General features: G+C 40.7%; 1 protein-coding gene across 1 annotated transcript; it reads left to right on the forward strand.

Moving 5' to 3' along the window:
* Nucleotides 1-14,654: 14,654 nt before the first annotated feature.
* LOC148027007 (uncharacterized) lies at nucleotides 14,655-55,179 on the forward strand. Its single transcript, XM_087691552.1, has 7 exons — nucleotides 14,655-15,331; nucleotides 15,433-15,567; nucleotides 15,660-15,725; nucleotides 53,731-53,784; nucleotides 53,888-53,980; nucleotides 54,303-54,390; nucleotides 54,475-55,179. The coding sequence occupies exons 1-7, from the start codon at nucleotides 14,984-14,986 to the stop codon at nucleotides 54,711-54,713; spliced, it is 1,023 nt and encodes a 340-aa protein (XP_087547678.1). The 5' UTR covers nucleotides 14,655-14,983; the 3' UTR covers nucleotides 54,714-55,179.
* The last annotated feature ends 16,910 nt before the right edge of the window (nucleotides 55,180-72,089 follow it).

The raw sequence follows: 72,089 nt of genomic DNA on the forward strand, positions 1-72,089 counted from the left end.
CAGGTTGAGACGCCCTTCGCGGTGAAGCCATTTCGGGGCCTATTTTGGAGGCGGAAGTTTTCTGCACGCACTCAGGAAAACGCCCAGTTTTATGCTGTGCCACCACTGTTCTACAGGTCGGTGAAAAGTTACCACAGAAATTGCATCGTATGCTTGTGTGCAGAGACATTGGGAGTTACAGAATCATCCTTGGCTCCTGTTTATGCAAAATCGTCACTAGGAAGTGACTATGTGGTCAAACACCACTTTCGCCAGTTTTGCAGATTTGCCCTTGTGAGGGTGAAGTTGTGTTTTTTGCAGTGACAGAATTTTTTGCAGTGTTCTGTAATGGCGTTTGATTCTCTTTCACAGATTGTCACTGAAAAGCTTGACAAGAACAACTTCCAAGCATGGAAGTTTAGAATGACGAATTTCCTTATGGGAAAAGGATATTGGGAATTTGTTGCAGGAAATGAAGAAGAACCAGTTCTTCCTGATGTTCCCAATCAACAACAAATGTAGGCATTTAAAGCATGGCATAAGAGAGCCAGGAAAGTTATGTATTGGCTGTCTATCAGCATTTCAGACTCTATGATTGTGCATATTCAGGATGCAAGTACACCAAAGGAGGCATGGGATACTTTGTCAAAAATGTATAGCACAAATACGCAAGCCAGGAAAATGCAGCTCAAGCAAGAGTTGCATAATTTGCAAAGAGAAAATATGAGCGTCAATGACTACCACATGAAGGTGAAGAAGATTGCAGATGCACTTGCTTCCATTGGGTCACTAGTGGAAGATGATGATTTAGTTTCTGTGACCTTGAATGGTCTAGGAAAGGATTACGCACAGTTTCGGACATCCATTTCAGTTCGTGAAAGATTTTCTGATTTTGAGGAGCTGATTGCTCTTCTAATTTTTGAGGAGCAAAGAAATGGTGATGCATCTTCTTCAGGAGGAACTTCAAAAGAAGCTGTCTTCTACTCAAATGCTGGAAAAGGTAGAGGCAGAGGTAGAGGAGGCCGATTTGGAGGCCGTGGTAGAAATCAGAATATGCAGCAAACTCAAGAAAACCAGTCCTATGGAGGAGGACGTGGTAACTCTAGAGGCAGGGGGAGCCAAAGAGGTCGTGGTGGATGGCAAAGAGGCCAAAATGCAAACAGCAATGTTGAATGCTACTACTGTGGTAAAATGGGTCATATGGCTAAAGACTGCTATAAAAAGCAGAATGACATCATGAATGGGAAATTGCAACAAGGGAATTATGCATCTTCTAGTAGACAGGGTGATGACAGAAATGAGCACTTGTTTATGGTGCAGCACATGAACAATTCTGTGACAAGTGCAGAAGAAAGCAATGATGTATGGTATGTTGACTCAGGTGCATCAAACCACATGACAGGTCATGCAGAATGGATTGAGGATACAAGGAAAATGGAAAAACCAGGATTTGTGGAGACTGGTGATGATACTGCACATCCTATTGTGCAGATTGGAAAAATTCATTTGTCTATGCAGGATGGGAAAAAGAAATACCTGTCCGATGTATTTCATGTCCCGAATATCACCAAGAATCTGGTTTCTGTTGGTCAAATGGTTGAGCAGGGCTTGCAGGTCAGATTTAATCCTCATGGATGCTTTGTTGAGGATATGAAAAATAAAGGTCGCTTGATAGCAAAAGGAAAGAAGAAGGGCAGAATGTTTACATTGGATGCAGACATGTCTGAATTGAGTGCAGCAATGTTTGCACATGGGACCGGTGTAGTTGCAGATATTGATATCTGGCATAAACGCATTGGTCATGTTAATGTACAGCGACTTAAATCAATGCAAGCCCAAAATATTGTTGTAGGATTGCCCAAATTCAAGGTTGCAGAAATGCATAAGGTATGTGAAGCCTGTCAGTTTGGAAAACAGGCAAGGAAACCATTTCCTAGACATGTTCAAGAGAGTAAGAAGCCATTGGAATTAATCCACTCTGATGTGTGGACTACTAAAGCTGCATCTCTTGGAGGCTGTCATTATTTTGTCAGTTTTATTGATGACTATAGCAGAAAAGTTTGGGTGTATTTTATGAAAAAGAAAAGTGAAGTTTTTGGGCATTTCAAAACTCTTAAAGCTATGGTTGAAAAAGAAACAGGCCTGCAGATAAAATGCCTAAGGTCAGATGGAGGGGGAGAGTACCTCTCAAATGAGTTTGCAAGGTTCCTGCAGGAGCATGGCATAAAGCAGCAATATTCATGCAGTCATACCCCACAACAAAATGGAATTGCAGAAAGGAAAAACAGGCATATTGGAGAGGTATCTCGTGCCATGCTCAATGAAAAAGACTTGCCAGATTTTTATTGGGCTGAAGCAGTTGCTACAGCAGTCTACATAATGAACAGGACTCCCACTGCAGCAATACATGGAATGACTCCAGAGGAGAGGTATACTGGTAGGAAACCAGATATTTCTCATTTGAAAAATTTTTGTTGCATTGCCTATGTACATGTGCCAGATGAGTTGAGATCCAAGTTGGATCCAAAAGCTGAGAAGTGCATCTTTATTGGTTACTCTCTGCAGCAAAAAGGGTATAGATGCTATAACCCTTCTACTCGTAAGTTTACAGTGAGCAGAGATGTTGTTTTTTATGAGATGAGTAGCTGGTATAAACTAGTAAATGTGATTGATGATGTAGATGCACAAAATGGTAATGCTGCACATAATTCACAACAGCAGTCACAAAATATTAGTGGACCTGGAGCGTCCTCTAGCAGTGGTTCACAGTCTTCACCATGGACAGGCAGATTGAGATCAGGAGAATCTTCTCAAAGCAATGCAAATAGTGGTATGCAGGTATCACGAAAAGGAAAAGAGAAGGTTGATCAGCCCATGTTTGATGTGAATGCAGGTCACTCTTATGTGGATGGTGAATCCAGTGGCTCAGAACAGAGCATTGATGATGAGTTAGGTATTCCTTCTATTGTTACACCTGGAGTAAGGAAGACCAGGGATGTTTTGAGAGCACCTGGGAGTGAACCTATTTTGCGCAGGTCTACGAGAGCTAGGTATCCTGTGGATAGGCTGAAATATGATGGATTTACAGCCATTCACTATGCATATATGGTTAAAGTGATACAGAAACCAGAACCCACTTCTTTTGAGGAAGCCATGGGAAAAGAAAAATGGGAGAAAGCCATGGATGAAGAAATGGACTCCTTGGAAGCAAATGCTATATGGGAATTGGTACATTTGCCTAAAGGTAAAAATGCAATTGGCTGTAAGTGGGTTTATAAGGTGAAGCACAATGCAGATGGTTCTGTGAACAGATACAAGGCAAGATTAGTAGTCAAGGGGTATGCACAAACATATGGCATTGACTATGAAGAAACATTCAGTCCGGTTGCAAGGATGGCAATCGTAAGAGCAATCATTGCTATGGCTGCATCAAAGGGATGGTCTTTACATCAGATGGATGTAAAGAATGCCTTCTTGCATGGTGATTTGCAAGAAGAGGTCTATATGGAGCAGCCACCAGGTTATGTGCATGCTGTTCATCCTGAGTTTGTTTGCAGGTTGAAGAAAGCATTGTATGGCTTGAAGCAAGCACCTAGAGCATGGTCTGACAAGATAGGACAGTATCTTGTCACTATTGGCTTTCAGATTTCCAAGGCAAATTTCTCACTTTATGTGAGAAAAACAGAGAAATGTATTATGCTACTTGTCATTTATGTTGATGATTTGATTATGACAGGTGACAGTGATGAAGATATCCTTCATGTGAAAATGCTATTGAAGCAGAAGTTTGAGATGAAGGATTTGGGAGAGCTGCGTTATTTCTTGGGCATTGAGGTGATTAGATCACCAAGTGGAATACAGCTCTTGCAGAGGCAGTATGGATTGGACATGCTGTCCAAATATGGGATGACAGGCTGTAAGCCTATTTCAGTTCCTTTGGAGCAAAATGTGAAGCTGAGCGCAGATGCAGGTGAGCTTCTGGAAGACCCTACTATGTACACATAGTAGGAAGTTTGATTTATATGACTATTACCAGGCCAGATTTGAGCTATGCTGTTGGATTGGTAAGTTAGTTTATGCAGGCTCCAAGGAAACCGCATTTGGATGCGGCTAGACACATACTCAGGTATGTGAAGTCCACATTGCAGTATGGACTATTTTATGAGACTGGGGTTCAGATACAGTTACATGGATACACTGATGCTGATTGGGCTGGTAGCATTTCTGATGGATGATCTACCAATGGATATGTGTTCTCTTTTGGGAGTGCTGCAGTCACTTGGAGCAGCAAGAAATAGCCTACAGTTGCCTTGTCGAGCACAGAGGCCGAGTACAGGGGTGCAGCAATGGCTGCATGTGAGGTAGCTTGGTTGCATAAGCTACTTTATGATATGCATCAGCCTACAGATGGGCCAGTTGTCATTTATTGTGACAACATGAGTAGTATACACTTAGCAAATAACCCAGTCTATCATGCTAGAACAAAGCACATTGAGGTGCATTATCACTATGTGCGGGAGAGGGTTTTACTAGGTCTTATTGATCTAGTTTATGTCAGCATAGAGGATCAGGTAGCTGACATATTCACGAAGGCATTGGGCGCAGAGAAGTTGCGCAAGTTCAGAGACCTGCTTGGTGTGCAGGAATTGGGATTGAGCTCGAGGGGGAGTGTTGAGATATCGAGCTCCACTCGTGATATGCCAGGGTGACCGTTGTGTCACCGACGTGTCAGTTGCAGATGCGGTTGGTACACCGCCCATGAATAATAGCTACATGACAGCTATCCTTATCTACTCTAGTTCGTGGCTCAGTTAGTATGCCACATTAGTTATTTGAGTTTGGTTTGAAACCCATATATAGGGTTCTTCTATTTCTTTGTATGAGAGTTCTTTTGGCTTACACAACTAAGAAGAGGAAAACTGTTTTCAGCCTCCACCCTTTGTGTATTCCCCCATTGTGCAAGCAAGAAAGCTACAAGTGAGACTCCTTTCTTCTCTCCCACAATCTTGACAATTATATCCCACATGTCTAGCATAGCTGCAAGAAGAAAGGCTAGGGTTCCTTCTTGTGTAGTGCATAGAATAGAGTGATGTGTCTTGCTGTGGTAGCAGAGGCCCATCCCGTATGTATAGAGGAAAATGAGAACATACCTATCACCATTGTCATAACATTCTTCAATCCTCATCTCTCAGTTTTGGTGGAAACAGAAGGTCACAATTATGCTATGCATCCCCTCTATCTCACGCTCTATTGATAAATATAGGAGGGTAGCCTGATTCTTGACACCTATTAACATAGTCCTCACTATCACTTGTGTGTAATTGATGGTACAGTAGTGCATCCTACCCAATGCTAGCATACGATGCAAGAAGGAAGGTCAAGGAATCTTGTAGCATTGTGCATAGAATAAATTGTGCTTTGTGCATTGAGAGGCCCAACTTGTGCATGCAACACTATATTCACATGACCTACCTCTCATTAATTAAAGGAAAAAATATAGGTCACTCACCCCACCCTTTCTCTCACACTTTATTGATGAATACAGAGGTCAGTCCATACTCACATCCCCATCTTGTTAGGATGAAAGCTCACATCACTCTCAATAGTTATCAATGAAGAACATGTCAAGGATATCAAACATCTACTGAAGAAGAGGTATATCCATCGAGATATCCAATGAATTAGAAACTTGGATTGTACGAAGAACTTCAGATAATTGTAGGAGTCATAGGGATAACTATTAGAAGCACATGTGAATAATTAAGAAGTGGTGCCAAAGGGAAATAGGAGCTATCTATTGTGATTGTTAAGATTCCCATGGAGAGAAACATTTCTTTAGGCAATTGCCATTGATTAGGAAGGAATCATTAGAGGCATCGATAGCTTATATTTGCATAGAGCCATTAGGGTTGACTGTAAGTACCTTATAAGGTCACGTCCATCACTGTTGAAACTTTCCAAGAAACTTGCCAAAACATGAATCATATGCCAGGGAAAAGGTTACCTTCTTTGAATTCTTTCTATTTGATGAATCTATCATGGTAAGCTTTGTGTCGCACTTGGGTGGCTTCCATGCACTATAGGGCCATCCATCATATTTCATCCAAGCATTTCAAGTACAGGAGGTAGTGCTCCATAGACTCATCATCTGCTAGGCACTCTGTGATGGCCACTTGTAGTAGAGTGGGAAATTCTACCTCAACAAGAAAAATAACTTCTATACCATAGACCAACTAGAAAGGTGTCTATCATATTGTGGCCTTATGGGAGGTTTTGTACACCCAAAGGGCGTTTGTAAGTCAATCATCCTAGTCACAACAATGTGCATACATTATTCTTGTAAAGATCAAACAGAGGATGTGATTGGTAACTTCAACTTAGCCATTAGCTCTAGGGTAGTAGAGAGTGGACATACGATGGTGGATCTTATAGATCTTTGTTAGCTCTTTTATGATCTTGTCTAGAAAATTAGTAGCTCTGCCACTTATAAGCTCTAGGGGATTGCCAAAGTGAGTGATAATGTTTGCCATCATCTTGCTTGAGAGCTTTGGCTTCACAACACTTTGTCACATAGTCTAGACATACTAGAATGCATTTGTACTACTTTCATTTGGTTGGAGAGTCAATTGGTCCCACAAAGTTGAAGAGAAGATAAGAGAGGAGGAAGAAGAAGAGAAGAGAAGCAAGAGCTTCTCCGAGCTAGTGGTACCTCACTCTCATTCGCATTCTCCCTCTCTCACACACAACAAGATAGACACAAAGAGCAAGAAGAGAACCACAAGTTTGCACACTCCAAGAATGAGCTTATTCATTCACTTTCTAGCTTTTATAGATGAGGTTTTAAGTTTGGGTATCCACTTTGTTGGGTGCTCATCTCTCCTATTTGGGCATCCTTTCTCGGTTTACACATACATATTAGATTATACCAACCATCACAAAAGTGAATGAAAGCAAGTGTCCATGCTCTTGTTGAGCTATAGGCCTTTTTACCGAACAAAAAATATTACAATTTGCATAGTTGGTATGCTCAACTTTCAAAATAATAGTATGATTAATTGTATGACTAAGGACTTTAACTGAAAATTATATGCCTTGTGCCCTTCATTTGATTTGCAATTCTCTTTACTTTTTTTGCCTTTGTGCATCTTTGCCAATTCACTTTGCTCTCTTACTGCAAGAAAAGCAAGAATGTGGAACCCTGGATGGGTTCAAGGTGGTCTCAATGTTAACTAAAAAGTAACCTTGACCAATTAAAAAAACTAGGACCTTGACTCCTTGTCATTTTAGGGGACCGGAGTGAACCTATGCCCTATATGGAGAGGGGTCGACATACTACACTCCCCTTAACTTCTCACTCTCCTTGAACCAAGTGTGACATAGATCGCGCCTTCAGTTTGGGTGATCTAGGTATATGCACCTATTATCTTGCTTCAAAACTTAGATCCTACAAAAGGGCTATGCAATGGAACAAGACTAATATGTCAGGATTTTGGTATAAAGTTTTTGGAAGAGGAGATAATTAGAGACCTTAATGTTGGGGCTAGAAATTTCATTCCATGAATCTTGTTCATTTCCATGACCTTACACTTTCCCTTCTCTACAAAGCAATGATAGTCTCTTGTCAAATTAGTGTTTGGAATGACTACTATTAAGGTTTAGGGAGATAGACCTTAACTTTGGTGGGATTCTATCTTAAAAGCCCAGCCTTCACCCATGGGTAGCTCTATGTGGCATTTTCTTGAGTGAGGTCCTCTTGTATACAAAGAAATCTTGAAAATAATGTAATCAAATCTTATTTCTTGCAAAGTGTGTCCTATTTAGTTGTTCCAAAAATTGTTGCTTCTTTAGCATTCATTTAATCCTTCTTAATTCTTCTTGTTTCCTTTAGTTTTGTAGGGAAATGAAGATCCTAGTGTACAAACTACTACTGTGCATCTCCCACCCATATGAGATTGCACAAGAGATCTTGATCCCTAAAATGTGTAGATCTCTTGCATGTGTGATTGACCACTTCAATAGTCTCCCATTTGTTTGGAGATTTGAAAGCCTTTTTATTGGAATTATTTAAGAGGTGACATGTGCAATGTTACTATGTGGCACCCCCCATATTTTAGCATGCCTCAATGGTGATGTTGGGAGTGCCACAACATGTGTTGCTTGGTTGTGGTGCATCAATTGAATATGGATATCCATCGAAGTATTTTTTTACCTTCACTATAATTAATCTTATTATTTGTTTCTTTGATGTGCCAATAAATATTCTCTAGCTAATTTTGTGTTGTGGAAATGAGAACTCTTGTTGTCATTTGTGGCAACATTTGCAAAAGAGGTATTTAAAAACTAAATGATACTTTGGTAATTTGTTTTATGTTGCCTGCATGTGTGGATAATCTAAATTGATATTTCATTATTGAAAAAATAACAAGAGAAGGTGGTGTGTTATTTGTATATTGTAATAACAAGTTTTCTCTTGTTGCACCTGAATCATGACCTTATGCTAGTTTCTTCTTCGCTCACTAATGTGTTGCTTTCAATCTTTAGTGCACTGGATGCACTCCTCAACACAAGGCATCAACAAGCAAGCCCCCCTAAAAGAAAAACAATCAAATAGCTCCCCACAACAACCGTCTCCTTCCTTAAGGAGATGTCTGCCTTTGTTGATAACACCAGCTTCCCAAGAGACAACTCCTCTCTTACTCTTAGATTGTGCCTATGGCCCTTTCTTTTCAATCTTTTAACAATTCTTGGCAACTCCACTATTGAATATAGTCATAAAACTAATCGGCTATATTGTGCTTCTTATCCTCAATGATGACCTGAAAAGTCATTTAATATTTTATAGATAGAGCTTCACAATATCTTGCACTAAAAGCATGAGCACATTCATTGAGGGGGTGTAGTCCAATTGGTTAAGTTGAATGTGTGGTGAATAGAAGGCTTTGGATTAAACTCCTACATTGCGCACAATCACTTAGTATAGGTGTTTAAAAAAATGTAAAATTGAACTCGGGTCAATGGGTTAATAAATAAGTGACTTACCACCAAGGTAGCCACTTGATTACAAAAAGGGGGGGGGGGGGGGGGATAAATGAAAAAGAGAGGGGAGGTTTGTTGGAAAAGTGGTCACAGACTAGTTATCACTGTAAATCGTTAATATTAATAGCATTGCATGCAAACCACCTTATGATTTAATTTAGATTGAGCTTTCATAAGTACAAGTGCACCAAACACTGAGGAACATAAGAAACAAACTAAAACAAGGAGATTGAAGTAAAGAAAGATTGTATTATTGAATGAGGCTACAATAGTTTGAGTATACAATAGAAAAAGCTTAACAAGGAGGAGAATAGACTGGATTCTTGATGCTTACTAATGGGATTAACACAAGCTCACTCTCACCTCACTTAGATTACTCACATTGTATATTTGCATTTATTGGATACATGAGTTTATATAGGAGTTGGCAATACATTCACGACAGTTTGTTGTAAGACAAACAGGGGCAACCATTATTTCATTGTTTGAGCTTCACTGATGCTCATACACCTATGAATTGATGCTAAGATGTTTGGCAAATGCCTTGAGGTGCTAGTAGTTGGATTTGATCTTGCATTGACTTAGTTTTGGTAGAGATTTCATTGTTGTAATACAATGGACAACAAGCTTTTCTCTAGGAATACTAAATGCCTATTGCTCTTAGATGTCATTTGGGTTCATCCAAATGTATTGATACTTAGCATTGGTCTATGCACTCGAATATGCTCTTAGATGCTCTTGAGCTTTGATTTTGAGTTGGACAACATTCATCTTGACTGTGGTTGCATACCTTGGTTGCTTCAATGGGCTATGCAATTATGTGATTAAAGTACATATTGGGTTTTATGCTTTCGGATATATTCTCTATGGATCTTGGATATACAGATGTCATCACCATGATGGAGCTTTGCTTACTCATTTGGTATTTGTCTATTTCAGTGGGAGCTACTTGGCTTAATGTGTTGAGCCACATTTGGCACTTGGATACACTTTTAAACATTTGCTTTGTGCAGTTGAGCTTGAGCTTATTTATAGTGAGACAATGGGATTCATTGTGATAGGTACATGGTCTCTTGATATGTCTTGGATACAGTTACCCTATTGTGGACTGATTTGATCTCTTGGCTTGGACCTGGTACTTATGTCTATTAGGGTGTTCTCAATGGTACTTATATGCTTTTGGGTCATGTATTGAGCTTTGCTTAGTGGGCTACACATTTGACAAATTCTCTTCATTTACCCTTAAGATCTACACTGTGCATGACATTTATGCCTATTGCCTGGGTGGTTATTGACACATTTCAATTGTGATAGTCTTCAGTGCCGGTTGTCCCAGGCTTCTTCCTTCTTGGTTGCTCACAGTTGGTTGCTGGCATATTGTTGTAGTTTATTACAATAACTTGTCATTTTAGTTTTATACATTCTATTTTAGGGTAGTCACTTGGACTTAATAGTTACTTGCATACAATTTCTAGATAGCTCATTCCTTTGGCAGTATCTCTTATCTCCCGCTTGATTTAACCCCACTTGGATGCATAAGGGATCTTGGCTATCTAGGCCTTTTGCTCATTAGATTACACACAATTGACCTAACTAACCTTCACATGAAAAAGTAGAGGACAACCAATTAGCTTAATATCTTGCATATAAAATGGCTCAAGGACTTTCTGGATACACTCCTAGAGTGGTAGATAAAAAAGCCCCTTAGAGTGATTGCACATGATGTGCATCCCAAGAATATACCATGCCTGTCTCATGTCCTTCATTTCAAAGCTCTTCTTAAGCTAAGTTTTCAAGGCATCTAGCTCATCATAAGCGCTCCAAGCAAAAATAAGCATATCATCCACATAGAGTACCAAAATCATAAGCTACTATCACGAGCCTTCTTCTATATAAACACAAATCCATAGCATTACGACTGTATCTATGTGAATGCATAAAAGCATCAAATGTGTGATACCATTCCCTAGGTGCTTGCTTAAGGCTATAAAGGCTCTTTCTCAACTTGCACACTAGGTTATTTTTACCTTTTTCTTCAAAGCCCTTGGGCCGCTACATATAAATATCATCATGCAAGTCACAATATAGAAAAGTCATCTTTACATCTATCTAATAAGGGTCCAGATCTAGCTAAGCAACCAATGCTAGTACCAAGCGTAGGGTCGTTATTTTGACTATAAGAGAAAATACTTCACCAAAGTCAACACCATGTTCCTGCTTTAAACCCTTAGCTACCAATCTGGACTTATGAGTGAACTTTCCATACTTCATTTGTAACCTAGCAATCAATAGTAATGCAAGGGGACCAGTTAATTAAGTGTATAGCAGTAGTAACTGCCTCAACCCAAAAGTGTTGTGGTAAGTCAGCCTAGCTAAGCATATTGTAGACTCTCTCCTAAGTCATCTGATTCATGGGTTCGGTAAAACCATTCTAGGGAGGGATGTACAGAGTGATCAAATGATGCTTAATACCCCATGCACCGCAACTATTCAAAAACTTTTGAGACGTCCTCGCCCCCATGATTGGACCTTAGGTATTTTAGCATATACATAGGCTTGTTCTCAACAAGAGTAAGCCAACGTTGAAAGGTAAACAAGACATCCAATTTCTACTTAGTAGGGTAAGCCCACATCTTATGTGAGTAATCATTAATGAATGTAAAAAAGTACTTTGCACCATCAAGTGACTGATAATGCATGGGACCACATACATTCGAATAAACAAGAGCAAAAGGCTCACCATGCGCTTCATGCTAGACTTCTTATGCATACTACATATTTGCTTACCATATAAACAATGATCACAAGACTCAAAGCACTTATAGTCTAGGCACGAAAGATAATGCAAATTGGTAAGTATTTTCATTTCTTTCAAAGACATGTGCCCAAGGCGACAATCCCACAGAGATACATGTGGAAGTGCATCCACATGCAAAACATGATCAACTGACCCAGATATAAGCAAATGATAGAGGGTACTAGACTTAACACCACGTGCAATAACAAGATTCCCACGGGTAATCTTCCATAAGAAATCACCAAAAGAGACAACACAACTTACATCATCTAAGGTAGCAACAGAGATAAGGCTCTTTGGAGAGTCGATACATAATGTACATCCTCAAAAGTGAACATGCTACCTAAACCAAACTGTAGTTGGACATCACCAATACCAACTGTCTCCAATGCTCCAAACAAACAGATCTAGTCATACTGCAATAGGAGTGGAACCACTCTCTATGAGGGGTCACATGAACGAAAGTCCTTGAATCTATCAACCAACACTGAGTACATCCTAATAAAGCATATATCAATTGGGAAGCATCCAAATAAGAGATTGCCAATATAAAATTATTAGATATATTAGGATGCACCACATTAACCTTCTCAAACTTGATACTAGACTTACTAGGCACAATATTGCAATTATCATTCTTTTCCTAACTTGCACTTGTCTTCATGCATTTTGTGGCAGTAGGGTAAAATATGGCATGCTTTTCCACAATAATGATAAGTAAGATCGGACTTATGATCATAGGGCTTATTGCAAGACTAACCACATATCTTAGATCGGACTTAGGGTAAAATATGGCATGCTTTTCCACAATAATGATAAGTAAGATCGGACTTATGATCATAGGACTTATTGCGAGACTATCCACATATCTTAGATGATTGAGACCTGTTAAAGTCTCTACCACGGCCATTTTTATCGTGCTAGCCTCTCACAATCAATGCATGTAATATATGGGAAGCATCCACATTCTTTCTATTTACCTCTTCTGTTAAGAGGGCACTCTTAACATCCTACAATTTTAGCCCATCCTTAGCACATAGAGCTATACGAAAAGTGTTCCATGACTCAGGTAGAGTACTGAGTAAAAATAAATGAAGTGAAACTCACTCAAGTGTACATATATAGAAGTCCCGTTCTTCATGCAAAGGTCCATCAACTATTTCAGCTAATATATTTGAGAGGCAGGACTTTGCTTATCATAAAGATTCTTAATTTGTGTCTAGATCTCATATATAGTTTGATTTTTAGTTACAACATTATAGTGAATCTACTTAGAGAGTGATAAAATGATCGTGGACTTGCATAACTCATCCAGTTTATCCCAATCCTCAGTTGCAAGGTTTTTGGATTTGGCACTTCCATTTTGAGTGGTCTAACCTACAATTTCTACACTAAAACCTACTATATCTCAGTTTTCTAATAGCTGTAATTGGTCCCATCCAGTTTCTCAATATTGAAGATAGCACTATCACGAGAACCAGTAGCCATAATGAGACCAAGCAAGTGTACAAAAGGGCAAACTGGGCTACTGTAATATCTTGCAAATTAGCCCTAAAACCACTTTGATGTATACCATGATATCCACTCGTCTTGACATATCATTTGTAGTAGGAGTTGTGGCACGCTATATGGCTACATTTAGCTGATGACATTGGGATGCTGTAAAGGGTATCATGAGGTACTTGAAGGGTATATAAACTATATGCATATGCTATGGTGGTCAGGATATAGGAGTTGTGGGACACACAAACTTTGATTATGTAGGATATGTAGACAGTAGGAAGTCCACCTCTAGCTATGTATTCACCTTTACTGGAGATGCTGTTTCCTGGATGTCCAAGGTGCAGAAATGCACGACCCTCTCTACTATTGAGGCCAAGTATATTGCAGTCACTGAGGCTTACAAGGAAACTCTTTGGTGAGGCCATCTGGTGGTAAACCTTGGTATTATTGATATGGTTTTTACATTGCATTCGGATTCTATGAGTGCTATCCAATTAGCCAAGAATCCAGTCTTCCATGCAAGAACAAAACACATTGAGGTCGTCGAGGGATGTCTTTGACCTTATCGAGATCTTAAATGACCAAAATATTGCAAATGTGCTCAAGAAAAGTCTCTTAGTGGAGTGTTTAACCTTCCTTAGAAAGTTGATGGGTGTTGGATGAGATGATGTCTTTCCTCATCCTATTGTACTTATGTACATCTGTACTTTGTCAAATTTTTCTCATTCTCTCTTCATTAGGAGTGCATTCATCTTTAAATGAGAGGTTATTAGGAGTAAAGGCACATGTGCCTAGCCGCCCATGTATTACTACATTGATAGTATTTGTATACCTGTACACTGTAGGTGAGGGGTGCCCATTTTTATCATTTCATTTTTTAATTCTTTCAATGACATTTGAATAAAAGGAAGGCCGATCACACATTATGACTGTTGGAGTTTGCATATCTTGCGTATTTCTCTCTCTCTTGCTTTTGCTCCTTCCACCATAGCTCTTGCTTTTACTCACGTGCTTCCACTCTGAGCTCACTCCCTTCACCCTTAAGACCTAGTTGCGGAGGACCTAGTATTTCATGGCCTTAAAGGCCTAGACATGGAGGACCTTGTATCTTGTAAAGTGAAAGGATTTAAGCATAATAAATATTTTTTAAAGAATTAAAAGTTTTTTCAGAAATTTGGTAATTCATGAACACGGTAGTGCAAATTGCAATTGCTCCACTCTGTGGAGGACCTTGGAAATTTCCTCGATAATGATCGGATTGCCTCGTTTGGAGAGGTAAATAAAAATTTGATCTTGATTATTATCGTTTAGGGATACTTTTAAGTCGGTAAGATTGTTTTGCAGCTTCGCGTTCAAAACAGAGAGAGCTGCACGAGTCTGCGTTGCAGACCAGCTGTGCAGTTTCTTGTAGAACCCCACGGTCATAAGACAGAGAGCAGTCACATCGGTTAGAGAGAGAGAGAGAGAGAGAGAGTGTGTGTGTGTGTGTGTTTTTGTTTGTTTCTTTGTCTGCAGTTGTTGAAGAAGAAGAAGAAGAAGAAGAAGCAGAAAAGGCCTTTGCACGAGAGAGAGAGAGAGAGAGAGAGAGAGAGAGAGAGAGAGAGAGAGAGTGTGTGTGTGTGTGTGTGTGTGTGTGTGTGTGTGTGTGAGGCGCCACAGCCCGCAGCCATGGGTGAACGAAAAGTCCTGAACAAGTATTATCCTCCGGACTTCGATCCTTCGAAAATCCCCCGCCGCAGGCAGCCGAAGAACCAACAGATGAAAGTGCGCATGATGCTTCCCATGAGCATCCGTTGCAACACCTGTGGCAATTACATCTACAAGGGCACCAAATTCAACTCGCGCAAGGAGGACGTGATAGGAGAAACCTACCTTGGCATCCAGATTTTCCGCTTCTACTTCAAATGCACGAAGTGCTCAGCTGAAATTACATACAAGACGGACCCTCAGAACAGTGATTATGTAGTTGAGGCAGGCGCGACAAGGAATTTTGAACCTTGGCGTTCAACGGATGAGGTCGTTACCCCTTTTGCATCTCAAGCATTGAACCTTGTTGAAGTCTTGGTTTGATTGCACAGTTTTACTCATGTGTTACTGTATCCTGGCTATCTAGACAGGCCATAGATGATGCTAAGCGGAAACGGGATGCTGAAGAGTTGGGGGATGCAATGAAGGCCCTTGAGAATAGGACACTAGACTCCAAAAGGGAGATGGATATACTTGCAGCACTAGACGAAATGCGGTCTATGAGGGTAAGTTTTAATACTTCATCATTGCACAGTCCTCTGAATTTCAGTACTGTTTCAACACATGCCTGATCAGGAAGTTCGTTTTATGTGGCCAGGCAAGGCATGCAGGAGTGGGGACAGAGGCAATGCTTGAGGTTTTACGCCGCACGGCAGAATTAAAGGTTAGTAGTGCATCTCATGAGATATTTGTATTCCACATTTTGCCTTGGTTTAATGCTTTGTATAATGGACAGAAGTCGACAACTCAGGAAATGATGCAAGATCCCAAGCAATATATTACTCAAAGATAGCAGCTAATTTAAACTTGTGATCACCAATTCAAGAACTTCTTGCTGTCTTCAGCACTGAGCAACACAAATTCTCAAATTTCCCCTTGTTTTTGGATGCATGGGGACCCAAATTGAGTCCTCAACTGTTGCATGCAACAAATCATTGCTGTAGATGAACAGATGTCTTCAAACGTGCTGCATTGTTTTACAACAGCAAACCTTCATGCCTGCATCCCAAGATGGCTATGCAAACCTAATTTCTACTGAATTGATGTATACGATCAGCAAATTCACCACTGAATTGCTTCAGACTTATAGTAGAGGCTTCAATTCGCATGGAGAAGAGGGAACTGTAGATGGGAGAGAAATTATCAATCCCAGGCTGGAAATGGGCAACAACAGCAGTTGCCTGCCCCAGAAGAGGTCTAAAATCAGATCGCTTGGTGTTGGAGATGATTTGGTTGCTGTCAAAAGGCCTAGATCAGCTGTTGCCTGCTGCTAGAGGTCCCTTTGGTGCTGCTCAACTGCCTAGACTGGCCCAGAATGGTCTCCCCCAGCCTTGTATGGCATCCTCTCCAGCTGCATGCCAGGTGGCAAACCTGTCCATGCAGAACTCAGCCTCTAGAAATGAATTTCCAGCCAGTTTTAATTGGGAATTGAAAAATACCTAGCCTCGCCCGAAGCATTGCCCAACGTCAACTCTAAATTCCTAAGCCTGTGAACTTGGAAATGTTGAGCTTTTGACAAACCTTAGTTCAAGACCTTAAAGTTTTAGATTCTCTAAAAACCATGACATTGAAAGTCATTCCAAAGGGCACATTACCCAATGATACATGTTCACCACAACTTCTACCAATGTCCCCCACTATCTATGCTAGTGTTTGCTCGTTAGTGTGACTCTTATTTCAACTTATTCTCACACATGTGTAAAAATTACATATTGTAGCGAAGAAAATTTGAGCAAGGAGTAGCGAGTACATAGCAAATACGAGAAGAATGGAAACTTCTTTAATTTCAAACAAATTGATACAAAGATGGCTCTGTTCACTCATGTGCTTCCATTGTGAAGCTTAGATGGTGATTCAGATAGATGATAGGCGAAGAGCTTAAGGCTAGCTGAAACCAGCTTTCCTTTTGTGGAGGGATGGTAATAACTTGATTATGACTTAATTACAACAAGCAATAATTAATGAAATGTTGAAACATGCATTTATGAATCAATCTTGGATATTGGACATCTTGTTGGCTCCAAAATTTGTGCTTCTTTTGTTATTTCTTTATGTTTAATTGCAATTGAATTTGAATACAATGGGATTTCTTCAATCCCCTTTGTAATTGAAAAGCCCCTTGCTATCAATAATGACTAGCAAGTATTCAAATTGATTTTCCCCTTGATTTGCTTTGGCAATCGGCCTTTAGTGACTCCTTGGAAAATAAAATTTGCCCAAAAAGTTGATAAAATTTGCTAAAACAATGGATATGCAAGGGCTCTCTGTGAAGTAGAAGAAGAAGTAAAAGCCCGTGCGGAGGGCAAAGAAAGAACATTTCCTCTCAATCCCCCTCTGCGAGAGAGGGAATCTAAAAACTCATGGATCACGGACTTTGAATCATTTGATGATAAAGGAAGTACTGCTAGCCATGTTGAAGAAAGTATCTGGGGTGCGAAAGATGTCAAAGAACTTCCAGAGATGGCCTCTTGAGCATAGTACGGGGGGGAGTTTCAGAAAAGGGGAAAAAAGGAAACGAGAAAAACTAGAGTTTTGGAGTTTCGGCCAAATTTTGGAAATCGGAAAACGGCGTTTCGGGTTGTACACTAAAAAAAATACAGTATTATGTGGGTATGTAAATATATCAATACCTACAACAACATGTACCCAAATTTCGTATAAAACTTTAAGTCTTTTTGCCATATGATTGAAATCATGATTCATTACACATTTTACGACTCACGACTCATGAGTGAAGATTAAGGAGTCAAGAATGAGGACTCAATGGTTGAAACTTAAGATAGCTTAACATAATTAAGACTCAATTTTGAAAACTTAAGGCAACAAAATGAATTAGAATTTATGACTCATGAATAATCTATGATCTAAAGAGTAGTGAAGACTGACATCAAGAACGATGGAACAAGAATCAAGATGCATAATAAGTGGGATCAAGATACAATGATGCATGTAACTATGTCATGTGAATAATTTCTCATAACTCCAAAGTCTAGTGAAGCTATAAGTATCAATATCAATGAACAATTGGCAGCTCTAGTTTGGACTTTGCACTGTTAAACTGACTCTTGTATGTCACGAGTCATGATTCATGACTCGTCGGACTCTAAGGATGTATGCACCATCTCCGCGTCCGACTCCGAGGACCCTAATCAAGAAGTTGATGAAGCAGCCTTAACCTCATCTCCATACTTTGGCTCTGACTCTGCCTGTGATGCAAGACTACGTGTGGCCCTCACTCTAATCCTCCTTTGTGCACGAGTCTCATGCACCGGTGCTGATAGCTCCCCATAGAGCATGGACTGGATATATCACTCTTGTGGTATCCGCGGAATGTCATACACCTTCTCTATATCAATCTTGCCAACATTTACCTGTAAAGGTGAGCGAGAAAGATATATCATATGAGATGAGATTCAATATGTTCAATGTTCATACACATCACAATTTACAATCCAACTTCCAAGGAAATTAGCAATGTCAAGTGTCAAGGACTCGAGGTTAAAAAGTAAATTATACATAATATTAATCATTACCAATTTACTTGTGAAGGCTCAGGGGACAGAGCGGTCCTCTCAAGAAGTTGGAGATTGCAATGGCAAAACACTAAACGCTCCAGCTGGGCCGTTGTAAGCTTGTTTCTCTTTTTGGTGTGGAAGAGGGTCCATGTGTTCGAGTTTCTCTCAGTAGGCCTTAAACTATCTTGTGAGAGGACCTGAATGGCATTGCATTTCTATTCAAATTTAAGAGATTAAGGTTAAGTAATTGGCAATTGCTAATATGCAAGCCCCAAAATCAACATTTGAGTGGGCAATAGATTATAGAATCTATTACCTAGGTTGCATAATGCATTAGATAATCAAGATTCAAAATATAAAAGTCACTAGTCATGCAAGATATGTGCGACAACATGGATTGGTGTATGGAACTAAACCAATCCCATCGTGTATTTCACATTGCAGCAATCTTATCGACCGCATAGATAAAATAAGCTAAAAACTTAGAAGTTAGAATAATGATGAGTTATCAAGGAATCGTTAATACCAAACAATTACACGTGTAAAAGTTAAACAAAAACTTACTTGTCTTGGGGGCCGGGGCGAAAAGTTGTTGCGAAGCAAGGCCTCGCCAAGTTTATCCATATACTCATATAGAAGCCAAAGTACTCCCCTCCATATCAATGATGCATAATACAATGTAAATAGGAGAGAGACTTTTTATCAATGCCTTTGTCTCAACCCATCAACTGTCATTTAAAATATTGCATCTAAAAGCAAGAGCCTTTGGAGACTCTCTCTCACTCCATGTGAGCCATTCTTGGCATGCAATGGTACGTATCCGTAGCAATCTTTCCAATACAATAAACATATAAGCAAATCTAGTGTTGGAGGGCTTCAATAGTCAAGTGTGCTATTGGCTCGAAACATGCTTGTGACGGATGGCCTCTTCTTCGCAAATCTTACTATGCTTGTTGCCGTCTTGAAAATGTCATTCACCCAAGATATTTGCCCAACATCTTCAATAAGCAAGTCAAGGCAATGGGATGCATATGGAGTCCATACTATGCTAGGAAGCTCCTCCTCAAGCATACGTCCCATAGAATACAATCGCTTCCATTATTGTCACCACCCTTATTACATTTTGGACTGCTACGTCCACGATGACCTGTCGCATGTGCTTCCAAATGAAAGCTCCTATGACGGTAAGACTTAAGGCAGAGGCATCGATGGCCTTAATGAACATGGTGCCTTTACATGAAGATACTAAAACATTGTAGACATTCCTTCGGCGCATATTTGACCATCCATCGCATCATATTGTGCATCCAGATTTCACCTATGTTTCCTTCAAGGGCTCCAATTGAGCCTCCATGTATGCTTTCTCCTTTCGAAGCTCTTGTGTGCGTAATGCATTTGCGGATGGGCCTTTCCACTCACACACCATGCAAGGAGCCCTTTTGCCCACTACCACTAGAAGATGGCAACGGGGTTTTTTTTGCACTTGGACGTGATACGAATATGGATGCACTTCTTTTTGATGGGCTACTGGCACCTCCAATTTGGCTAGTGTCACTAGACCCACTAGCCTCTCTTTGCTCCACTTGTGCTTCATTAGCCCGATGTGGTGTTGGATGAGAGGATTTATCCTCTTCTAGTTTAATATCCATACGCTTTCGGTGCCAAAGATAAAGACTTACTGTTACTTCTGTCGGCACATTTGTGGAAGGCTTGATGTCTTTGTTGGGAATGCATGCGAAGTGGTCTTTCATGCGCGTTATGCTCCTTGATTTCTCCAATCCACAATAGTTGCACCGCCACTTCTTTGATTTGTCGAAGCCCTCATTTCCCTTGATTGGAGGGACATGCCTCCAATATGGGCCCAACGCCATGATATGATGATTAGCCTTTAGGTAATGGATTAAAGAATAAGAAGAAGAAGAAGGAGAATAAAGAAGAAGAGGAGGAGGCGGCGGCGGCGGTGGCGGCGGCAGGAGTTGGAGTGTGCTGCGTGAGTAGGGAAGCCTGGAATGACTCAAATCGCTATTTGGTGCTCTAGATAACCACCATCGAAATGGGCCGCAGGATTGCGAAACGACGATCTTCCGTTTCCCTTTCGGTCCGAAATAGCTAGTCCGTTTCGGAGTTGCCGAAATGGTGTTTCGGGATACTATACTCTTGACCTTGAGTAGTCGAGGGTGGGGTGACTGTTGCTGTCTCTCAGTGAAGCGGATTGTGGAGTGGAAGTAATGGAAGGTATGAAACAATGATTGTCTCATGAAGGAGCAGATTGATGAGCACACAGAATCCAACAATGACCATCTCTCGGCAGAGTGGATTGTAGAACCACGGGTGGTCATGGAGGCAGCCAAACTAAACCCTAGAAGTAGTGGAAAAAACTTTTGTAGCGCATTGCGGTGGTCTCACGGAGATTGAGGTAGTAGGTGATCCTCCTTGGGCTCAAAAGGACTTAGTTCGCATTGGATGTGTCTTATTGCCTTGAGCATAAAAATTTGAAAGCCAATGTTGTCACCAGGTGGTGATACTTTTTGCAGTTGCTTTCCTTATTTAATTATATAATTATTTTCTTTTCTTTAGTTGCTGTTGCTTTTTACCCCCAGAGTTCTCTTGGAATAAGGCAGGATCTTTGTATGGCTAGAAGAGGCAGCCATTGGGACAAATTGGACTAATGGTTTGTTTGAGCCTTAGGACCGGTTTCATATTGAATGGGCGCTGAAGAATAGAATGCCAGTGGTTTGGGACTATGTGCTTAGCCACTGGATATGGTGCATTTGGCCAAGATAGAAGATGTACATGTAAGAATGCTCATGGAATAAAAGTCATCGTATCTGAGCCACATTACACTTTTTGATGTGGTTGCAATGATAAAAGTTGCTCAGAACAACTTGAGGAATGTAGGGGTCACCATTCCTAAAATTTAGGGAGTTACTATTTTTGGACCCCAGAATCTGTTTGCGTCATTATCTTCGTTTTTGCACGAGGATTAATTCTTTGGTTTGTGCCAAGGTCAAATTTCGCACCGATCATGGAGAATTTTAGACCGGAAGGTTTAAACGGGAAAATTGTTACATGTATGCCATGCGGCACAAATTCCCAAAAGAGAGAGAGAGCATTTAAAAAAAAACGTAATAGGCATAAGGGACAGATCTGAGAATGAAGTTTTGAGGAGTTGAGGACAGATTGCTGTAGTTTCATCAGCTATGGAGAGTACTTCTTCGTCTTTGACTCATGTACAGAGGTAGAGCTTGCTCCCTCTGGTCAACTCTCTCTCTATTCTCAGAGGAAATGCTTTGCATGATGGGCTGATTCTATCGAAGGTACAATTCTGTGTTTTCTTTGCACTTTTGTTGAGGCAAGAGCCTCACTGTCCAAGTTTTCAGGAGTGGCTGTAGGCTTCTCCAATGCAGGAACTAAAGGAAGTAATGACCATGCCACACCGGAACAAGGGTTTTCAGCTTGGATTTAGTGTTGTTTGTGGGATTGTTTTAACGCTGGACAGTAAGAACAATGAATTCAGAGATTTGCAGACTGCAATTCTGCACATGAATCATTGAGTTTTAGTCACAAAAAATGCTTTCCTAAAAGGAACGTTGTTTTGAACATGCTGGGTAGTAAGAACAATGAATTCAGAGATCTACGGACTTCAATTCTGTTGAGAAACCCTTCACCCACAGTTTGCGTTTTTTGCGTTTAGGGTTTACAGCCCCAAAAAGGGCGCCATCCTAGACTGAATGTGCCTATTTATAGGCCACTCTCTCATTCATTCACCACGGCTGATTCATTCAGTCCGTCACCTTTTCTCTCCAGCCTCTCCACTACCCTCACACCCCTTTAGGAAGACATTGCGGTTCGTGGTTCATGGCTGTTTTCATAATCTTCCTTGTGCTACGGCACCCTTGTTCCCTTGTATCACATTCACTCCGTGATTCAGAACTTCATCATTCCATTCATTAGAGTTTCTTCTCTCCTCTTCTCTTCTCCATGTTTGCCGAGTTTACTTCATGTTCCTCCCCGCAAATCCTTCTGTCTCGCTGGTACGTCATCTTTTGACATGGTATCAAAGCTGGATCTGCTCACCTAGCAGCGAAGATCCTCCACTCCAGTGAAGGCAAAGACCAGTGGCGGATTTGGCATCCACTTCTCTTCTTCTTCCGCTGCATCAAAATCTCGTTTTTGCAAATTTCAGGTGTTTCAACTTGCTACCCACATCCTGCTCGCAGAGGACATCTCAGCCGAAGCTGTCCATTGCTGTCTCCATCAGTTGGCGCCCGATTTCCAGCCCTCTTGACGCAGTTTGGAGCTGATTCCAGCCATGCGATTGCTGTTCCTGTGCAGACCTACTGCCGTACAGCCTGCCATGTCATCACAGTCTTGTTGCCTACGTTTTTAGTCTTTCTCTCTCCTGCAAGCTGTCTTGCCTACATTTTTAGTCTCACTTGTTGCCTGCGTTTTTAGTCTTTCTCTCACCTGGTGCTTGCGTTTTGTCTTTTTTAGTCTTTCTCTCTCTTGCAAGCTGTCATACCTACGTTTTTAGTCTTTCTACTGCTGGTCACATCCTCCCACTGGTAGCTCACTTCCAGTCCTTCCACTACCCTCCCACCCGTTGAGGCGGACATTGCGGTTCGTGCTTCACACTGCCCTTGCACCCCTTGAGGCGGACATCGCGGTTCGTGGTTTATGGTGGCTGAGCTTTTCTTCTTCAGTAAGGCACACTGGTAATCCATGACTTCTTTATCAATAGATGACTAGTCTACTGGGTGTTCCTATTGCGGCATGAACAGTTATCCCATCGAAGACTACCGACATCGACCTTTGCTCCCTACCCTCCCTAGAGTATATGCGTCTTCCACCAAGCACTCCTTGTGCCACGTCTCCTTTTTGGGCCATAGAGATCGTTCTGCATCGGCTATCAGAGTACTATGCTCAAGGCAATAAGACATCCGATACGCACTAAGTCCTTTTGAGCACATGGAGGATCCATTGGTGCTACGACCTCCTGGAGATCGTCGCAATGCCAGTGGTAGTTTTCTCCCACTTATTTTCAAGTATAGTGGCTTCCACGACCTACGGATTTGCAGTCCGCTCTATCGAGAGACAGTGATTGTTTGATACTGTCTCCTCGTCAGTTTGCTCCTTCGAGAGACAGTGGCTGCTCGACTCCTTCCTCTTCTTCGGCTACCCCGTCTGCTCCACTGAGAGACAGCGACTGTTGCCCACCTCTTGCTCACATTCTGAGCCCCACCCTTCCCCACCCTCGACTACTTAGGTTCGAGAGGCTATCTCTGGGAGCTCTTCGGCACCCCAGATACCTTCTTCGGCATGACCGGCAGCACTTCCTTCGTCATCAGATATTTCGGAGTTCGTGATTCATGAGTTTTTGGATTCCCTATCTACTTCAGAGGGGGATTCAGAGGGGGATGTTATTTCTTTGCCCTCAAAGGGGGCATCTACTTCTTTGACTTTAGCGGGGATCCCTCCACCTCCCACCTCAGAGGGGGAACCTACTCCTTATGAAGTTTTTCACCCATCCTCTACTTTCTTGGGGTGGCTGTCTTCGACCTGTCATATTTTCTACTAATACCCAGGATCTTCAGATACCACCTAGATTGGGACCTCGGAGGTTCAGCCGCGACTTGTTGGTGACGAGACCTTTGTATTCCTTGCAGCATGGATGCAAGGAGCTAGTGGCTTCTCTCCCGAGGTTGAGTTTCGGGTTTTACAGCTCATCCAATCTCTTGACTATCTTCAAAGATCTCCTTTCAGGTGGTATTCTCAAATTATAGGGTGGATCTTCTTCGTTACTTAGTCAGCATGGAGCCACCTCCCAAGATCGAGTACGGGCATATCCTTATGGTTCTCGGCACCACACAAAGTCCGATATTCCTTCTATGCATTGCATGTTTTCATCATCTTTGTACTAGGGCGCTTGGGGGGCGCTTGGGCAAGTGAACATTTTCCCCACGAGGGACACTGTCCAAGTGGCACCTGCTGCATAAGCATTGCATCTCCACCTCACTCTTGTCTTGTTCCCTTTTTTGGGCCTGAGAGGGGGTGTTGAGAAACCCTTCACCCGCAGTTTGCATTTTTTGCGTTTCTGCGTTTTGCGTTTAGGATTTGCAGCCCCAAAAAGGGCGCCATCCTAGACTGACTGTGCTTATTTATAGGTCACTCTCTCATTCATTCACCACGGCTGATTTATTTAGTTCGTCACCTCCTCTCTAGCCTCTCCACTACCCTCACACCCCTTTAGGAGGACATTGCGGTTCGTGGTTCGTGGCTGTCTTCATCATTTTCCTTGTGCTACGACACCCTTGTTCCCTTGTATCACATTCACCCACGATTCAAAACTTCATCATTCCATTCATTAGAGTTTCTTCTCTCTTTTATTCTCTTCTCCATGTTTGCTGAGTTTACTTCGTGTTCCTTCCCGCAAACCCTACTGTCTTGCTAGTACATCAACTTTTGACAAATTCTGCACATGAATCATTGAGTTTTGGTCATAGAAAATGCTTTCCTAAAAGGGATGTTGTTTTGGACATGTTGGGCAGTAAGAACAATGAATTCAGAGATCTGCAGACCGCAATTTTGCACATAAATCATTGAGTTATGTTTACAGAAAATGCTTTCCTAAAAGGGTTGTTGATTTGGTCATGCTGTACTGTTCTTATGTAGCTGGGATTTACTGAGAAAAGATGAAAACCAACGGTTCTCAGGTTATGTATTTTGAAACATTTCATTTTTGTAACTTTCCATCTTTTAATTGATAAAGAAATACTGAGAGGGGCGCCGTTCTTTAGGGCCAATTTGGTGTTGAGCGAGAGAGTGAGGTCTCTGTTTGTGTGTGTGTGAAAAGACTAGGTGTTAATTGAAGAAACTACCGCTTTATGTGAGTCATAGACCGGTTTCAAATGCATAATAAATTGTGGCTGAAAAGGGAGGTGGCACAATGAGTGTCAAGGGGTAGATGCATATGCTTCGGTGGTATAGGAGCAATTGTCAATGTTGGCAAGTATTGGTGGTGTGTTCGGTAATGTTGCAGTAGGAGCTCTCAGTGGTTTGTCCATCTGCGTGTGGAAAAATCATAGCACCGGTGTGTCAACCTGTAAAAGCGAGGGTGGGAGGGAAAAGAAGAGAAGGGTATCTCCCATTGATGTAGTGGAAATAGGGGAAAAATTAGTAGATGATGCCGAACTTGCAACCTATATTTGTCTTATTTAATGTAGAGGATCTTCGCGGCTCTTTGAGCATCTCTAGCTCTGATACCATGCCAAAAAAACAAATATACTCTGATACCATTTTAGAATTAAAGATATGCTGTGATACCATGTCAAAACATGTGACGAATCAATGCGGAGCGGAGGTGTTAGTCCCCTCACGAGCATCAGATAATACTTTGAATCCCCGTTATGTTGATCTTGACTGAGTCCGATCCAAAGTCGGCTCTAATTGGAAAGCATCAAGATAAAGCAACAACGATTGAGGATGGTGTGCCAAGTTATCCTCCTTCATTTGTTTGGCATCCATTGGTGAATAGTTGTAAAACTTCACCAAATATTGATTGGAAACCTTACCCTTGATCTTTCGCTCTTTGTGTGCCAATATGTACTCAGGTACAATATCTCATCTAGCTCCTTAACCTCGGAATGAATTTGAGCAAATATATCCTCTAGCACATCACCACGAAAAGGCCTCAGTAAGCTCACATGAAAGACATTATGTATTCGCCAGTGTGGAGGCAATTTCAGTCTATAACATGTTGGATTTTCATGACTATTAGATGCACTTGCATGACCAGCACTAAATCCTTGCATGACCAGCACTAAATCCTTGTGCTCCAACGGCCCAAGGGGGTGCAAATACATTTCCATATGGCCCACTATGTGCCCCAAGCATCATGCCTATGCTGCCATACATGGGATTGTGCATTCCACTTGACATACTTGGATACATTGGGTGTTGAGAACCATGTAGTGGTTATTGCATACCACAGGGATTCGTACCATACATTCTCATATGTGGTCTTTGACCAACTATTGCATGAAAAAAGGTGCCACCATCCTTGCTGTCCATATTCCCATGGATTGGCACTACCAAGTTGGCAAGGCATTTGCACTTGTTGTCCCACAAGTACTAACTGTTTGTGCTCATAAGCAACTTTGGGCTCTTCCAATGGAGGCTTAGGCATTTCCTATTGTTCTTCTGGTAGTCTTGGCTCTTGAAGCTCTAGAAGGTATCTACTTCTCTTTGTCTTTGTTCTTCTTCTTTGGGGCATTCAAGAATCGAGTAAATTGAGAATCCTTTACCAATTCAACAAAGAGATTTGTTGCTATTTGTTAACCCTCAAATGATGAAAAAGGTGGAGAATCTGAAAAATCTAAAGCAAAAGACAAGGCCAAGGCAAAAGTGAAACGGAATATGAAGGCGCGTCAAGAAAAATATGGAAATACAAGAAGTGCAAAAAAGTCCTAAATCAGGGAGAAAGGCACATGAGAAAAAGCACAAGTCAATACCTTTGTAAAAGAGTGCAACCTGCACCATGATTTATTTTAAGGGCGCCGGGCTCTCACCTGGTCGGCGGGCTCTCATCTGACCCGTGCAAATTGTAATGGTAGATGGGCGGTAGGAAGGAAGCTAGGAAGATAGGAGGACAATGGGAAAAATGGCCTAGGCCACAACCAGAGCCATGTAAAAAAGGGGATAAGGGGATGACTGCCCAAAAGGGATTTAGGGTTTTGTATATAAAGTTGAAAAGTGAATGAGAAGCTCATTCTTGTATGTGGACAAAAGTCGCTCTCATTTTCTTCTTCTTCTTCTTGCTTTCTTGAGCTTGTGTTTGAGAGAGGGAGTGTGAGAGTGAGGGAGTGAGTGTGTGAGAGTGAGGGACCGTGGTGAAGCTCTACTTTTTTTCCTCTCTTCTTCTCTTCTCTTCTCTTCTCTTCTCTTGCTTACGGCAATGGAGCTTGGAGCGTGGAGCTTGAGGATCGAGCTCGCTTGAAGCTTGTACTTGGATCGTGGAGCTACTGGAGTGCTCGGGAGAGGAGGCAACTCGATTGGGGATGGAGATAATCTCATTACACTCGTAGAGATAGCGCGTGGGCTATGTGAGAGGTAGCCATTAGTGCTCGGCTTGAAACGCTTGAAGGAATAAGTGGTTTGCGGGTCTTGGTGAGTTCGTTCCATCATTTTGGTTCTGTTGTCGGGACAAACGGATTTAAGCCTTGAGTGCTTGTGCACTTCGAATCAAGCATAGAAGTAGGGTTTTCCTCGAACTGGTGCTTGAGGTAGATAGGTAGGAAGCGGGGGAGTTTGAAGAGGTATTCGATCTCTTTAGCAAGTAAGTTTTTGGGTTTTTGGATTTGGGAAAGCATGTTAGAGTAGTGTAGGTATTTGTTTTGTGATTTGGATGCATTAGGGTAGGAAAAAACAAAGAAAAAAAAGAAAAAACAGGCATTAGGGTTTTTACTGTCATAATAGGGCAAGAGGTTTTGATTTGTTTGTCGATTTGTATTTTGGAGTTTATTTGCTATTCTGGATATACACAATCCTTTATTAGGGTCTATTATTACATTTTGGAAGTTTGTGCGATCCATGACCAAAATTGTTAGAATCGAGTGATTTTCGTCATCCTTGGAAACTCGTTCGCAGGAATTGGACTCGGACGGTCCGATTCCCAAAATTGGAGGGGCTGATTTTCGGATTTGGATCAACCCATCCTGTCTAATTTTGAAAATCGGACATCCCAGAATCGGACGCACAAAAATTGAACACAAAAATTGGACCATCCAGAATCAGACACTCCAAAATCGGATGTCTGATTTTGATAATTGGACCTTTGAGAATCACACATAAAATTGTCAAAATTGGAGAGGTGAATAGAATACAAATTTGACACATCTAACCCCTGAAACCGACCCAAAGACTTTATAGAGTCTAAAGTACATCATAGATCCATCAGTGGGCTGAAATTTAGAGCAAGTAGATCAAAACTTGGCTATGAACGGTCCTTCAAATTGCGCATGGTGTTTAGCATAACAGCCCTGCGGGCCGGGGAGGTATGCCCCCTTTGGAGCCTTGCAGAGGGGGCTCCCCTACACCTCCCCCAAGTAGGTTGGAGAGAAAATGTGCGTCATGACAAGTCCTCCAAATTAGATCCTAGTGTAGTAATGGCTCTGCACAAGCATAGATTCTCACTTGTAAAATAGTAACCAAAAGCCCATATCCGAACAAAGATAAATAAAGATCCTAAAACCTCAATGGGCCAATCTAGCCAACAAGGGCAACAAGACCACACCGCAAAAACATGTAGGTGTTGCATTTGGACTGCATCTAGTCAAGGCGGAATGTAACAATATCAAGCTACAACTGCGAGGATGACTAGACATGACAGTCTCGATGATATATGCACCTCGAGCGGCACTGCACAGATGACCTAAGATATCAATGGAGAATCCATATTTGGTTGTGTAGTTGGGGACTCAAGGGCATGTATCAGAAGGCTTGAATTTATAAGCCAAGACTCGGAAGATGAAGACATAGTACTGCCTACTTATCTTAGGGTTAAACTCACCGAAAAAAAGAGCATAGTATCGATGCTCTCATTGATGAAGTAGCTGATTTTAATATCTTGACCTATGAAGCATGGATCCTACTAGGTTAATCAGAGCTCACACCAACTAATGCAACTCTTAGTCCTTATGGGGGACAACCACAAGCACTTATCGGGAAGTGTAAAATCCTTGTAACTATTGAAATGGAAAGCTTGCCTATCCTATTCCATGTTTCTCCAAATAGTGCAAATTATGGAAAGGAAACCCTCTTAGGAAGACTCTTTAAAAGTGCGACGAAGTGTTAGGCCAATTATGTTGCACAGAGGATACACTTGATACTACCAAGTGTGAGGATAATCACAACCTTTAGCAAGGATGATCTCATTAAACCTTGAGAGAAAGACAAGGAATGTTTTGACATATCAAACAAGCCTAGTAACAAGAGCAAGGACTTGTTGAAAGAGTTGATACAAGCGCATGTTGAATAGAGAGAACCAGTGAGCGAGGCCATGCTTGAAACAAGGTCAGGAGACAATGCCAAGGACAGGCTTTGGACTTACAAATATCGTAGAAGACCACAAAAGAAGCCCAAGCCTTATAGACGAAGGTATCGGTGGAGAGCCAACACAACGCCGCGATGGATATCCAAAGCATTGCCACGTGCTCAAGGGTATTACGCAGGTAATGGATGGGTGTGGATACCAAAGCCCCTTGCTAAACCATCTCTATTAGTTGAAGGCTAGATCATATCAAAAGCAAAGAAGCGAAGGAGGAAATCTAAACAAAAATCCAAGCCTCGAGTCAACAACATTGGAGTGGCTGAGCCCCTCATGATTGAAATCAAGAAACTAAACGTGACTGCTCGAAAGGTAGATCCTCAACCTGGCGTGTTGAACAAGTAGATATCAGATGTAACCGTCGGGTGTGCACAAAGACTACTAGTGCCCAAGGGGCCTTTGAGTTTCCAAGAGGATGATGAGCACCACAGGCGCAATGTTGCTCATGATAAGGCTGATTACTCAACAAAGCAAATGACAGAATCATCAAACAGCAACGAGCAAATCTTCTAGCGAGTGCCAAGTCCACCTAGGAGTCTTAAATCTCCTACACCCTCTTTCCCTAAACAGACACAGGAAGCACAACAGTAGTCATCAAGTGCAGTTGCTCAATCCCAATCTCTATCTCCATATGAGCTTCCAAATATCCAAGATGCGGGACATGACACCACCCTTAGCTCTCAGCCTAAGTGCAATCCATCATGACTAGCTCAACTGATGCTTGATTTGCACAAGAAAATGCGCAAAGGGCAACAAAAGACATGACCACTTTTGATCTGCTTAAGGACTTGACACCACAGTCTACCAATAGTGGCCAATGCACTGAACTAGCCGCTACTATTTCCAATTAGGAATCACAACAGTCTCAGCCTTTGGCCGTGACGATGCCCCTTGCAGAACATGTCCTTAGTAATTCACATGTGGAAGAGGTGTCACAACCAACACCCTTGACACCTCCAACACTTCCAAAGCACCTAAAGCCTAGGCTTGAGGAGAAATCTCTCGAAGATTTGGCCAAGGAGATGGCACATTTGACCAATGAACTAAAGACGAAGTGCATGATGAAGCTTGATCAAAAGCTGATAGCCATCACACGTGCGTATGTCCATGTGGACATTGAAAGGCCAACACCAGAGCACACAAAGCTCATAGCCGAACCCCTGACTTGGGATGAGCAACAACATGTTTGCTCCCGCTATGTAGCTGTTTCCGAAGAAGTCATAAAGGACATCCCATAGGCCATAGCTAGAGAATTGCACTTGATACCCTCACTCTATATTACTCAATGCAAGGCAAATGAGGAAAATCTTGAAGCAATCAAACGAAAAGGAAAAGGGCAAGGCAACTTTGTGCAGAAATGTACTCCAACCAGAGTTTGGCAGCCTAAATTGGCCACTGACTAATGACGCTTGCTGAGCAAAGGAAAGCCCTTTGGATATCAATACATGATCGGATGTACGTTGCCCCGACCTCATTAAGAGTGTTGGCAATGGTCCATGAGGTTCAGCTTTCTGCCATTGTCCAAAAACATCCCTTGTACGATAAATTGCTTCTAGAAGAAGATCTACACGTGGCTAGTAGGCTAGGAGTAGGGAACATGGTTCTTGATGTTAGCGCATATGTCTTCTGCCTCACTCAAGATCTTGCAATCCTAGATCTCTATGCTTTCTATCAATACAACCCTGACTTCTTCAGTTGGATTCGTCCAAGCTTATATGACATGAATCCTAAAATGTCTCTTAGTTCTATATACTAGTCACCCAAACCTCCTGAGCAAGAAAAAACAGCTCTAAACACAATACCCGCACTGATAAGAAGCGATGGAAGTATGTTCCAATGGGTAAGGATAAGAGCCTAGAGCAAATGCCCCCCGACCTGGAGCAACTGTCAACGCAATCGGATGAGGGGCTAAACGAAAGAGAAGTGGCTAAACAGCTAGACTCTTCACAAAGAGAGGTAGTTATACCCTTTGAACCTAGCGAGGCTGTTCAGTTGGTCACAAATATGTCCCATGAGAACACACTAGAGAAAGAGAATGCTGAGGCCCAACCAAGCACATCAATGGCTGATGTGATTTAGGGACTTGAGTCTTTAAAAGATACACCTCAATTGCCCTACAAAAAGAGGAGAAAACAACGAAAACAACGGCAATTGCAAGTGGCTGTAGACGGCAAGAAGATTGAGGCCAAGAGTACTGAAGAGCTGAGGAAGAAATCATTGAGTCCACCCACAAATGAACCCATTGTCATCCCTTCTAATAGCAGTGAAACCTTAGACACATTTATGTGTTCTGATAAGTCAAAGCAACCATTATCATCAACGGTTGCTTGCAACACTCAATCCACCGACAATAGAACTTACATTGACCAATCAATAGTGGATATAACACTGTCACAACATGTTGACAAAACTATACCAGTCACATCTGAGGAGAACCATGACACAATAGCAGCAAAGTCTCAGGAGAAACATGAAAATCCCGAGAACATAAGCAATCCTAGCATTGACAAATCTTGCTCATCTAGGCTTGAGCCCCTAGCTATGCTAAAGCCTAGGGAAACTCCCAAAACCTTGCATGAGATAGCAACCAAGCAAGCCTTCATAGAACATAGAAGTGTCACAGAGTGCTTGACTGAGTTGGAGGCTAAACTTAAATTATTTACACATGCTCATGTCCTTGTAGACATGGGCACATTCCCCAGCTTATGGAATATTTGCCATATCCGCTATCCTGGGAAGAGCAATAATATCTTAACGAGCACTATGACAAGCTCCTACATGAACACATGCAACTTATCTCTGACGAGGAGGCCAACGAACTACGCTTAACTGTGACATTTAACGAAGCGTTTTGCCAACTAAATCTCTTAGAGATAAGAGTAACTAAAGCGACAATCAGAGGGTCGAAGTCAATTTGAAAAACGTTGTTTTGAAAACTGTGCTACAATGGCCAAACTTGGAGCCCAGATTATGACAGTCTTAGAGGAGCGATTGACCAAATGGCAGTCTCAAAGAGACCCGACCTATGTAACGCCAACTTCCTTTTGAATATTGACTGCCGTTCGAGGTATGGACTTAGCTGGAGCTAGCCAAGAGAACTCTTTGATTGATAAAATTCTCACTTAGGAGAAGCTACATGTTGCCAGTAGACTCAGACAAGGTACCATGCTACTCGATCCCCTCTTGCGCTGTGTGGATCCGTCGTCGATCATGGGGCAAATGATGCCTACCTCGTAAGCTTACTCTCCACCAAATCATTCGCGCCATAGCTGCCTGCAGGAGTTGCATGGAACAAAAAAAATAGTTGGGTCATAACCCTAACTGCAGAGAAGCCATAGCTTTTCACCTTCAAGCTTTTTTAGCTTACCTCATCTTTATTCTCTCTCTCCTACCTAGCTAAGGCCACTCTAATCCATTGACTGTTTGAAGTTCCAAGCAAGATTCATTACTCAATTAAGGAGGGAAGTGTTTCTGGAAGACCTGAAGCACCAACATCAAAACTCAAGCTCCTCTTGTACTTCATATTCTCACTATTTCTTCTCATTGGAGTTATCAGTAGTAAATTTTTACATTCCTTGGAGGTTACTGAAGATTTGGAAGAGTTCAAGGAAATTTAGAAGGCATTTGCAAGCCGGCACTCAAAAAGCATAACCATAAAGATAGTGCTAACAAATACTAAGCATAGTGTGTTTTCACACTATCTTTTTGTGTCCTTTGGCACATTGGGTTTCAACTCTTTTTGCTGGTCAAAAAGTCAAGGATTTGAAGTTGGGTTCCAATGCCAAACATAAAGATTTCTAAGTGGGTGCTTCTCATGAAGAGTAACATGTATCTTATGGCCCATTTACGCTACATAGAAGATGTTACTTTGCCTACAGGAAGACATGGAGCTGCCTATATTCAAATACCATCAATGTATCCATTTGAAGACCTTGAAGACATGAAAGTGTAAAAGTTTACAGTCATTTTCGTTGCCTCAAAGATAATGATACCTTTGCTTGAGGGGGGCATGGACATGAGACTAATGCATATGCAAGAAAAGTCAATGAAGAAGTAGATCAGGAGGACCTAGAAGAAGAGGACCAAAAGACCAAAGAGAAAAAGAATAAGAAGAAGAAGCAGAAAAATCATGAAGACTTTGAAGCGCAAGCAAAGTGAAGAACAAGTACATGATAAAAAAGAGCAAGTTGGACTTTAACGATAAGAAGACCTACAATGAATTGAAGATCTATGTCAAAAGAAATGTTGAAAACTGCAAGGGCTTGACGGTCCTTAAACCCAATTTTTACTAGACTTTTTTAGCCTTGTAATGCTTAGCCCTAATACTTCTGACATAAGCTTGTAAATTCCTCATGTAGCCTTGTACTACAGCCTCTGTATACTTTGTGAGGTCCCCTGTTATAGCCTCGTGATGTCCACCATGTTTGTGGTACCACACTTGGCCTTTTCTACGATAACCTCTGGTGTTTTTGTCATGTTTATGGTGTGCCCACACTTTGCAAGTATTGCTCTCACTAAAGTCTCTACACACTTTGTACTTTTTGGTTGTGATTGAGGAGGGGTGTTGAGATATTTGTAATCACACCTAATGTAGCGTCTTTGTATGAGGCAGTTTAGGCTTAGGATATGCAGGCAGATTGAATCCCATATGCACAGAGAGGGAAAGCTGCTACCCATCCAACAACCATAAAGCATTGTACTTGACTACTACTTTTTATATGGAATGAATACAATGTCCTCTTGCCACTTAAACCAAGCCAAGGCCACTCTAATCTGAAGTTTTCAACAAGTATTCAACCATCAAATCAGCAAGTAGGGGAAGCTATGAAGGGTTTTTGAAGATCATCAAGTCAAACTCAAGCAACAAACATCAAATTTTAAACTAGTATCTTTTGATACTTCATTGCCATTGCTTGTTTCTTTTGACACATACAAAGATCAACTCATTGCGGGTTATTCTCAGTCATTTGAAGCTGATTTCCATCATAGAAATGACCAAAATCAAGTCTTTTATGAAGATGCTTCTCATGAAGAGTAACATTACTCTTGTTGCGCAATTCAATTATTTGGAAGACTTGTTTATTCCGCTTGCAGGGATGGATGGATTTACTTGTTTTGAATAGCAATCGATGAATTTATTTGAAGATTTTGAAGACATTTCTGCTGCCTCAAAGATGATGATACCTTTTCTTGAGGGGGACATGGACATAAAGACTCATACAACTGGTGCAAGCAAAGTCAATGAAGAAGCAGATCAAGAGGACCAAAAGATCAAATAGAAAAAGAATAAGAAGAAGAAGCATAAAAATCATGAAGATCATCAAAGGTAGATTGGAAGGAGATGACACCTTTATGTGCAATACAATATGCTGTTTGAGACAATGCTTTGTACTTTTAGTGAAGTGTCTTGTCTTTGTCGGTCCTATATAAGATTGTGTTTATGAGTCCAAGCTGCCATCTTGGAACCTAGTTCACTTATGTAACAGTTTGTCTCTACTTGTCTATGTCATCATGAGTTGGGTTTTCACGTTCCATTTGCCATAACATCTGCCATGCTCTAGATCCGTGTGTTTTTACAATCAATAGTCTTCTAACTATGTACTATCTACGTATGCATGCATACTCGCATACTATTTGTACCACAATCTATACATAGTTTGGGTCCTCAAGTGCAAGACAATACTCTCAGCTTGCTTAGAGTTCGATTTGTCTTCCAAACTAATGAAACTACGTCTTGTGCACGATAAGAAGACTAGCACTACCCCTAGGGAGAGACCACATATGAGAGGTTTTTAATTGTAGGTATTGAAGACTCCAACAAAAGTGTCGTTAGCTCTTCATTAACACTCAACTCTGAATTCTCATCCTTTATCATCATGCAAGCCCACCAAAGAATCGTCGCACACAGAATCCCTAGAACACCAACACCTTTGACAGCCATAATGCAACTCCCAACAAAGAGCAATCCTATCTCCAACTACAATCACCCTATTACCATAAAATCCTACTAATAAAGTATCCCAACGATGTAACGTGCTTGTCTATCGACTGACCAGGCACGTTTTTAGCGGTCCATTGAGAGACAAATCTAAGCGATGCCGCCCCGCACTCCCATAGAATGTTACAGGGTTTGTTGCCTAGGGTTTCTCGAGTTCGCCTCGCAACTGAGCGTTCGTGGCCGAATCCACTAGGATCGACTTGAAACTTGGGTTCCTAGTGATCGAGGTCTCTTGATAGTATTCTAGTGTCGGGTCTTGGATATCCTACTTTATGCAGAAATACTCAAGCCGCAGTAGGCCCATGCCACACTTGGTTCAAAGAGAATGGGAAATGAGAGGGATGCGCCTCTCAACCTCCCTACTTGTAGGGCATAGTTCCATTCCGGTCCCCTAAAATGACATGAATCGGGTTCTAACTTAACAATTTCTAAGGGTAACCTTCTGAGAAGCCTCTCGATTCTTCGGGACCACCCTATTGTAGGACAGACTCGTCGGGGGTTCCGCCCACCTGCTTCCCTTGATAGCTTTAGTTTTCTAATTAGGTCCTATTACATTTATGTGCGACATTTAGAATCGGCTTCCTTAATTAAGCCTTTTTAGGAAATAGGATTCGTTCGTGTAATTTACAGCACAAACACGAATATAGAGCAAGTAATCCTTTTGACAACAAGTTCCTTAACTTATCTTTAAGTTAATCTTTGTCTCTTGCCCATATAGGAGAAATTATATGTTCCCTTTTGTCCAACAAAAGCTCCCGGTCCAAACATGGTACCATAATTTCCATTCATTATTTAGAATAGAATCTTCCAACGCCACATATATTGGGCTCATGTCAGTCTTCAACTCCGTTCCGGACTAGGCAAGGGGTGTCTAGAGCTCCACTGACCCCAAGCGACCTAGGAGTGAGAGACAACTTCCGTGGTTGGCCTTTTCACCACTCGACCTTCGGCCTGTGAATCGAGCAGTGCCCTTCTCGGGTTGAAACATGGCGTGACCTTGGAGATGATCCATCCGCGCAAAAATATCATCTCATTAATTAATGCAATTAAGAATCAAACACAATAAAGGCAATCAACCCTAATATCATTTTCCAAGAAAACATTCCTTTATTCCCATGGCAACTTGTCATCACAGACCCTTGCCATGAATTTTGCAACAATCACAAGCACTTGTAATAATCATCCAAAGAATAATCCAACAATCAATTGAATGCAAAAGCATTTAGGGCATTGTTTAATTAATTCAACAAAACCAATTGTATTTTTTTTCAACATTGTAAGAATAGTCGCGATAACCTTCCTGTTGCGTACTTGCTCTCCCCCTTGGAATCAAGAGCGGTTCTATGTAAATTTTACTTAATATCCCCTTCTTTCGGCTAAGGCATATGTTAAGGTTTCAAACACTGTACAAGACATAAGTTCTATTGATTACTTATATTGATCGATAACCTAGCCTTCTTTCCAACAAGTACAAAAGCATCAGTCTTTCCTTTGACTAAGGGTTTCCTAATCCCTAGAGCTTTCCACTTACCTTTGAAGCTTGGAATTGTAGTTTGTACCTAGCCCAATCCACAGATTGGGTTGATGAAGATAGTAGTTGCCAGACAGACCCCAAGGCATCTTAGTTTTAGCCCTTATGATTGTTGTTTGTGTTAACTATGCATAACATCAAGATTTCAATCTGCCAAACATGAGCTATTAGTTCATGTTATTGGCAAGAGCTTGGGCAAAGCCTAGAGTTTCTGGGATGAGTTTCCTTTAGGCTAGATCGCTTACCATGCCATCCATCAAGCGTGCACGTTGCAGTAAATACCTTAAAGGCGATGAAAATGGCCCTACTATTGCGAGAACGGGGAGTTGACAATGCTTGAAGCCTTATATGTTGTTTATGAATTTATCCCATAGCATCTAAATGCAATTAACTTCTCTTGAAAGAAGCATTTGGGAAACTCAATCCTTCGAATAGTCGAGATGAATTTTACATTTTTTAACAAACTGTTTCTTATGTGGTAAAGTTTGGAACTAAACGTATCACATGCGGGAAATTAAGCAATCATCTATCAAATTGGGAATACATTACTTATGACTGGTACCGTAGTTGGATTGGCAGTGATGCCCTCACCCGAGGCTTCGTTGCTTGTTGTGGTGTTGCCATTTGTGCGTGATACGTTCTGCTTGGGGGCGATCCTTGGTCTTTCCCTCTTTTAGGCGCGACTCGCACAAGATTTCAGCGGCCACTCACTTGAGAAGAGAGCCAATTGGGGAAAGTTTAGCTTGTGGGATGGAGGACAATTTCGCGAGAGATATAGGGAGTAGATTCGCGGGCAAAGGGGAAGAAAGATGTGTGCGGCCACCCTCTTAGTAGGGAAAGGGGAGAAGATTCTTCAAAAAATCTCTCTTCCTCTCTCTCTCTCTCTCTCTCTTTCTCTCTTTTCTTCTCTCTTTTCACTTCTCTTTCTTCTTTCTCTTCTTCTTCTTCTTCTTCTTCTCCTCTCTCTTTTTACCTCTCTTCTCTCTCTCTCTCTCTCTCTCTCTCTCTCTCTTTCTCACTACCCGTGTAGTAGCAGATTGAGGCCTCTTATGATGGAGGGGGGGTTTATAGGAGAGAGGAGGGTTATTATGGAGGGGGCATGTGAAAGAGGGGGAGTGGTAGTGGTCTTTCCCCACCCACCACTTGTCCTAAGGTATGGCGGATTGGTCAAGAGGGGGGGGGGGGGGGAGGGGAGGTGGTAGGCTCGTGGCCTCCCTCCTCCATCATCGTCATCATCATGTTCTTCCGCCTCGTCATTGTCGACATTCCTCTTCCCCTCGCCTTTCATGTCGTCTCTCTTTTCTCCATGTTTGTCATCGTCATACTGTCTCCCCTCCTGCAGTCATCTTCCACTTCTTCGACTTCATCTTTCACTTTCTTAACTTTCTTCCCCCTACGTCATCTGCCACTTTTTCCTCTTGTCGGCGATGATAGGGGGGGAAGAGAATTTAAAAATAAACTTGATTTACTTTAACTAATTTGGAGGGGGGTTTTTATAGGCTGTGGCGGAACGTTACAAATGAGCTTCATCCACACCACCACCACAACTCCTCCACGGCAAACCATAGCAGTCTCTTTCAACCACGTCTTCGGTGCATGCTAAAGCTTGCTACCCACGATGGAGAGTGCCATGGGACTAGCACTCGTCTAGGAGGGGGATAATGTTAACCCTCAAACGAACAAGGTGGAAAATTCGAAGAATCTAAAGCAGAAGACAAGGCTAAGGCAAAAGTGAAACAAAAGATGAAGGCATGCCAAGAAAAATATGGAAATACAAGAAGTGCAAAAAAGTCCTAAATCAAGGAGAAAGGCGTACAAGGAAAAGCGCAAGTCAATACCTTTGTAAAAGAGTGCAAGGCGCATCGTGATTTATTTTAAGAACGTTGGGCTCTCACCTGTGCAAATTGTAAAGGTAGATGGGTGGTAGGAAGGAAGCTACGAAGATAGGAGGACAATGGGAAAAAGGACGCAGGCCATGTAAAAAAGGGGATAAGGGGATAACTGCCCAAAAGGGATTTAGGGTTCTGTATATAAAGTTGAAAAGTTAATGAGAAGCTCATTCTTGTGTGTGGCCAAAAGTGGCTCTCCTCTTCTTTTTCTTCTTCTTGTTCTTGCTTTCTTGAGCTTGTGTTTGAGTGAGGGAGTGTGAGATTGAGGGAGTGAGTGTGTGAGGATGAGGGACCGTGGTGGAGAAGCTCTACTTCTTCTCCTCTCTTCTTCTCTTCTCTTCTTTTCTCTTGCTCAGAGCAATGGAGCTTGGAGCCTGGAGCTTGAGGATCAAGCTCGCTTGAAGCTTGCACTTGGATCGTGGAGCTGCCAGAGTGCTCGGGAGAGGAGGCAACTCGATCAGGCATGGAGGTAGCTCACTATACTCATAGAGATAGATATCGCATCGGCTATGTGAGAGGTAGCCATTAGTGCTTGGCTTGAAATGCTTGAAGGAATAAGCGGTCTGTGGGTCTTGGCGAGCTCGCCCCTTCACTGTCCTCATTCAATCTTTGAACCTATAATCAAATTCTTCATACTCTTGTTGGTCATCAGCATCTTGAGGTATGGAAGTCCTTACATTTGGGTCATTTTCCACATTTTCAGCTTGTTGTCCATGCTGAGAACCTTGTCTAAGATCATGCATTGCATTTCCCCTTTCACCACGTGAATGATGAAACTGAAAAAATCATCACCACTTGATCTTGTATCACCGTGAAGGTATACTTGCTGTAATCAACAGCTGAGCATAATCTCAGCAGCAATCCAAAGCTTGTGACTTGCAATCAGGTGCCTCGAGCCCACCAATGCAAAGGATTTGATGGTATCCTTGGGATGGAACCATGAAACTAGCCTTCCTCCTGCGGAGGGGTGGTAATAACTTTATTAACTTAATTATAACAAGCAATAATTACGAAATTCTGAAACATAAACATTTACCCATCAATCTTAGACATTAGGCACGTTGTTGGCCCCAAAATTGGTGCCCCTTTCGATATTTCTTTATCTTTAATTACAATTGAATTCGAATACAATGGGATTTCTGCAATCCCCTTTACAATCCAAAAGCCCCTTTCGGTATTTTGTTATCTTTAATTATAATTGAATTTGAATACAATGGGATTTTTGCAACCCCCTTCACAATCCAAAAGCCCCTTGCTGTCAATATTGACTTGCAAGTCTTCAAATTGATTCGCCCCCTGATTTACTCGGGCAATTGGCTTTCATGGACTCTTTGGAAAATGAAAATTTGTCCTAAATTCAAATGTTGGCTGGTCCCTCACTTGAATCTTGTTGAGAATTAATTCTTAGCCTTGAAAATTCAAGTCTTGAGGCTTCAATCTCTTGGCATGCTTCTTAAGGTTGCTGTCGAACCCTAATTTCTATTGTAAATTAGGGTTTACAGCATAGAAAAATGCAATTTCTCAGCCTTCAAGAATTAGAATGTTGAGATTTTTAAAGTAAGGCTAGGAAATGGTTGAAGAATAAGAGAGAACGTTGAAAATGTAGAAAATTTAGACTTCCATCGTGAGAAAATGGAAGAAATCAGTTGTTGCCTTGTCTAGACAACCATGAAAATTCTTTCCATTGATGGAACATACCGAATATGTGTGTTTGTCTGAAACAGCTGTCAAACAATTGTAACCTATTGCCGTAGTCTCTTCAAGGCATGTCATAGCTCCGGGAGGCTCTCTTGCTAGCTAGAAATGGCCCGTCAATTGTTGTAGCAGATATAACAGTATTCTCTTAGTCCCTCTTAGCTTGCACAAGGTTGGAATGACCCTCTCTCTGTTCTCTCCAACCTCAAAAAATGTCTTTCCCACTTGCATGGCCAAGTTTTGCTTAGTGGCAGCCTTCTAATCCATTTTTTCAGCATTATTTGAATTATTAATTAGCTGTAAAATTTTAAAAATTAATTTAATAATTATTTTAGTACCTAGAAAATTCCCAAGTGCTACCGAGTCTTTTGTAGCCCTCGGATTGGCATTAAGTATCATTAAATGTCAAATCCCTAGTGTCATCAATTGATACTTATGGCTAATAAAATGTCTTAGGCCGGATTTTTGGCACTAGATACCATCCAATATTTGTGCAATATTACTTAAGACAACTTTTGTCTTTGACATCCATTGATTTCCTTGGGTCCTTGGCTTATAAATATGGAATAATCTCAATTGCACTTCACATATGCAACACATACTTAAACATTTGATAAAAAACTAATCGAAATGTTAAGTAGAGCAATCAAAATTTCACGTCCATGTGACACTAGTTGGACGAATTTTGACTGGATAAAAGATAGATTGATGATAGCCTTGGATGGGTCTTTCTTTTAAAGCCTAGGATGGTAGTCTTGATCGGCTTGTCTGAACAAATTTTGAATCTTCCCTGGTAAACTAGGGAATATTTCCTCTATTGTCAGATTGGAGATGCTACCCTTGGACCCTTGTCAGGGGGGACTACTAGCCCCATGAGGTCCCCCCTAGTGAGGGGTTGCTTTCATAGCCCTTGGATCCCAAAATAGGGGTTCCATGATAACTCCCACCCCGCAACTCCATACAGTGTGTTTGGAGTTGCTACTAGCTTACCCAAAGGCTAGATCCACAAAGGTCACCTTTTTGCTTTCAGGTCACATAGGCCTTATTTTATATACAAGTTAGGATCCAACCAATGTCCTAGCTCACACATGGCTTCTTCTCATAATGGGGACCTTACAACTTAGAGCACCATAGATCATTGTTGGCACCTTACGAGGGAGCAAACCTTTTGATCAATTGTATCTTTTGGAGACATATTTGTATGCATATTTTAACATGAGAGGGCAAACCTCTTTATCAATTGTATCTTTTGGAGACATACGTGCAAAGCATGTTCTCCACTGTTTGGTTCCCTCTTTTAGTTCAATTATTACATTGGATGATTGGAAGAATACAAACTCCAAGTTGTTGCCAAATTTAGAAATACAAGGTCACTTCTAGATCTCAGCAAATTGATGGGGTGATTGTAAAGCTTTAATAGTAGTTTGACTTGGTAGAAATCTTGCCATTTGTATCAAAAAGTTTGACTACAATCTACATAATATTATGGTCTCTATTGGTTCATCGATAGTCTTGATTTTAATTAACACTTTATTATTTAGGATCTACAAATGATGTCAAGTTTCTACTTGTATGAAAATACTAATATAGGAGTTGAATCTGTTCATCTTAGTTTCCAGTCGGATCGCATTTCATTTAGGCATTTTCACACTGTTCATGGCATTTCTAGTTAGGGGTTGTATTGTAGATTTTTGCCATGTGGCATGCAACATACTGGCTAGTTGCTGCATTCACATTAAAATGTTAGTGGGCTAGACTTTTTGTCTCCATAGGTAATAGTTGATTAGTTTTTGAGGTGCGGCTATGCTTATTGTCTCCCATGATGAAGGTTTATCATTGTCAAATTGATACTTTGAGGAGACAAGTGATAGTTCTTTGTAGTTGACACATTAGAAGACCAAGAAAAGGCAGTGCGCAAGGTAGAGCACTCTTTGACCTCTACAAACCAAAACCAATAGCAACGTCACATCATCCTCCTCTAACACTTAAGTGTTCAAGATCTAATGTTCTATTTATAGAATTCTTTTACCATCAAGATTTGTATTCAACTGTCAAAGCAAAAGAGGAAGATAGATTGCCAAATGCAAGATGAACAAGCTAAAACCAAGTAGATCAAGTCTATTCATGTAGCTCTTGATTATTGATTGAACGATTATGGCTTTCCACAATTCCAAGTATTAATAGTAAGACCATTTAAAGTATGTGAAACACTAGTAAAGAGTTGTCAATTTGCGAAATGAATACAACAGATGTATACTCATACAACAATTTCACTGGCAAAACTTAATACAATTTAGCTTTCTGAAGATGATGTATAGAGTATGCTTAGAATTATTTTTCTATACAAGCCTAGCGGATCATTATTTGAGCTATTACGACTGTAACTAGCCTTCTGTGGATGGGTGGTAATTCCTGATTACAACTTAATTACAGCAGCAAATAGTTAATGCAAATCTGAAAATACAAATTTACCTATTGATCTTGGACAATGCATACCCAATTGGCCCCAAAATTGGCGTCCCTTTCGGTATTTCTTTAGCTTTATTGAAGAAGAAGAAGATTTACAATGGGATTCTCCCAATCCCTTTCGGTGTTGGAGATGGAAAATGCCACAAATTTAATTATTTGCTGGTCCCTCCACTCGAATAGGCTAAAAACAGCTTCAGCCTTGTCGAATCCAAGTCTTGGAGCTTCTAATTTCTGATACGCTTCTCGAGGCTGCTGCTAAACCCTAATTTCTTCTGCAGATTAGGGTTTATAGCAGAGAAATCTGAAATTTCTCAACCTCCAAGGGTCCAAATGCTGTGATCTTCGGAGCAAAGCTGGAAATGGCTGGAAGATGAGAGGGAAAGCTGTAGAGAGAGAAAATTCAGAGTTTTGTCGCGAAGAATGACTAAAAATCAGTCAAATGCAGTTGCTACCGTGTCACAAAAGCTTGTAGATGCAAAGAACTGAAGAAAATCAGTCATTTATTGCTGTTGCCCTGTCTCAACAGCCTATAGATGTTGTCTCCTACTGTTGATTGGTCTTTTCCTGCCCTTGGTAGCCTCAAAAGGTTCTCCAATGTCTGCAAACTAGACCAGCAGTCTCCCCTCCCTATAAAAATGGCTCTCTCTAGTCTCTAAAGGCGTTTTTCAGTCTTGCATGGGCATTTTTGACACAAGTGGCAACCTTCCCAAATGGTTTTTCTGGTATTTTTCATAATTAAATATTATTTTTCATCATTTAAATACTAAAAATTATTCTAATAATTATTTTGGTGCCCTGACAAATAATTTGACTGGCCAATAATTAAATTGGCTAGGCAACTTCCATTCTCTTCTCTACGTCATCTTTGACCATTAGATTGGTGGTAGGTACCATTAAACGCCACTTCTCTAGTGTCACCAATTGACACTTATGGCCAAATGGATGACTTAGGCCAACAACTGGCACCAGTTACCGCCAAGTACATGTGCGGTATAACTTGCAACAACTTTTGCCTTTGACATCCCGTGATTTCTTCGGGTCTCGGGCTCATAAATTTACTTTAACCCCACTTGCACCTCACATGTGCAACATTTACTTAATCATGTGATTAAAAATTAATCCGCATGTTAAGCGAGGTTTCAAAAATACATGTCCTCATGATAGCCCTCACCCTTGAAATCCTTGCAATCGTCCTCAATTGCACTGCCAAATGCATCAAAAGCAAAGTACTATACTGGAATTTCCATAGGGCATCATAGTCAACACAACATTGCACATTGCTGTTCAACCATTCCTATGTCCAACATATGCTGAAAATTACCAGCCAACATAACATAGCATAAGACTCACAAAGAATCTCAAAGACATTGCCAAATTATCATGTGATATGTCCATTTCTCATGAGCTCAACTCATCTGGCAAAACCAACCCATAGCATAGCATAACCAAGCATAAACCATGGGCCATGGCTAAAATGTCAATGGTATCCTAACATATGTTATTGTCCATTGAATTAGATGTAGACCATTGAAAACTGAGCATAATCTGATCATAAACTGATCACATGCTGATCTGAGAATTGATCACAAACTGTTGCAAATGTGACCCCAAACTGTTCACAAACTCATTGCAAAAATTGACCAGCAATCAGTGCACAACTGATCCAGAAAGTGACCATAAACGGTTCTCAAGTTGATTGAAAACTGAGTTGAAACTAATCAAAATTTTTATCTCAAAATTGAGGCAAAATTCATGCTAAATTGATCATAAGCTGATGCAAAAGTATAGTTCCAGTGCCTGGGTGAAACTCATACTGATCTGCATACATCTCACAGTGACTAGTACACTAAGTAGTGATCTCATGGCAAACATACTGTTAGCGCAGTACTTTGGATGCATACTGAATATATTTGAGATCCATCATATACGAGAGCTGTCCATAACTGGAGGAGGGGAAGTGCTACCTCCCCCTTGAGCATCAGGCAATACTTCGGACCCTTGCTTTGTTGAACTTGACGGAGCTCGAACTAAAGTCGGCTTTAATTGAAAGGCATCTAGGTAAAGCTGCAACAATTGAGGATAGTTTGCTAAGTCATCCTCTTCCATCCTTTTGGCATCCATTGGTTAATAATTTTGAAATCTCACCAAGTATCTCTTGGAAACTTTACCTTTGACCTTTCTTTCCTTATGTGCCAAAATCTGAAAATACAAATTTACCTACTGATCTTGGACAATGCACACCCAATTGGCCCCAAAATTGGCGCCCCTTTCGGTATTTCTTTGGCTTTATAGAAGAATAAGTTAATTTATAATGGGATTCTCCCAATCCCTTTTGGTATTCTCCCAATCCCTTTTGGTATTCCAACTCCCCTTGTTGTGATGAATCACTAGCAAGCCTTTAATCTGATTTGCCCCTTGATTCAGGCAATCAATTGGCCTTCACCCGCTTTGATGGAGATGGAAAATGCCCCAAATTCAATTATTTGCTGGTTCCTCCACTTGAATAGGCTAAAAACAGCTTCAGCCTTGTTGAATCCAAGACTTGGAGCTTTCAATTTTTGGCACGCTTCTCGAGGCCGTTGCTAAACCCTAGTTTCTGTTGCAGATTAGGGTTTACAGCAAAGAAATCTGAAATTTCTTAGTCTCCATGGTCCAAACGCTGAGATCTTTAGAGCAAAGTTGTGAAATGGTGGGGAGATGAGAGGGAAAGCTCTCTCGAGAGAAAATTCAGAGTTTTGTTGTGAAGAATGATTGAAAATCAGTCAAATGCAGCTATTGCAGTGCCACAATAGCTTGTAGATGGAAAGAACTGAAGAAATGTTGGGAATAAAGGGCCATCGTGCCTTTTATATGTGCACGGGTGTGAACACACTCTTAGCACATTTGTACTTTCATATATATCTATCTAAAACCTAAAGAGGTACACTCGTCGTTGTACCGAACACCTAGTGTGTCGTGCTCTCTCTCTACTCTGCACACACACACACACACACACACACACTCTCTCTCTCTCTCTCTCTTTGTTGTGAGAAAGCATTGTGTCTCGATTCTCATGCTCTTTGTCATAACAAACTGGTATCAGAGCAGGAAGTGTTGCAGGCGAGGAGAAAGTTGCAGGTGTCATAGGCAAGCAAGAAGTGTCGCAGGCGAAGAGTTGCAGGCGTCGCAGGCGAGCAAGAGTTGCAGATGTCGCAAGGTAGGCTACAGGTCGACGGGTGGGTCAGGTAAGTGACGGCTGCCAGGCAGACGCGCTAGGTAGCTGATGCATGGCGATAGGACAGGCTTCAGTGGTGGGCGCTCTGACGGGAAGGTCATGACCTGTCTGACAGGTCACACGTGAGAGCGTGATTAGGCAGGTCGTTGTCAACGTTTTTTTTTTTCATTTTCTGAAATCTAAAAGAAAAGAAAAAAGGATGTTTCCTTCCCTTTCCCTACTGGACGTTTGCATGTATAAGCACAGAATACAAATCTGTGCACATTTGCTCCTGAAAATTAGGGCTTTTTCTGGATTTAGGGACTTTAATGTAGGACTGGACGATCTGACTCAAAAATTGCAAAATCGGTGCACATTTGCCCGGGAATTTTGGGGCTTTTCACGTTTTAGTGATTTTTTTTCAATTTCACTGGAATTTGTGCACACCGGACCCGAAAAATTTGGGGATTTGTTTAGATTTGATGCGAGCAAGACACAACAGTCATATTTGTCTTAGAAATTGTAGGAATTTGTGACATTTTGCCTTCGACATTTGGGGTTTTTCATGTACATGCAAGAATTGGGCTGAAATTTACCCAATTTCTCGACATTGATGCACATTGGACCTTGTGCAATTTGGGGCTTTTGCTGTTTGGGCGAAATTTGTGCGCCATTTGGTCATTTTATATACATGCAGGTTTCATTCTATGCAATTTGGACATCTAGCACTTGGAAAAATTTGGGGGTTTTGTTGAAATTGCTCTATTTTGGCAAAATTGGCCTATTCTATGCATGTCAGAGACAGTGCAAATGTATGGTTGATGCTTTGAGCACGAAAATTTTGGGGCTTTTGACCATGTGTGTCAAATTTTGTGCCTTGGGTGCATGTACAACAGAAATTACAGTTAAAATTTGGGACTTCTCATGTAATGTGATGTATTTGTCCTTGGAAGAGCTGTAATCAGTTGTGGAGTGCTGTAGCACAAGGTTTAGTGCTTCTGAAAATTTATTTGCAGGTCTGAAATTTCTGCTTTTACGTGGTTATTTATTGCTTGTTGGTACTTGTTTGTACCTTGGTTACTTGTGTGACAGTTTTGGGCCTGCATTTGCTGAATTTTTGGTCACATTTTGGACTGAAAATCATGGCTGGCAACGGTGACAATAGTCATCTCATACACATTAAGAAGCTTGAAGGAGCACATAACTTTGCAGTCTGGCAAAAACAATGCTATAATATTCTGTTGCAGAAGGAGGCAAGGCCGATTAAGACCAAAGGGGCAAAGCCCGCAGATATGGAATAGGAAGAATGGGATGAGTTAAATGAGCTTGCACGCTCAACCATAGAGCTATCGATTTTTGATACCTTGCTGTTTAACATTGAAGGTTTGGATTCTGCCTATGCTATTTGGACTCGACTGGAAGAACTGTATGCCCAAAAGAGTGCCACAAGCAAAGTTTATTGGCTGAAAAAGCTTATGGATTTGCGTATGAAAGAGGGTATAGCAATGTCTACTCATTTGAGTGAGTTTAACTCCATTTTCAGCCAGCTGGTTGCCTTGGAGTTCTAGATTGATGAACAATTTAAGGCTACGTTTTTCCTTTGCACTCTGCGAGAGAGTTGGGATACATTCAGGACTGCTATGAGCAATTCTAATACGATGCTTTTGTATGCTGATGTAGAGAGTGCTCTACTCATGGAAGAAATGAATTGACAGAACAATGCATCTAGTAAATCTTCCAGTGCTTTGCATACTAGGGGTAGATCACAGCAGAAAGGCAAATCTGATTGCAAGGGATGCAGTAAATCACGTGGTAAGGATGTTGAATGTCATCATTGTGGCAAGAAGAGTCACTTTAAACGTGACTGCTACAAATGGAAGAAATAGAAAGGAAAGGGCAAGAAGACAGATGATAGCAAGAAAGAGAAGAAAGAGAGTTAGCTTAAGAAGAGCAGTGTCAAAATTGAAGAAGTGAATGTAGTAACTCATGATAGTGACAGTGGGAATGATGTACTCTTTGTCTCTTCACACTTTAGTACACATGCTTTACTTGCAGATATGGATGATGACATGCACACTTGGATTTTAGATTCAAGTGCTTCTTTCCATGTCACCGCTCATCGTGAGTGGTTTTCTGACTATATAGGGGGTCGACATGGTGTTGTCACTATGCATGTGACATTGCAGATATTGACAGTGTGCAGTTACAGTTTCAGCATGGTTCTGTCTTCACACTTCAGCTTGTACGTCATGTACCTCAGCTCAAGAAGAGCTTGATTAGCACAGAGCAGCTAGATGACGATGGATTTTATACCATCTTTGGTGATGGGAAATGGAAGATCTGTAAGGGATCTAGAGTGATTGCCAAAGGTTGTATCTAGTGTGCGTGACCATGTTGTTGCTGTAACCGAGCAGCCAAGTGTTTCTTTGTGGCATGGCCGGTTGGAACACGAGTCAAACTGGAATGAAAGTGCTTTCTCGTTTGGGTTACTTGCTTTGTCTTCGTTATGCTAATTTTGAGCATTGTGATCATTGTGTTTATGGTAAACATGTATAGACATCTCATAAGAAGTCTCTTTCACTGAAATCTTCTTCTCTAGAGTTAGTACATTTCGATGTATGTCAGATGCTAGGGTTATCTTTAGGGGGGAAAGAAATACTTTGTCACCTTTGTCGATGATGCTATATGGAAGGTATGGGTTTACCCTATTTGTAGCAAGGACAAAGTGCTTGACAAGTTTCAAAAATTCTTGGCATTGGTTGAGAATCAGACTGATAAGACACTTAAGTGTCTTCGCTCTAACAATGGTGGGGAATATGTGTCCAAGGCCTTTCAGGCATTTTGTGACAGCAATGGGATAAAGAGGGAGCTCACTGTCCCTCATAATCCACCCCAAAATGGTGTTGCAAAGCGTATGAATTGGACCATTCAAGGCAAGGTCTGTACAATGCTGTCACATACTGCTTTACCTCATGGTTTTTAGCCAGAGGCTGTTATACAGCCGTACACTTCATTAATCGGTCACCAAACAGGTCCTTGGTGGGGGGGGGGAGGGGGAGTTTCCCAATAAGCGTGGTCGGGCAAGCCACCTTCATATGCACACTTGAAAGTGTTTGGCTGCGAAGCATTTATGCACATACTTAAGGAAAAACGCAGCAAACTTGAGCCAAAGTCTTGTAAATGTATTTTCCTAGGATATGGTGATGAAGGTAAAATGGGGTATAGATTATGGGATCTTGAGAAAAGGAAAGTAATACGTAGCAATGATGTTATCTTTTGGGAAGATCGCATGCATAAACAATTGGAAAAGAGTGAGGAGGTTTGTAGGGTTGTATTCCGGGAAGAAATACCTTTTGGATAGCAAAATGTGCTATTGTACAATAGCAAATACTTGCTGTAAATGATCAGCCAGCCGTTGCGCATAATGATGAGCCATTGGATGTGCTGGAACAGCTTAGACAACAAGCTGTTAATGCTGATTTGTAGGTTGAAATGCTAGGACAGGAAGCTGAAAATGGAAATTTGCAGGCTCAATAGTCAGTAAACAATGATCATTGGGTCAGGAGATCGTCTAGGGCTACTAGGAAACCTGATAGATTCGTTCTTGGTACAAACAATGTGGCTGATTATGTCATGTTGACAGACTATGGTGAACTATCTTGCTTCTAGGTAGCAATGGACAGACATGACAGCAAGAAGTGGTATAAAGCCATGTTGTCAGAGATGGAATCTCTTGAGAAAAATAACACTTGGGATTTGGTGCAGTGTCCTAAAGGACAAAAAACCCTTTCATACAAATGGGTTTACAAGATGAAGGTCACTTCTGATTCCTTGCCAAAGTACAAAGCAAGATTGGCTACGAAGGGGTACAAGCAGTAACATGGAGTTGACTTTGATGTGATATTTTCTCTTGGAGTCAAGATGACTACATTGAGAACCATTTTGGGCTTAGTTGTAGCTGAAGATATGGAGCTCATATAGATGGATGTAAAGATTGCATTTTTACATGGTGATCTGCATGTAGACATATATATGCAACGGCCTGAAAGGTTTGTGGCAAAAGGAAAAGAGAAGATGGTATGTAAACTCAAAAGGAGTTTCTATGGGTTGAAACAAGCACCAAGAGAATGGTACTATAAGTTTGATACATTTATGCAATCTCAAGATTTTCATAGGAGTCAAGTGGATCACTGCTTGTATACCAAGAAGGTAGTAGATGACAGCCTGATTATCTTGGTTCTGTATGTTGATGACATGCTGATTGCTGATAGGGATACTCATGTCTTGGACTCAGTGACGTAAAGTCTTCATGGCAGCTTTGACATGAAGGATCTTGGTGATGCAAATCACATTCTTGGCATGTGAATACTCAGAGATAGGTCAAAAGGATTACTCTATCTATCTCAGCAGGAGTATAATTGGGGTTTCATTGCCTCCATATGTGAAACTCAATGTAGAGGACAGCTCTACATCTGATGATGAGAAGGCTGAAATGGCTAAGATACCATATGCTTTAGCTGTTAGCAGTTTGATGTATACTATGGTTGCTATATATCCTGACATACCTCAAAGGCACAAAGGATTTGTGCATCCGTTTTGGAAAGCAGAAGGCATCTGTCCTTGGCTTTACGGATGCAGACTATGCTGGTTATGCGGATTGTAGAAAGTCCACTTCTGGTTATGTGTTTACCTTCACGGGAGAAGTAGTCTCTTGGATCTCCAAGCTACAAAAGTGTGTTGTATTGTCTACTACAGAGGTAGAGTATGTGGCTGCTACTGAGGCATGCAAGGAGGCTTTATGGCTTTCACATTTCGTGGGAGAGCTTGGCATTACAGAGTTACTTGTTCTTTATTGCGATAGTCAGAGTGCTATCATGCTAGCACGGAATCTCGTCTTTCATGCAAAGATGGAGCACATATAGGTGAAATATCACTTCATTAGAGATATATTTGACAGCAAGAGCATTGAGCTTGCCAAAGTGTATACAGATGATAATCCTGCAGACCTTCTCACGAAGGGTCTTTCAACAGAGCGGTTTGCTTATTTGTTGACAGATGATGGGAGTTGGATAGGTATATGTATTTTAGCTTTGTACATAGCTAGACTTAGCTGATTTTTTTCTCCTCTTAAGACACATTGCCTTTAGGTGGGAGGTTGTTGGAAATAAAGGGCCATCGTGTCTTTTATATGTGCACAAGTGTGAACACACTCTTCGCACATTTGTACTTTCATATATATCTATCTAAAACCTAAAGAGGTACACTCGTCATTGTACGGAACACCCAATGTGTCGTGCTCACTCTCTACTCTGCACTCTCTCTCTCTCTCTCTCTCTGTGCTGTGAGAAAGCATTGCGTGTCTCGATCCTCGTGCTCTTTGTCATAACAAGAAAATCAATCATTTACTGTTGCTGCCCTGTCTCAATAGCCTATAGATGATGTCTCCTGCTATTGATTGGTCTTCTCATGCCCTTGGCAGCCTCAGAAGGTTCTCCAATGGCTGCAAATCAGATCAGCAACCTTCCCTTTCTCTCTCTTGCAGGCTGAATTTATAAATATGCCTCTCTCCAGCCTCTAAAGATGTTTTTCAATCTTGCATGGGAATATTTGACAAGTGGCAGCTTTCCCAAATGTTTTTTCCAGCATTTTTCATAATTAAATATTAATTTTTATCCTTTAAATACTGAAAATTAATCTAATAATTATTTCGGTGCCGTAAAAAAAATCTGATTAGCCAATAATTAAATTGGCTAGGCAACTTCCATTCTCGAGTGCCTCTATGCCATCTTTGACCATCAGATTGGTGTTAGGTACCATTAAATGCAACTTCTCTAGTGTCACCAATTGACACTTATGGCCAAATGGATGACCTAAGCCAACAACTGGCACCAGATACCACCAAGTATTTGTGCGGCATAACTTATAGCAACTTTTGCCTTTGACATCCCGTGATTTCTTCGGGTCCCAGGCTCGTAAATTTACTTAAACTGCAGTTGCTCCTGACTTGTGCAACATTTACTTAATCATGTGATTAAAAATTAATCCACATGTTAAGTGAGGTTTCAAAAATACATGTCCTCATGACAATGACTACTTTCCTTCACTACTATTTTGACAATGAGGTAGGTTGACGAATTGAATCTTTGCTTACTAAGCTGGACATTCCAAGCAAAAGCAACCCAGTATGATGAGAAATTCTTGGTATTGAGCATTTTTGGGGAGAGAGTTGCTTGCGAGTATCAAAAGAACAAAAAGAGATGCCGGCAGACCTGCTACTATAACTGTTGTTTGGGAAATCTATCAAAATTGGTGGTTGTTCAGACCTACAAAATACTTATTCATTGCTGCAATGCTGTACCCTGCTGTGATTACAGCCTGTTGTAGCTATAACGCCTTGAATAAAATGTCATTTTGTAAAGAAAGCCTGCTGTGGTTGTAATGCTCTTATTCATTGCTGCAATGCTGTACCCTGCTGTGATTACAAGCCTGTTGTAGCTAATGCCTTGACTAAAATATCATTTTGTAAACAAAGTCTGCTGTGGTTATAATGCTGTTCCTTTTTCTGCTGCAATAACAGACATGCCATAAACATGCTTGTGGCTATAGAAAAGTCCTGGGTCTTTAGTTCATTGATTATTACATGGATGAGTTGATTCAGATCAAATAGAGTCTGCTTGAAGCATTGAACTCGGGTATACAAACGATACTAAAGAGATGTTGTGAAGATGAAGATGAAGTACATAAAACTGATATTGATAGAAATCAGTTCAGGAGAGGAAGAAGATTTGAGCAATAGAGAGACAGAACTGTCTCAATCACACAAGTAAGACCAAAAACTTAGCAAGAGGAGAGACCAAACCTCAACCAACATACTCACAAGTTGCAACTCCTAGCATTAATCCAAAGCAATCCATTAAGTCTCCAACTGGCCTCCTCTTTGTCCCAAATAGCTCGTGGCAGTAGCTCCACTTCGAGCTGCTCTCTCTTGATCCGTCTTTCATGTTCCAGCCTATTCTTACAGTTGCTCCTACTTGTTTCAACTGTATAGTTGCTCCAACTTGCTTCAATTGTATCACTGCTCTTCTAACCCACAAGCTTTTCTTTGGGTGTATCTTCTGTATGCGTACCACCATTCTGTCAGTATTCCAGACTCTAGGTAGTTTCTCTGAGCTTTAATAAGTTCTCCTTTTTTGTACTCAGTCGGCTGATTTTTCATACTTTGAACATAGTGAGTAGTCAACAAGAGATTCAATATACTGGATTTTTTGACTTCAGGAGAAAGAGCTGGATGAAGAAGATGAAGCGCTTTTAAAATCTGTGGTGTTTCAGGTGGGAGTCATTTTCTTTTCTGTTCCAAACTTGAGCTCTTTTAGAGATTTCTTCTGATAGAGTGTCAACTCAAAGTTCTGATTCTGTTTTGCTTTATTTCTAGAGCTCAGAGAACTATGTTCGTAGAGTGAATGATGATGATGTTGAAGATGACTTTGACACTGAGGTTGATGATCCTAATGTAGCTATCAAGAAGGTGATGGGCATGATTCTTTGTCCTCGCAGTTTTTTGTTCACACAATCAGACTGCATGTTGTTTTAATTGGGGTTGTGTGGAAGCTGCATGAAGCGTCAGTAGTCTAAAGATGTTTGACATTCATGTTGGAAAAGGGGCCCCATCCTCTTTTTTTAAAAAAAGGTCTCACTTCTTTATTTATAGCTACTTCGTAAGGTATAATACATGCCCACATCAGAAAGAATAGTAAATGGAGTATTTTCTACCAAAAAAAAGTTTTTGAACTTGAGCCTGGTTTATGCAAGTTCAGTTTACTGAACTTTTTGTTTTTGTTTGATTTTAGAAAGCTAGGATGGATATTTCTAGTGAAGCTTCCATCAGTCTTAATACATCTGCATTGGAAACTTCAATTGCTGATACAGTATCTCAAGGTAAGCATTTAATCTACTAGTTTTCAGAATGACATTGTCATTGATTTTGCTGCTTTGAATCTAAGGCCATGATTCTATATGCAGATAAGGCTACATTATCAGGCCATTCAAGGCCTTCATTTGCAGTAAGGTCCAACAATATTGCTTTCAATGTTAAGCCCAAGATGACAAGCCAGGTAAAGGAGAAGATGCATCCTCCTCAGATGGAGGTCACAGGTAGCAAGCTCTCATCAGAAAAGCTGGAGTTACCAGAGTCTAACGATGGTGCCAAAACAGGCTTGGCTTCCTTATGTGCATCATACAATAGTGACTCCAGTGATTGACACAACTAAATTTTCAAGCCTTTATTGCTCTTTCGCTCACTGGTGATTGCAGTTGGTTTCACAAATGGCTTGGTTGCCTCTATGGGGATGTCGTGCCTGTTACATGTCTGGATCTCCAAAAATAATTCTTCTGGCCTTATGAGAGTCAATTGTGCAGGTCAAAATTCTGAATCTGCACCAGCATTATCAGGTCATTGTCTTGCTCCAATAGGTGTCGAGAATGTGCATGCCACATAAAGCATCCGAAAGGACAGACTATCGAGCAATGTGGCAAGAACCTTGATATATCTGTCCTAGTATTTACGAGAGATACTCTACCTGATTTTGAGACCTCTTCATGTACTTGTAGGTTAACTTTGTTGTGACAGAATGCTGTAAAAATTTCTTGAGCATAAGCTGTAAATTCAACACAATGTTAAGTGATGGTTGTGCTTCCATCAAGTTGATAATGGCTTTCTTCCTGCCACCCTGTTGTAGTCTCAGGTGGACTTTGTTGCTGTCATACTCAGCTGCACCTCCAGCATTGTGTTTTTCGGTGTTTGTTTTTCCAAATTACCCCTTGTCTAAAGCTTGGTTCACACGAACAAGCCTCAAGCCTTGAGTTTCTCTAGTCTTTTTCACCAGGTGCCTCAACAGTTCAAAGGGCAGCACCTGGTAGAGAGGTTTAAACTTGAGCTCTTGCTAGGACCAGTTGCCAAAGTGCTTAGGTGTTTAGCAGAGCTAAATAGAAAGTTAGTGATGGAGGTTTTTCTGTATGAAGACTGAAGATGAAATAAATCAAAGCAAGGATGAAGGCTGGTAAACAAGATATGACGAATACAATTTTGTAGTTTTGAAGCTACATTGCAAAGGAATATTGCAATCCATGCATGTGGGTCTCCTTGCTGGTTGGCATGCAAAAAATAAGGGATTAGATGAACATTGCCAAATGTGTTTCGGAGTGTTATGAGGTATAGAACAAAAGTAGGCCAATATGGAAGCACAAGGGTTCAATTGGAGCTTACCATGGTGGAACACAAGCAAAGGAAGAACCAAAAAACCTTGGAAGTTGCAAACATAGAAGTCAATGTTACAGAATTAAAGCAATCAAAATATTTGTAAGGGAACCATAATGTGGATCATACATAAAACAGCATAGTTCGATGCATACTTACGTGAAGTTATAAGATGAGGGTGGTTAGAATAGGGCAAATGGTGTATCACAAAGCAAAGCGAAGAAACAACCTCGGAGTTTGGAAACATATAAGTCAATGTTGTAGTATTAAAGCAATGAAAATGTTTATAAGGGCACCATAATGTGGATCATAGATAAAGCAACATAGTTCAATGTATGATCAGGTGAAGTTTTCAAGATGAAGATGGTTAGAATAGGGCAGATGGGCAGTTTATCTAGGCATCAAAGCCATTGTAAAGGAGTTTAGAAAGCTAGCATCGAGTTGTTTTGAGGGCCACAATTTATTATCTTTTATAGCTTAAGTAGTTTATCCTTTGTTTTTTTTGGGATATCAATGGCATCTTGAAGTGGATTGTAGCTAAAAATCTTGATGTGCATCCTTTTGTTGTGCATGCCTTTAAGGTGCCAATGACAACCAAAGTGCTAAAGGAGGTATAGAAGGAAATTGAAACATGGAAGTAGCTTAGTAAGGTATGATAAACAGTAAAAGAGAGGGAAAATGGATAGTTTACTAAGGCAATACCCATCATAGAGGAGCTCAAGAAGTGTAAGTATTGAGTGGTTTAGGGTCATGATATGTTTAATAACTTTTGAAGCTTTAGTAGTTGGCAGCCTTACATGCCATTGGCACTTGAGACTCAAATCGATCTCTTTGTCCTATAACGTTTGAAGCAGCTTAAATGACTTTAATACAACATTTCTTCTCTCTCCCGCTTCTTGGAGTATAAATAATTTTTGGCTTCTTTCAGTAGGTTCATTATAGCATTGTACTTTCAAAAAATTCGAGCACAATGCAATATTTTTATACATTCCAATAAACAAGTCACTTGGGTGAGAATTCCAAAACAAGAAAATGACACATCATAATATTCTCTAAGAATCTTTCTAACGAAATCAAGTCACAAAACACAAAGCCGTTAATCTTGGTGAGAAATGAATACTTCAACTCTTTCTTTAATATTGATCACGATAGAGGCTCAAAGGTCATGCCTTTTGGTACATGAAGATTGTCACCTTTTGAGTGGCCAATAATTTTGTTTATTTGGAATCATGCTTCTTATAAATCGAAACTTCTTTAAGAAGTGGAAACTAGAGGTTTTTTAAGTTTGCTAGCTTTATGTACTTTTTAAATATAACTCTCATTGTCTAGAATCATATTGCCAAATAAGGAAGGTAAAGTTAACAACATAAGTCCCACACTCCTTTTATTGGCTTGTTGGATGCATTCAGTGAATGTATGAGAGAGAGAGAGAGAGAGAGAGAGAGAGAGAGAGAGAGTGTGTGTGTGTGTGTGTGTGTTTGTGCCTAGTAATAAAAGGGCCATGAATAGATAGAAATGAGTACATATCAAAAAATGCAAATATTGTTTTACTTGGAATATAGGAATGCAATCCCTCATTAACTAGGAATAATCCACAAGTATTGCATTACCATCAATGGCTTTTAGTTAAGCATACAACACACACGATAAGAAGTTCTATAGTTGTGATGAACAACCAAATAAATCTTGTAATGCATGCCAAATATTGATATGGCATAATGTGTGTAAGAAGTTCTATAGTTGTGATGAACAACAATCAAATAAATCTTGTAATGCATGTGAAATATTGATATGGCATGATGATCCATTGTGTGTGTGCATGTGGAGGGGTGGTGGCGATAGTGGTGTGTGGTTGCATCATAGATTGCCGTGGGGCTTCTCTCCTGCGACCACCACCATCCTTCTGCAGACCTGCGAAGCCCAACTACCCCCCTCCCTGCACCCAACTGTCGGCAGCCTTGCGGCACCCTACTGCAGGCCTGTGACGCCAACCCTCCTAAGAGAGAGATGACAGGGATGGGAGCGCAGCTGACACAGCTCTCCTCCTGAGAGAGAGAGAGAGAGAGAGAGAGAGAGAGAGAGAGAGAGAGAGAGAGAGAGAGAGAGAGAGAGAGAGAGAGAGAGAGAGAGAGAGAGAGAGAGAGAGAGAGAGAGAGAGAGAGAGAGAGAGAGAGAGAGAGAGAGAGAGAGAGAGAGATGGATGAGAGCATCATATACTATGCTGTGCGTGAGCCTGCCCTCTGAGAGAGCAATGTCTACATGCACAAAGGAGCAACCTAAGCGCTCACACAGAGGGGGCACAGATCGCCACCTTGCCGTGTATGTGAGAAAGAGAGAGAGAAAGAGCGAGAAGCCGAGAAGAGAAATAGACATCTATTAGTAAAGACAAGCCATGTGTCGCCACGCATCATGCATGGGGAGAAAGAGAGAAAAAGAAGAAAGTCTATTAATGTCGAGCCATTCGCGTGGGGTGGTGTTCGGGAAATTTTTATTTTTGAACTTGACATAGATCCTTCTCGTCTTAGCCTAAGGTGGCTCTATAAAATTTGAACCATCCAAAACTTTCATATTCCAAATTGAACCGCCCTAATTCCCTTGATCTTGCAAATTGAATCGGCCCAATTCCCTTTTAAATCTATAATAAAAGGATAATCACTTTTTTTCCATTATTTACAAGGATCTATATTTCAAAGTTTTCTCTCAATTACTTATCTCTTACACCACCTTAGAAATGAAAACACCCGTATTCTCATTGAGCAACTTGATCTACATTACTTATCTAAAATTTTAATAGTAAAATTCAAATGTATACAAGTGGTTTCTATATCCATTAGTGGGTCTATGGCCTCAGAGAAGTATATACATCATAAGCACAAAGATAAAGAAAATGTATAAAATAAAAACCCAAAAGAGAAAAAGTTCAAGCATAGAAGAAACGAAAAAAAAAAAAACTGAAAGAGAACATAATACAATACAAGCAAAAGTAAATTAAAAAAAAAAGTCAAGCACATTTTATTGAAAGCAACTATGATATAAAAAAGTAAAAACAAACTAACACGAAAGAGAAAAAAATGAAATATAACTAAAATTACAAAAAAAGGTTTTCAAAACATTTTATTAAAAGCAAGCGTGATCTGAAAACAAAATGAAATATAGCTAAAATTATAAACAAAAAAATTTGCAAAACATTTTATTAAAAGCAAGCGTGATCTGAAAACAAATGCGAAAGATTTCTACTCAAAAGATAGAGGCAACCAAGGAAAAAATAAGTTTAATATAGAAAAAGGATTAAAAGGAAAAAAAACTGAGACAACATAAGTGCAAATAATGCATAGTGACTTCAACATCATCATAGGCCATTTAAAATTTATCAATTGCTCTTAAATGTCGATGTGTTTTGTTAGCCCATAAGTCCATACTCTCAATGAACTCCATATCACAAAACTTAGAAGGCCCTTCAATAAAGATTTTCATTAATGCATCTAAACTCTTAATCTCCAAATGATTACACATAGCTTAATTTTTATCACAATTCGAGCACTAAAACCTCTCTCACAAATATCAATACTCGAACATTGGACAAGAGCTACTTGACAAAGAGTAAGAACATTCGGATAAGCATCCCTCCACATCCTATTGCAAGTAAGTGTTGAAGCTATCTCTAGCAATGTAAATCGTATCCAATCTCTAAAAGCTTGATGCTTAAAATTTCTATATTATTTCTTAAACTCATCAACTTCTACCATTGTAGGGAATTCTTCTATATTTAGCTTTTTAGGGAAACCATAATATGAAGTTAATTGATCTATCTCTTGTGTCCATAGTTTTTAAAGGCCTTCTTATGTATTGGATGTTGTGCAGGCACAAGTATTTTTAAATAGTTAAGTATAGAATTATCTTGAAATTGAGAATTTAAGTTACTTACCACTGACTTGGCAAAAGCAACTTGAAATTCTAAGGCTATGTTAAAGTCTTCTCCATTAATTTTACATTTTAAATAATGCTCATAAAATTTCTTCCCATGCAAAGCAACTCTTAATGTATATAAATACCCTTTTTTAGGTCCATAGTCTGGAAGGATGTCATATCCATATATTCCAATAGTTAAATGCATTCATATCATCAAAAGGAGAGCAATCAATGGAATATTTTGTTATGGATATAATTTTATTCTTTATAAGACTATCTATAGTTGTGAACCACCAGGGGACTTGCTTTTGAGAAACAAGTACAAAGGTAGCTTGCTGAAGTATAAGGCTTTCTTATGAAGTGAAGTGAAGGATGGGGTTTACCAACAGAAATAGTGAAGAGAAAGAGATTGGTTGAATCAGTGTTTAGTGGCTATGATTGAGCTTGAAGCTCTAAATCTAGTTGAGTAGCCAGAGTAGATGTGGTAGCCGTAGTCGATCCAAAAAAAGCACATAAGAGACCCCACATAGTCAGTGCTCTTGAAAAACAATGCTTGCTTGCAACCATAGTCATTCTTTTTTTTGATTGAATGATTAAAACCTTAACACAAAGCCTTTAAAAAAAACCTTTTTTTTGATCTAGTTTCACACTAGGATGGAGTTGAACTAGTTCAAACAGCATATTCACATTGCACATTCTTGAACTAAATATTTGTCTACTTGTTTTTACACTGGGAGAAGGCTTGAATTGGTTTTTTTCAAAACTGGCTCATAGCTTATATGTTCATATTGTAGTGAGATTAAACTAGTTGTTTCAAGGTTAAAAAGGCCATTTCTACAACTTTTAGATTTTGATTTGAGGAGCAAAAAATATTAAAAAAATTCCCTTAAAATTTATGATGGATTGAGCTTGATTGGAACTTCATTGAAATTTATTCTTGGTATAAAAAATTGTAAAATAATAGTAGGAAAAATGAACAATTTTAGACTCGTATTTTAATGCTTTTAGGATTGTACGAGCACCATTTGAGCCATGTTTTTCATGTTTCTTGTCGGATAGCTAGTGTATGATATATGGACATGATGTATGGATGTATGTGATAGAAATTGGACATATGTATGATATCCATATCATTGAAAATTAGTTAATGTGCATTTTCTTGGGTATTTTTAGTACTTTTTAGTATTGAATTTGAGCGATTGATGCTCAAAACTTATTCACATGCTTGAATAGTGGTTTGGCACACTATTGATTGTTGGTTTTCTGAAACTAGAGCTATCATAATGTCAAAAAGGGCACAAATTCCTTAAACTGTTGGTGACAAGTTGATTAAGGACAACTATAGTGTCCTATCGCATGGAGAATTTTCTGATGGGATGAGGTTTATGGGTCTTCATTATAGGTGAAGATGCATGCTTTGAACTTGTTGACGAGCCCACAGAGGAACAAAAGAAGGCCTACAAAGACTAGGCAAGTAAAAACATGAAGGTTTTGCATTGGATATATATATGCATTTCAGGGACATTGGTCCCGCACATATCAAGAAGAGATCATTGAGAAAATGTATGGTACTTGCACAGAGGCAAGAAAGATATAGCTAAAGCAGAGATTGCATGGTGTATGACATGGAAATTGAAGCATTAGTGATTATGTTATAGAGACAAAAAAAATTGCGGAGGACCTTGCTTTGATAAATACACATGTGGACGACGATGTTTTGGTTTCTGTTACTTTGAATGGACTTGGACTTGCATACAAGCCCCTTGACACCTTTATTTCTGTGAGAGATGCGCTATGCCTAGCTTTGAGGAGTTTATTACTTTGTTACTTAGAGAAGAAATAAAGTTGGGACTTAGTGCATCTAGTAGTGGTAAAAATGCTAGGTAGGATAGTGTATTCTATCATTACAAAGGCCATGCTAGCTCATCTAGAGCTACAGGATCTTCATTCCCTAGAGATAGAGGACGTTCTAGTCCTCCACAGAGAAATGGTGCATGCCATTATTGTGGGTAGTTTGGTAACTTGAGAGGGATTGCTACCATAAGAACAATGTTATGTCTAGGGGGTCAATAAATGAACCAGTTTGGGCACTATGCAGTGGATATAGTGGTGCTAGCTATGGTTCTAGAAGCGGTTCATCACCTAGAGGTCATCTCTTTGCTATGAAGAGTGTACTTGGCAATATGATGCATCCCCCTAGAGAGGAAGATGGTTTTTGGATTTAGGAGCTACAAACCATATGCTGCATTATTCAGAATCCTTTGATAGAAATCAACAAATGCAAACTGTAGAGTATGTGGCTATAGGAGATGATACATTGCATAAGATAGCTCACATTGGCAATATTCCTTTGGTGATTAGAGATGGGATAGAGAATAAGCTTGGAGATATCTTGTATGTACCTACCATCATTAAGAATTTAGCTTCAGTTGGACAAAGTAGGATCATATGGGTTTATATCTTGCAACATAATATCCCACTTCTCAAAGGACTGATATGATATTATAGGTGTGAGTTCCATATAATCCTTTCGAATTAGCACTTTCATGCGTTGACACATGTCACACTGCCTAACAAATCAATACACATCATGAAAAAGAGTAGCCAAGCACAATTGAGACTAAAGAACCTTCCTTGCAATGGCGTCTCTTTCAAAGTGTCATTTTGCAATTCCCTTGTGTGGTTTGGTGAGCACACCATGCTTGTCATATTCACAAACACATATTTTCATAAGATGCTTGGCCTAATCGATAGTTGACTTGCAATCTATTTGGTAGGGTTCAGTCTTAATGATAAAATTACTAAGCCAAGTCTTCTCGATTGGGCAATCAAGAATATGTTTTTCAAGTATCTCAATGATATCATTAGCCTAATAAAAAGTGATGCTTGTTTTATACAAATCTTTGTCTCTCTAGAGATTTCAAACAAATGATTGTCTAATAGATCATCCAGGATACCCTTTCTTGTAGGTTTCCCATTCGTTACTTCGTGACATATGGTTTTCCATGTAATGTTGTTTGCCCTTATGAACATCTATAGAGAAGTTAAATGCTACCAAAAGTAATAGCCACTTTGCAATGCATCCTATCATATATGATTTACTACCAATATAAAGAAATGCCTAATGATAAATTAAACACGTGAAGGGCATTGCTAAAAGATATTGATGGAACTTCTTAACTGTAAATACCATTGACAAGCCTTCCCTTTCAATGGTGGAATGATTCATTTTAGTGTCAATAAGCTACCTACTTACAAAGCTCACAATAAGAAAATCCATACTATATTCTCTAAGTTGTATAGCACTGCTCCCACAACAAACTTTGATGCATTAATGTAAGTTATTGGACCAATATGGGGCTCTTACGGTAGGAGTAGTGGTAAGAGCTTTTTTTAAAGCTTCATATGCATGCTAACATTCATTGGTCCACTGGAAGGCAAATATCAATTTATATAAGTGTTGAGAAATCAATGCATAGTCCATTAGAAATTGCTAATAATATCCAATATGGTCGAGGAAGCATTAAATGCCCTTGAAGTTAGTTGGAGGTGGAAGGCCAACAATTACCTAGACTTTTGAGAAGTTTGTATCAATTCCATTCCTTGATATAACGTGCCCTAGGATACAACCATTTTAACCCAAAATTGGTACTTCAAGGGGTTCAGGGAGAGATTGTATTATTTTCATCTTTTGAAGATTATTTGGGGTTTCTCTAAATGTTTTGCTCAATCGTTATGAACATTAAGATTGTTGACTAATACATCAACCTACTTCAGTAAGATATCCTTGAACATCACACACATGAGTCAAAAAGATAGCAAGGGTACTAGTCAAGCTTAAAGGCATGACTGCTATGGCCAATATACCCCGCTTAGTAGCAAATGTTGTCTTATGCCATTCTTCAGATGAACTTGCACCTGATTGTATCTTGCATATCCATCAAGAAAGCCATAAACGTCCTTCCTTGCTACTCTTTCAAGCATGTGCTCTATGTACGATAGGGGATAGTTATCTCTCTTCGCCACAACATTGACTTTTTTATAGTTGGCACACACTCTAATCTTTTGCTTCTGCTAGGGTTTATGACTATTTGAGATATCTAGTCTATGTGCTCAATTTTGTAGATGAATCCAACATTCAAGATTTTATCATTCTTCCCTTTGACAATATGTTTGTACTTACGATTCATTGCATATGGTCTCTAGCTCAGTGCTATGGTGTCAAGGACCATTAGGATGTTATATGTGATGATGTTAGGGTCAATTGACCAAGAAAACATATTGAGAACTCTTTCAAGAGATTCACAAGGTTAGTCTTCTCATCCTTGATTAGGTCATTGGCTATGAAGACGACTGGAGGCTTCTCCCCTTTGCAAGCCAAGTTGACCTCCTTCACCTTGGTGGGTCCTTCAATTGGTTCATTGGCATGCCCTTGTATTTTATTACCTAGTCGTACCACAATCCAATTTCCTTTCTTAAATTTTGCAAATCACTTATTGAGATCCTAAGGTTTTTTTTTTTGTTTCCAAACTTCTTAATCCTTGTTCCTCTTCTTCCATTCCTCCAACTTCTTGCACCTTACATAGATGAGAAGGTCTCTTTGATGCATGGAGTGTTGGGCGGTTGAGGGATCTCAAGGTCACTACCAAACTGACCTTGGATTTAGAGTTAGAGTCACACCCTTTACTAGATGAGGGTGTTTCACTTGGGAACCATAGCTATAAGGTAGTTGATTCATCTTGCTTGAGGTTGTTTTACTCATAGTCGACAACCTCAAGGTTCTCAAGCCAAGTTTGATCACTATCCATTCTGGCTAGTCCTCTATCAGTGATAAACTCACTAGTTTCTTTTGACTTAGCATCCATGTAATTTTTACTATTATGTCCTTGTTAGTGTCATAGTCAATGGTGTCGATTTCATTGATAGAGGATTCATTCTTATATTCATAGTTGATGGCTTGATTAAATTCACAGTTGATGTACTCACTTTCTGATTCCATGTGGTTGAAAGACTTGTTGTGAACTAGAATTTTGCTCTTTTCTAGAAGGGACCAAATGTTTTCATGAGGTTTAGATTATGCATCTTAGTCCACTTTCTAATTCCTTGTGGTTGAAAGACTCATTTTTCAGCTAGAGTTTCACTATTTTCTAGCAGGGACCAATTGTTTTCATGAGGTTTAGATTATGTATCTCAGTCCACTTTCACTTTCAAGTTTCAAGGAGTTATTCGAGGGTCTTGAGATTAGCTTTAGGATTGTCATTTAGCACTTGCTTCAGAGACTCTAGGACTTTTATTAGATCCATCTTACTCATGGATATGTGGTAAGTCATGCAAGGAGTTTTTACTGTGAATGTACTTCCCAACATCATGTAAATGACAACAACAGAGGGCAAGTTTCCATCCAAGGCATCGTTCATATCCATAGCCTTTCCGTGAGTGCTTGCTTCTCAACCATGCTTATGTAATCATCCTCATCATTCAATAAGGGCAAGTCAATGGTTGTGAAGATGTGCATCCACTCACACTTGGTTTCCAAAGAACATAGGCTCATTATGCTATTTCTTAATTGCTGAAGATCTAGGGTCTACTAAGATATCGTAATCCACCCCCTTCTGAGAGGGAGGTAATGGTGGGATTCAAGGTAGAAGCTATGGAGTACAAGAGAGTTGTATTCCTTTTAAGGGAAATAGAGTATCTCTTTGTCTTGATCTTGCATAATTCACATACCAAGAAGCATTCCCTAAGTCCTTCATGTCAAAGCTTTTATGAAACCTTTTCTTTAAAGCATTCACATTGAGAGAGGGAGTGAGGGAGTGAGTGTGTGAGTCTGTGAGGGTGAGGGATCTTGGAGGTGAAGCTCTTCATCATCTCCTCTCTTCTATTCTCTTCTCTCGTCACGCGTAGCTATAGAGGATGGAGCTTGGAGGTGGAGGCTTGAGGATGCTTGAGCTTGCATCACGAATCGTGGAGCAACTGGTGTGTTTGAGGGAGGAGGCAACTCATTTGGGCATCGATGCGAGCTTCCTACATCCTGGTAGGATCGAAGGCGTGTCGGCTAGGTGAGAGATAGCCATAGGTGATTGCTTGAAACGCTTGAAGGAATAAGTGGTCCGTGGGTCTTTGCGGTTGAGCAGTGAGCTCCCACTACATTTTGGTTCTGTTGCCGAGACAAATGGATTCAAGCTTGAGCACTTGCGTATTTCAAATCGAGCGTCAAAGTAGGGATCATCCCTGAATTGGTGCTCTTCAAAGCAAGTAAGTATTTTGCATTTTTGATGATTAGGCAAGTAGCAGAAATTATTTTAGTAATTTACTTTTGATTTATGTTGCATTTAGAGTAGGCATGATCGAGAAATTCAGACCAACTTGGCATTCGACCCACTTGACTCGGCCCTCGGCCGTTTGGCCATTTGGCCCTCAGAAAACTACATTCGGACGGTTTGAATTTGACATTCAGACTAGTTGCATTTGTCACTTTCTTATTTGGCCCTCGTTCATTTGGACATGCCGAATCAGACATTCGGCCCTCTACGATTCGGACCTGTTGGGCCGAATTTGGATTTTTCCAAATTTTTAACTTGAAGACCATGACTGACCTAGACCACTACCGTGCAAACCCTCAAAGGCCATAAAGACACTTAAAATAAATTTTTGACACGAGAAATAGGAAAATCAGTAAAACACGGATTTAGAAGTGACTCTAGCCCCAGTAGTCCAAGTCGTTAGTAGCACCATACTGAGTCATAGATCCCCAAAAAGATCTTGATCAAGCTGAACGACGCAATACATACCCTAGGACTAGTGAGAATGACTGGAAACCAAACTTGCAACCTATCGGGACAAATCCGTAAACGAGAGTGCGAGAGCCACATAGTCCCTTTACCTTCACACACATACTGTTTTCCAGCACTTGAAGTACACCTAAGAAAAGTTGAAATCCTGATTGTGCATAGTGCACGGAAGAGAGCACGCGCGCGCGCACACACACACACACACACACACACACACACACACACACACACACACACACACACACACACACACACACACACACACACACACACACACACACACACACACACACACAGAGTGACTGTAAATTGAGGATCGTTTGTAATTAACAAGGGGAACACTCAGATGTAACCCTAGAATGAATCCACTAGTAGGAGAAGACCTTGAGACGTAGTCAAGTGATTGAAAACCCAAGCGTAGGACCAAGCAGAAGATGCAGCAAGGACAGACACCATTGGAGGAGTGGATCTATCCAATCGAATCCTTGTGGAGAGAGAGACTACCGACATGGCAGAGACAGGCACTAACCACGGATGGGACGAAGAGCTCGGCCTATGCGGTCTCCCCCAGTGGCTAGTCACCAATTACAATCTATAGACCCGGACAGATCACCATGGTAGGATGTCCAAGGATATCATAGTAGACCTAGAAGAGGAGAGGAGACTAGTGTGGGAAGCTTTGCAGGGCCTAGCGACCTACAATCAGAAACAACATGCCAGGAGCTTGTGGTAGAGCATGGAAGTGCGCGGGATTTAGCGAGTGCTAGCCCTCACAAACAAAAATAGGACAGGTCTTGATGCTGATAGGGAAAGAGAACTCGAAGGAGATCTTATGCTGAGTGATCTCATGAAGCGATTGCTAGATAACACTTCCATCGAGTGAAGTGCTGCTGCAATTGCAACATTGTTGCTGACATGATTAGGAGCTACCTAGGGCTCCAAGAGCCAATCTAAAATCCTTGTAGTCACGAAGCAGCTAGAAAAATACAAGCTAGACAAGTATCCCTATAGCTTTGTAGAGCAGTTCAAGCAGGTCTGTGAAGCCAACGGCCTCACTGATCTCGCTCAGCAATCACAAGCTTTCGGCCTATGCTTAGGCGATAAGGGAAGGACTTGGTACACCAACCTAGATGCCGCAGAGTGCAATGACTTCAGTAACCTCAAGAATCTCTTCATTAAGAGATTCTTGAAGGCTGGGCACTTAGACAACTTAATCGTACGACTCATGAACATGAAACAAAGAGATAAGGAAGATATAAAGGATTACGTGACCTATGTGAGGAGTCTCTTTAAGAAAATCCCAATGAACGAATGACCCACGGAGAGAGCGGTGTCTATAGTCTTCATCAATGGAATATGGGATGAAGAACTCTACAAGGCCTTGGCAGGCAACTCAAGCTTGCAGGGGAGACGCACTAACCAAGGTCTTTGAAGAGGCCATTAGAGTGGATGACCAGCTCAAGAAGAGAAGCTCTAGGAGCTCAAGCCAAGAAGAGAATAACCCTAGAAACTCCGAGAGAACTTCAATGTCAAGTAAAAGATTAGGCCCAAGCACTTAGGACAAAGGAAAGGGTGTTGACCCAAGTCAGGAGCTAGTGGAGATGAAGATGGAGCTAGCCACAAAATATAAGAGATGATGAGACGACCAACACGCCCTCACGTTCAATGTGCGTATTGTGGTAAAAACCACCTGCCACCAGCAGAGTGTCAGGACCCTAGGTCTCAACCTTGCACAAATTGCGGTAGGTTTGGTCATGATGCCATGTATTGTAGATTGCCAATGAGACTTTCATATTAACGACCTTACAATCAACCTTATCCAGCGAATAAGGCGCCAAACTTCTTTGAAAGGGGAGCCCCATTGGGTCTCCCGGCATCCAACAATGCTAAACTAGTCATTCCTAGGATGGAGATAAACCCCATAGGAATTCCTAGACCACTTAGACCCTACGTTGTCGGAGCATTTGGGTTCAAAAGTCTACCACAAGGGTAAGAGACAGCAGGGTGAAGGGAGATTCAGAGAGAGGAGTAAACCAAATTGAAGGGGGCTCAAAGAAATAGAAGATATAGAAGAATACTCACAAAGATGAAGCATGTCAATTTATTTCTGCATTATGAGAAGATAAATCTCTTGTAGACAAAAACATGCATAAAACAATACCTTCCTCTATGCTGCTTAGACCACTAATCTGATGCTTCCATTGTCTCTAAAAGGGGGGTAAAATATTAGGACACCTAGCTAGAATTTTGCCAGATCACTTCTTCTTCATCTTCTAGTTTTGGAGTGCTGTTCACTACTTGACAACTACAATCGCACGTCACGCCATTTCACCAATCCTTCTTTTTACATAAAATTCTCCCAAAATGGCTAAAAGCTACATGTTTTCTTTTACATGTCATCCTATTCTAAAAGTTTTCTCCAGCTTTTGGATATTTACAAGAGATAATATCAAAAATATCAAAAATTGGCTAAACTTATCCAAAAATCTAGTATTTTTAGACCATCCACACTATGGACACTGATATTAATGAATAATATGGCATTGGCTCTCTAGATCAATAAGAAAGCCGCACTCTAGAGTTCTTCACATTGTGACCGCGTAGCAGCATGACATCCACCCCCTCCTAACTTGCACATCCTCCAGCATGTGCCAAAGTTTATGGATCTGTAGTGTTAGAAGAAGTATCCTCTACCATGTCAATGTCTTCATCTTCTACCTCTTCTTGTTCCATATTTTCATATTCATGTTCAGTATCCAACTCCTTCAAGTCATATGTTGAAGAATCCCTATGTTTAAAGAGTTTGATACATTTTCCAACCATTGGAATCCTTAGAGTTGTCCCATCCATCTTATTTAATGCATAAGTGGCATTATAAAAAACAAACCTTACCACATATGGACCAAACCACCACTTTACCATCTTCTAACTGACACTATGTTGATTTCCGAAGCTACTGTTATAAGCGAACACCCAATCCCCTTCTTGTATAGCTCGTGGTCAAAGTCTATATCGCTTGTCAAACCTCTTCTTGTTCTTGATCCTTGGATTCTTAAGCTTTTTCACGGCTGTCTCAATGTCTTTAGGCCTTCTTTGTAAATGTCTAATGCATAGGACCAACAACTCTTCTCTATTCAAACCCTCTTTCCATGGTAGAACACTCCAAGTAGCAATAGTCTCCTCAATAGGCATGATTGGCTATTGTCCATACATTAATTTAGCAAGCATATACCCTATAACTGCACTATGAGTGGTCCTATCAGCCCACAAAGCAAAGGGTAACATTCTTAGCCACTCTTTCATCCTACCCTTGCATGACTTTGCTAATGCCTTAATGATAGGCTGATGACCTCTTTCACTTTTGCCATTTGCTTCTAGGCTAAAGTTAAAGCTAGCTTGATACCTAGTCATGAAAAGAAGTCACGAGCCTCATCTACATCCAATTCTCCTTTATCTACAACCACTTTACCAACACAACCATACGTGCAAAAGACTTCTTCCAATAAGAACTTGCAAACTGCTTGAATAGTCTTTGTACTAATAGCTCGACCTTCCACTTGATTTGTCAAGTCTTCTTGTGCAAGAACAAGGTATCTCATATTCCATAAAGTTGTAGGCATGGTTGTAAAAAATTACACAGCGCAGCGAACAGAATCTGAGAAAGAGATAGAGAGTATACAACAAATAAGAGGAGAATCAATAAATTCTTTAGCTCCAGACAATTGATACAAAGATGGCTTTGTCCACCCATGCGCTTCCACTGTGTGAAGCTTAGATGGAAATCTAGACAGAAGATAGGTGAAGAGCTTAAGGCTAGCTGGAACAACAACTCTGACTGGGTGAAAGATGAATGATGGATGGCTGTGAAGGGGTTTAGCTTTTATAGCCCACGAAGGCCGTTAGGTCGGCCTGACCGACCTACCATATAAGCCTCCACTAGTTTGCCAGGGAATATTCCAAGGAATATTCCCTTTACCATCAGGCTGGGGGCGCTGCCCCCGGACCCCCCGCTAGGGGGGCCGCTGGCTCCCCTGGGACCCCCAAGCTAGGGGCTGCTTCCGCGGCCCCCAGACCCCAAAATAGGGGCCCCCTTTAACTCCCTTACCCTGCAACTCCATCTAACCCAAAGATTAGACCCACAACGGTCACCTTTTTGCCATTCGATCACATATACAAGTCAGGACTCAACCAATGTCCAGGCTCACATTTGGCTTCTCCTCATAATGGGGGCCTTACAACTTTGAGCACCATGGATCATTGGTGGCACCTAATGAGGGTGGGGCATTGACCCCCCCTCAATGTCCACCCATAGGTGAACTATCTCCTCGGCCCAATGTCGAGTCTCTGAAGATGAACTTGAAGTAGATCCTTCGTAAGTGCTTTGGTGAAGATATCTGCTTCATTCTCCTCTGTTGGACACTAGACCAGTTCCACTATCCCATCCTCCATCAAATCACACACATAGTGATACTAGATCTTTATATGTTTGGTGTGTGCATGAAACACTGGATTTTTGACAATGGCGATGCAACTCTGATTGTCACATCTCAGCATAGTTGCTTCTTCATCCTGCACTCCCATATGCCATAGAATCCTTCTCAACCATACTGCTTCACATGTAGCAAAACAAGCTACCTTGTACTCTACTTCGGTAGAAGACAATACCACTGTTGGCTGCTTCTTACTAATCCAAGAGAAAATTCCTGAACCCAAAGAGAAACAATAACCATAAATTGACTTCCTGGAATCACTGTCTCCTGCCCAATCTAAGTCACAGTTCCCCACAAGAGAAGTTTCGAAACTGTATGTGATACCATAGTCAAGAGTTTCCTTCAAGTATCTGAGTACCCACATCCCAGCCTTCCAATGACTCTCATGAGGTTTGTTTGAGAACTTGCTCAAAACACCAACAACAAAACTGATATCTGGTCTGGTGTTACACAAGTAGATCAGATTGCCGACCAACCTCCTATACCTCCCAATGTCTGCTAGTGCTGATGTATCCTCGACGGATAACTTTGTATTCACCTCCATAGGTGTAGCTATCTCCTTGCACTCGGTCATGCCAAATGCCTTCATGATCTCCCATGCATACTTCTTCTGAGAGATGAAGATCTTTCCTGGCTCTTGCCAGACTTCAATCCCCAAACAATAGTGCAGTAAGCCCAAGTTTGTCATTTCAAACTTAGAACTCAAAGGCTTTCGAGTTTGGTTGATCATATCTTCATAGTCACCTGTAATAAGAAGGTCGTCCACATATAGGACAATCACTACAGACTTTTTACCATCCCTGTAAACATATAAGTTAGCATCTGAGGCACATCTTTTGAAGTTTAGGTTTAAAAACAGCTTATCTATCTGCTGATACCATGCTCTAGGGGCTTGTTTCAGCCCATACAATGCCTTCTTCAGCTCACACACTTTGTTCTCAAAATGGGGGGCCTCAAACCCTAGTGGCTGAGCTACGTACACCTCCTCCTTGAGGTCACCATTTAAGAACGCTGACTTAACATCCATTTGGTACATTGGCCACTTCTTGTGGGCATCCACTGCAAGTACCATGCAAATAGTGGTCATTTTGGCAATTGGGTCAAATGACTCTTGAAAATCAAACCCTCCAACTTGTGAAAATCCTTGGGCAACCAGTCTAGCTTTGTAATTTTCTAAGGTACCATCAGCTT

This window comes from Lygodium microphyllum, chromosome 13 (assembly GCF_053477565.2).
Source record: "Lygodium microphyllum isolate KBCC chromosome 13, Lygodium_microphyllum_v1.1.10, whole genome shotgun sequence".
Classification (NCBI taxonomy): Eukaryota; Viridiplantae; Streptophyta; class Polypodiopsida; order Schizaeales; family Lygodiaceae; genus Lygodium; species Lygodium microphyllum.

Excerpts from the sequence above, each read along its gene's own strand:
- LOC148027007 (XM_087691552.1), top strand. The coding sequence starts at position 14,984 with ATGGGTGAACGAAAAGTCCTGAACAAGTATTATCCTCCGGACTTCGAT. Across the intron at positions 15,568-15,659 it reads ACGAAATGCGGTCTATGAGG|GCAAGGCATGCAGGAGTGGG; the intron begins GTAAGTTTTAAT and ends TTATGTGGCCAG. Across the intron at positions 53,785-53,887 it reads TAAAATCTGTGGTGTTTCAG|AGCTCAGAGAACTATGTTCG; the intron begins GTGGGAGTCATT and ends CTTTATTTCTAG.